Raw genomic sequence first — 71,793 nt, forward strand, 5'->3', positions numbered from 1 at the left:
ATGCATGTGAAGTAGCTTTGTCACCAAAATTACTGTGTTCAGACAGGGATATTCTAACCCTTTAAACATATCGGTGCACTAAGGGTTACACATATAACAATGAAATAGAGGTAAGTTCATAGAAATATTGTTAAAATTGGTTGCAAAAGCAAAAAAAATCCCTATGGTCAGTAATGAGTTAAAAAATAAGGAAGCTGGTAAATACAATGCTGATGCAATGTAAAATAACAATGTGGTAAAACCCCAACATCTTAGGAGTGTCTAAGAGAATTTCTTACGTTTCATCACTGTTACATTTCATCACATGTTCCTTTTTTTGGAACATGGATTGACATTCAATTTAAGAGACAGACTCACAATTTTAGTTTGGCTCTGTTTTGTGTAGTGAGCTTTTTAAAGATTTGGTAAACTTATTAATATGAACAGATGTAGTAAATATTTAATGGGGACGTATGCAAGAGTAGTAGACTGGTTTATATTTCATTGTTTTTAGGCAGGACATGCTAAAGAATAAAAGGCTGGGTGATTCAAATGAGCAATTTAAGCCCTCTCACAGAGAAAATGAGTGGTTGGGAGTATGCATTCACCCCAGTTTGGGGGCAACAAGATATAAAAGGTGGATTTCGAGAACTGGACTGGATAGCTGAGGTGTTGGATGAACTGATAGTGGCTGATAACTATCACATGTCGGGAAAAATAGTGTTTGGCAACTTCCTTTAAATATATCTCCGTGAACATCTATTTTGTAGTTGACTGATTTGTAGTGAGCGTATTGTCTTACCCCGGGGAAGAATTATAATGGCAATCTCATGCTGGTATCTGCTCATCAACAGTTTCTCAACCAGGATCTTGTGCAGGTGTATTCCTGAACTTTTGAGCAGGAGATATTATAGTCACATGGGTCATGTGATAAACATGAGATAATACATTTGAAAAACAATATTATAGTGTATTACAAGAAGAGGATTACCTACCTCAAGTTCACAGTTAATAAAGACAAGTTTGAGTAATAAAAATAAGTGGGCATGTGTATGGAAAATTGTAAGGTTCCTTCCTTGCAAAAGAAGATATACTTAATAGGACTGGCAACATGCAAATTCAGTCTATGGAAACTCTGGTTTAAAAGACTGCCTAATAAAACAGCTGTGCGCTTGTAAATCTGGTAATGCTCAGTCAGAGGAAACCAGAAAGGTGAGGACAGGATGAGTGTCCGGAATTTCTTCTACTTAAACAATAGAACAGACACTAATATGGAATTTGTACTGTGCTTTCTAACTGTATTTTGTATGTATGAAGCAAGCAAAGTAAGATATATTCCAGAATCCAGGATACAGAACATGCTTGTACTCCCCAAATGCTGATAATACAATAGGAGAATTCATTCAAAATTTCAACTGAACAGACACTGAATATTTAAATATTTGTTCGAATTGTGAAAACTATATTTTCTGTGAAAAAGAAAATGGGGAAATAGTGTTAAACGTAGATGTTTCTGTTCAAGTGCAGGAAATTTTTCTCTCTATCTGCCTAATAGTAATTTCTGTTCCAAGCTGTAGAACTTTTTTCCCCTGCTTTACCTGGTGTATTTATGTAAATAAGCTGCTCATTAGGTACCCCGAATCCCATTTTCTGCAATTGTGTCAATGGCCCCCATGTCTGCAGCTGGCCCAATGGTTGATGTAATTGTGTCCCAGTGACAGGGCAGCAGAGACAGCGAAGCCCCCGAGGAGAGAGAAGGGTTCCAGCAATGCCTGCTGGCCTGGCCACGGAGGCCTGGGTGTGAGTGGCTCAGAATAGATGAGCTGATTAACTGTGAATCACCCTCCCAGAAGAGATGAAGCATTAATAGCAAACAAAAGGGAAGCAGAAGGGAAACTTCAGGCAGAAGAAAATAATCCAGGAATTAAAAGCTTGGTGAAAGCCCTAGGATGCTTCCAGATTGACCTGAAAGTCTAAGTTCAATACCATAGAAATAGAGGTCTGATACTCCAGGATGGATTTTGGTGAATGTAACTGAACCTGTATTTTAATATGTAACACACCCACAGCAACAAATGTACATGAGAACACGTTACTGTTTCTTCTCTGCCGGTGACAACCCTTCTGAAGCACAATGTAACCTGAATTTGCTGGGGAGATTCTCCCTGCTACATTTCAGCCAATGGGAATGGCAAGGGAAAAAATGCTGACTTTAGAGATCAATAGTAAAGCTTCATCTAAAAGGTTATGCCTTGGAAGAGAATATCCTGCTATCTGACTAATATTGATTATAATGTTCATGTACATTTTTCCTAATTTCTTAGTGGATAAATATTAGGAAAATCTCTCCCCATGTTTATAAACTGATGGAGAGCTTATTAAATATATTTTTTAGATGTGAAATGGAAGTTATTTCATCAACATAATTCTGTAATTCTTGTTGTTATCAAACAATGAGCCTCATGAGTTATGGATCAGGTCATTACAAACAGCTTCCAGAAGTGTTCACATATGTTGCTTGAGAAAAAAAGCCTGTTCTTAATGCTCCCAGACTGGAATTCATTGGGCATTGTTGGGATAGCTGGTTACCCTCAGAGACATTCACTTATGCCCTGAAACAAGAGAGATGTTTAAATCAGCCTATGTGCCTATTTGTATGGATGGAAATGGGTTACATTGACTAGTTTTCCATTACAAGTTAAGAAACAGTAATTTGTAATTGCACAGAGTGAAACAGATATTTAGAAAATCAGAAGAAAACATAAGAAGAAAAACAAAAACAAACAAAGAAACAAAAAACCACCAAAATTCACTTATAAGAACATAATCAAAGAGTTAAATCAAAAGCATTCTGTCTCCAAAACTGGACACTAGCAGATGTTTAAGGAAAAGTGTAAGAATGTGGAAATATGTAGAATTCTCTTGCAGCCTCCAATAAATTAGTGTGTTTTCTCAGCCACAGATGCTGCTTCAAAATAATAACTTTTGCAGGGCCTGGCAGTGGGCTCCACGTGGATATCGAGCTGAGCCATTGACCACAAGTCCATGTTGACTGTCACCAATCACCGCCTCATTTTCCACATGCCTCAGCACGGTTTCCCAGAGGTCTGCTCCATGATTTTGCCCAGCACAGCGGTGAGACCGATCATCCTGTCTTCCCGTCAGTGGGAACATCACTGGATTGCCCTAACTTCTGAAATACAATGGACAATGGCTCAGCAACATCATCCACCACTTCTCTCAGGACCTGTGGATGCATCTCAGTTCCCATGAGCTTGTGCACCTTCAGGTTCTTTAGATGGTCTCAAACCTCATCTACTCTCACAGCAGGTGGTTCTTCGTTCTGCCAGTCCCTGCCTTTACCTCTGCAGTGTGGGCAGTGTGGCTGGAACATGTGCCAGTGAAGATCAAGGCAAAAACATCACTGAGTACCCCAGTCTTCTCCATGTCCTGGGTAGCCAGGTCCGCCATCTCCTTCCTGAAAGGACCCACTTTTTGCCTGTTCTTCCTATTATCAATGTACCTTTTCTTGTTGCCCCTGACATCCCGGGCCAGAACTAATTCTATCAGGGCTTTAGCTTTCCTAACCTGATACCTGGCTGTTAAGACAATTTCTCTGTATTCCTCTCAGTCTACCTGTCCTTGCTTCTACCCTCTGTAGAGGCTTCCTCTTAAAAGCTAAACAAGCAGTAAAATACCTTCCCTTTCAAGTGTTTGAAGTACCATACACTGAATGACCTTTTCATTTTCCATTTACAAAGAAATAAGAAATAACTATTCTTATTTCTGATACCTGTGATTATACCAATAGCTATAACTCAGGCCCATGAAATCCTTTAATGTAATGAGCCATACTGGAGAGTCATTCCCCTAAAGAAAAGAGCTCAAGATGATTGACCTGAAATGGCCTCTTCATTTTTTAGTGAAAGGAGATCTAAATATGGCAAACATATTTAGATATGTGCTACTGTCTCTCAACAGACATCTTCCTCATCAGAATCTCTTATGATTAACAAGAATTGGTTATTTAATTTTAGGGGTAAACTAGCAAAATGTCTGTAACAACTATCTGGGTTTTGTCTTTAACTGTGCAGTGATTTTTCTGTCAGAAAAACCTTTTTTTTCCCTTTACTTATTTCCATTGTTTGCACAAGAGAGAAGTAGCCAATTCGGCATCAAGAAGTCAGTGCTTAGAAAAGTGTTATGGTGGAAGAGTGGGCACCCTTTGTTGGTTGTTTCATGTTTGGTGTGTGCAGAGACCATTTTTATACTGTTTCCTGCCAGCATCTTCCCCATAATCACTTTCATTCTCACCTGCTGGATCTGTTTGCCTGTATCATCTAACACAGCTCTTCTCTAATTTCAGAAATTCTTCCTGTTATAAATGTCTTAGGCTTTTACCTTTACCTTCACCTCAGAGCCCTCTCCAGCCAAGAACAGCAGTTTTACACCCAAAATATATCCATCTCACCATGAACATACCTGTGTGTGTTACCAAAGACACCAGGAGGTGGACTAAAGAAAAAACATTGGAAAGGTAAAGAAAGCTATAGTGAAACACCCCAATTTTTTGAAAAGCAGGAAACACCCACCTTTCCAAGGGACAGACGAAGTTCTGCAGCACTGGTCCCAAATTTTCTTTTAATACAGTTCTAACTAGATAGAATAGGCTTTGCAGTGTTTATCCTCCTTCCTGCAGTCTACCAGAGTTAACAGTACTTCTGTATTTTTGCTACCTGATACTGTCTCACACACATTTCATTCTCCAAATTTTCACCCAAGCAGCTTTAAATTAACACTAGGTAGGTAATAACAGTAGGTTGCTTACTCAGTGGTTTGCTTTTCTCTGGGGCTTACAGACCCCTCCTTGCATGTCGCAAAAATCGTCTGGCTCTGGCTTCTCGGAATGGCTCTGCCTTCCCAGCACAAACACTGCCTGCCTGGTTCTTGCTCTGAAGCTGTTGAAGACACTATTTCATCTGCCAATAATAAAGAAGCAACTGACCTAAGTTACTCTTCTCTGTTCACCTTGCTGTGATGGCAGAGTGCTGACTGTACCATTATTGCTCTATAAAGTGAAGTCAGATTTATGAGGCAAAATCTATGATGGTGTGATTCCAGCTAGACGAAAAAAAGCCCAGTATGAAAATAGTTATTCATATCTGTGATAGCCTTTGTCACAGAAAAGATAACCCTCCTGAGCTGAAAGGAATAAGATCACTGATGTAAATCAGACTGCTGCATTCAAGTCCCTCTAAGTTACTAATGAGCCTGGAAGAACAAGGATACTTAGGAGAAATCCAGAACAGCAAGACGTAAGTTGTTGGAGCAGAGGGAAGTACTTACTTCAGATGATACTAAACTCTTGTACAGTAGTGCCCAGCTTAAGCTTGTAAGAGCATGAAAGAGAGGGAAGGAAAAAGAAAGAGATAAAAAAAGAAGTAAGAAAGAGATTTAAAAAAGAAGAAAGAAAGGAAGGTGTGAACAAATGAATGAATGAACAAAAAACCAAGGAATTTATAAAATGCAGTATTTCTAACTTGGTAATGTTTATTATTTGAAACATGATGTTATATTTTGTTGCATTCATTCTAGAAATAAGAATAATAAAATCTGGGTATGAAGCATTGGTGTAGGCGGTGTTATTTTCTTTGGGTTTTCCCTGTCTCACAGAGTTGATGGGATCCTAATTTCAGAGTTTCAGAGTAGAGATTAAAAGAACTTTTTTATATGAAATTAAAGCATATTGTGAGCCAGGCTTCAAATGCAATCACTACAATCTCCATAAATCAAAAGACCACTAGCAGTGTCAGCTTCACTGCCCTTCTAAGGAGGAATTGCTTATCCTTTCTGCCATAGGACAGGGGCAACATGATAACTATTGATGGCTCACTACTTATTAAGTTGTCATCAGACAACATGTTGTCATAAGCTATTATTTTTAAATTGTTATTAAGAAAACATCAAATGGCACTTCTGTAATGTAAGCTGGTTGTTTTAACAATGAGAAGGTATGTGTTGATATCAGAGTTGAACTACATAATGTTAAAATCAAGATTTAGTTCGTATTGCTATGTAGAAAACTGATCAAATATTTGAATTACTACAATCTTCAACAGCGCAACAGTGATTGAATAGTAGGGGTCTGAGTCTTATGTAATTTATAGTCATTTTATGTGAGTGTAATTCCTTATGATTGCTGAACCATGATATTCCAACTTACCTTTCTGGCAACAGCCAGTGCTCGGCAGGCAGTAGCTGTTTTGAACTTAAATATATAAAATGGAGTTGATGGCCTACAAATTTATTTTACTGATTTTCCTGCTTTAATGTTCAGAAGACATCAATAATGTTACTCCTGATTGATATTAGGGTAAGTAAGTTCCAGATCTGCCCATTCTTGTTTGTACTCCCCCTTTGTCCAAGAAGTTCAAGTAAGATGTGTCTGATGTCCTGTACATAGTGGGGGAAGAAACCTGGTCATATTAAGAATTCAGCGATTCTTGACTAGCTTGGGGATTGTCTTTATACTGTCATTGATTAGTGTCTGTCGTTAACTTAATTTTTTAAAACATGTAGCATTATTCTTCAGAGACTGCAGGGTCACAGTACAGGAGAGATTTCTTCCAAAACTGGAGGCATTGTTTGAGAAAAAAAAGAGTGGTGCTTTATTTCTAGATGTTATTTTAATTAGTTCTTTGATGCTAATGATCCCATTTCATTTTGGGGGGTAAAAACTAAACACAAACCAAAGTGCACTTATCTAAACATTGCCACTTACTTTATACTTCACAAAAAGTCAATTTTATTTGTGTAATTGCTGCAACTATACATGATCAAGATGTAACGAGGTGATACCATGAGCTAGCAAATACCTCTTCTGAATTCAATAGAGAAACTTTAAATAGGCAGTACTGCAAGCCAGCAAATATGCTCCCTTTCTCTAAAATGGGGGTAACATCCTGCTGGAAATGCTCTTTTGAGTCTAGTTCTGACACTTTTGTGGTATAATATAAAATTATAAGGTGGGGATACCAGTATGCTCCTGTCCTGATGCCTCTAAATGGAGCCATCGTTAAACGTGGTTCGATTTGTCCTGGTCTTACAGTTAATGAAGACTGGGTGGTATTTCATCAGGGTTAATGCTCTTGGTCCTTGTTATTAATTCCCCTGTAAGTACTCGCCTTTTTCTAGACTTTCCAGTTAGTCCTGTAGGATGTTAAAAAATGTTTTGATACATATGTTAGTTGTTTTAATCGTAGAGCTATAAAGAACTAAGTCAAGAAAAGCCTCTCAAGTAATACACAGGAGTTAGTTTATAAAGTAAGTAAAGCTGAACCACTAAGTAATAGTGACCACAATATAATTAACTTCAACATCCTCAGGGGAGAGATTGTACAAAAAATGAGGAAGCTAGTTAAAAAGACCCTAAAGTCAGAAGTGAGGAAATTAAAATCCTTCGACTCAGCATGGAGGCTACTTGAGCAACCATAACAGGGTAGCAGAAGGCACGCATAATCCCAAACAAACACGGACGCTGACAAGCAAAAACAATCCATAGGGCTGCAGGAAGGTTCACAAAGATTGTATAGTCAAACATGTATTTTTCTGAAGGTAGAATTATAACTTGTGAAGTCAATATGGATAAAACACAGTGGCTAAGATACCCAGTGGAGATTAGAAGGATGACAGAGGATTTGAGGAGCAGATAGCTCCTCAAACATGAAAATAAGATTTTTTTCAAGTATTAAGAAGCAGCAAGACTGCAAGACATTTTATAAGTCCAGTGGGCTATTTGGTAGAAAAGTAAGAAAACTAATGAGAATACCGTGACACTGAAATGAAAGTAAATGACTTGTTTGCATTAGCATTTTCACACAGAATTCAGGGTAAAATAGATATACCAAATTTTCTCCTGTTATGTACTATAGAAGAGGTTTTGTCAAACACAGGAATTAAAAGATGTGCTGGAACAAATTCATAAATTAAATAAAAACAGGCTCCTAAGACTGGAAAGTAAATAAATAAATTCTAAGGGGATTTCAAACAGAAATTTCTGAACTACCAACAAGAATAGTCAATCTGATTAAAGTCAGTACACATCTAAAGTAGAAAGCATTTATCCCCTAAGAGGTATAAGGGTAGTTCTGGAAATGTCAACACAGAGATCCATATACATAAGAAATAAAACCAAGTTAAAATAAAATTGCCCATCCCTTAAGTTAGAATGATGTGATCAGAATTCAGGGACCTGTCCTGAAAGTACGTACTTCTCCAGCTCTTCAGGATAGTGACCTCCAACGTGTCTACAAAGCTATTTGAGTGTTTTAAAATGTATTCATTTCCAACTAAAAATGATCTCACAGGAAACAAGTAGTAGAATAAAAAGTAAATGTAAGGCATGTGTGTGCTAGAGGTGTAGGGGTGGTCTGGCCTGACCTGGGGTGTGCAGTAGTAAAGAGCCAGGGCAGTCTGGGCTCGCTGGCTGGCCTGTGTTAGGAGAAACAGACAGCCCTCATGGCCTGGGACCTTACCCCAAATGGGGGGGATTAATCCCTCTCTGCAAGTGCTTTTTTCTCTCTATAGGATTGGGAACTTGGTGTAGTTGTAGGATATTAACTACTACTAACTCCTACACATGGGAGGAGAAATGAGCCATGTCCCAACTACCTGGAGATAAGGAGGGTCTTCCCTGGGGAACATTCTGAGGATTCTGATAGGACTCACCATTTCTGGGAACAGGCCACTGGGTTAGATAGGCTACTGACAGAGTGGGGCATTTTGTATTCTCCTGGGTTGCTGTAGAAGACAGTGTTTTTCACAATTAAGTAGATTGCAGTTTGGACATTATCTAATGTTATCCTTCTAGAGTAAAACATTGACGGAATCAGCAAAGTAACTGGCAAAATTCTGTGGTTTGTAAAGTGAACCTTTAGGAGATTGATGTTTTTCCATGAACTTGGCTATCTATAAAGTAACCAAAAACTGTTGGAAAGAAACCTAAGGATGTTATAAAAGGACTGGCAGAAAGGCACGGAAAATGGAAAAAGCAATAGCAAATCCGATAGTTTATTGAAGTAAAGCATACCAAATTCTGGAAAACATTTGGGGAAAGGTAACCTGCAGTGTTTTTTGGGAGAGTACATGTTGCTCAGGTTTGCATAATTGATTTTCCATAACTGAGAGGTCCCAGCATTCAAATTAATTGTATTCCTTTGTCAAGATTATAATTTTACATTGTTATGCTCAAAATTCCATTCTGATACAGTTGAATATGCTTCTATTTCTAGAGAGTTTCTTCTATTTCCCATCCTTTGCTACCTTGTCAGTGTTGATGTAGCAATTGTGCTTCTCTCTGAAGTCACTGGCTGGACATCAAACTGGGGTGCTGCACACAGGCATAAACACAAGGCAGCGTGTCCAGCTGTGGGAGGGGGGTTAGAGATCTAGAATGAGAATTGTTTTACATACTCACACACAAACCTTCATTCTGGAAGGTGAATACCTAAGTTAGGCTGATCTGTGTACAGCACAGACTTCTCTGTTAAAGCTGAGAAATACTATTCCAATTTTGCCTGCCTTTACATTTCATCATTCAGAATTTTTGACTGAATTATAGATTTTGACATCTTGTCTTTCTTGATTTCCCGACCTTGTCTTTTCATGGTTCTTCAGTTGCCTCTCTAATAATTTCTTCACTTATCCTTCATCCTGACATCACATCTCCAACTCTCTGAAGATATTTAGCAGAATTATATTTTTTGCTGCCTACTCCCCCTTCCAATCCAATCTTATTTTGGTGTAATCTCACAGTCAAACAGATTCAGCTATCATCCCTATGTTCCCAATTGTCAGATCCACTTATTTATTCTAAACCTGTCTTCTCCTGTTTGAAGTGAAATCTCACTTTGTCTTCTTGAAATGTCTTTGTAGATACCTCACCATCATCTGCTGTTCAGAATGGGACTAAACAGAATTCCTTCCCTCTTTCCTGCTCTGCAGTCTTCCCCCACTCATTCCTTAATCACTATGTACATACTGCATGTCATTCAGCTTCTCGCCATGTATGGTCAATGCTTCTGGTTTGAAAATGTATTTAACTTGAAGAATGTCCAAAACTCTTTACAGTAACAAAAAAAAAAAAAAAAAAAAGAAAAAAGAAAAAAGCCCACAAAGGGTAGTTGAAATATTGAGCAAGCAGAAAGTGATACGTTGAGAAGCCAGAATATGGCAGTGTTCTCAGCACAGCAAAGGCAGAGCACCAGTAAAGGCAAAGCGACCTTGTGCATTGCCCCCCGGGGTGCTGTGACTGTGACCTCGGGGAGCCGCATCCAGGCGGGAGAGGGAGTTCACTTGCCAGGGCCCATTCAGTCGTGAGCTCCTCTGCAAAGCCGCCCAACATGGGGTCCAATTAGTGCCACTTGTATTGGGGAATATTTTTTAGAGACCTGCTGAAAGCAACTGCAATAAGATTCTCAGATTAACTTTACACAAGCCACAGCTCCAGGGCCCTCAATCATTTTCATTCAAGGCAGATTTTGACTGCAGTCTGTAGGAGTTTTTGGCTAATGAAGGATCAGGTCCATCCTTTTGGTAATTTTTTATCATTACCTGGTTCCTATTCTGCTAGCCACTTTTCAGTCTGTATTTTTATTACCTTTCCCAGAAATTAGGAATAGTAATGTTTACTACTTCTGTTAAGTGCCTATAGTTATATCAATAAAAACCAGGTAATATTTAATTTCTAGAATTACCCACCTGCCACTGAACTAACAAAGCCCATATAAATCATTCCAAATGAGCACCTTGAGACATGTCGAGTCCCAAGTTAAGCATTATAAATGCTGGAAAGATGCAGAACAGAAAGTAAAAGGTCCATCAACTAGACTTTTTATTAAAAAAAGGAAGGGTAATTATTCACAGATATCAAATCACACTAGTATGAGAAAAAAACAGAGGGGAAAAACTTGCTTAGTAGTCATCCAACCCTGAATTTGAGCTGTTGTTCTTCTATGATTATTGTCTTTTGGTATGACTCAAATGTGAACTACACACAGAGAAAGAGAAAGAAAGAAGAAAATTGGGCTGAAATTAGCCTCCTGCTCAGAGGGCACTGGGTTATCTTGTCCATTTCTTATCCAAAGATAGTAAAAAATAAGCTTAAAAATGTGTGTAATTCTCAAATATACTTGAGCTAGAGCATATTAACTGTTAAACTATCGCTTATTTGTACTGACCACTGTTTTAAATACAGGAGAAAGCACTAGCATTGTAAAATGTCAATTGGTTATGTTGATTCCAGGAGCCAGGCAGACGTCCTTTGTGCTGTTCACACTTAAACCTGAATTATATTGCTTAAGTAAATAATTAAGACAAAGCACAGTAACATTTGTAAATAAGTTAAATAATTGATAAAATACAGGGAGGGGAAACATATAAATACAAAACAGTATCTTCTGTTTAGGAACTGATAAAATGATGACTTTGTTTAGTGTGACTAAATGCAAGGACCACTGCCTGTATTTTATGTCTGCACTTAGTTGCTGGCTCAGACCAGACAAAAGCGTATTGCGCAAAACTATTTTAAGAGAAATTGCTCCTTGCCATGTAAATTCCTGCTAACCAGTGATTGCTCACAAATACTCCATTGGGAAAACTGAAATCATTAAGTAAACAATTTAAAAGCTGAAGTAGAAAGTGCCGATTGCTCTAGCTCAGCTCACCAGGCTGCTCAGATACAGGACTCCTTGCCAGTGTAACAACATATTTGGAAATATCTGGAGTGCCCATTTTGTCCCTCGTAATGAGGAAGTGAGGCCAGAAGTGGTAACTGGTGGAAAGACAATGAGGACATGAACAGCTTCTGTTGCTAATCCAGGCATTGTCCCTACTCCATGGGGATAGCAGAGGAGTGTAATCAGTATCTCGTACTACTGCAAAACATATTATTTAACATATATTATTTAACACAATGCCAACTGCATTGATTTGCTATGAAACTTATACTTTTAATAAGTTTTAAAACGAAGTGCTTCCTACCTCTGGGTTTCTGGGTTTCATTTCCCTTTCCCTCCTTTTTCTAATCTCTGACCTGCTGGTGGCTGAATAAAACAAAGAGTGTTTCCCTGTTCCTGGCGCGGTGCTTACGGGAGTTCCTGCGTACCTGTGGCATTTGCATCCCCGCCTAATCCCAGGGCTGTCTATGGGCACCCTGACCCTGCCTGGGGTCCGATGTCCCCGTGCCTGGCGGTCCCCTCGGAGCGGCGCGGAGGCTGCGGGGCCGGGGGTGCCGGCTGCCTGCAGGACCCGGGCGGACCAGGCTGGATTTAATGAGCGCGTCTTCCCTGACAGATTCATTATTTGTGTTCGGTCGCTTCAAGTCAAAACTGATTAGTTACACTTACTGCAGCAAAGATTTAATGATTTTATTGTTTATCTTCAATTTATTTTGATTAACATCTCCGTTCTTTTCATTGCAAGTGCAATTAGGTGTAATATAGCAGCGACTACTTTAATTTTGCTGAAATTAAGATGAATAAGTGACGGATTATGGCACTTTGTTTAACAAATAAATCATAGTTAAGAGGATTGTATTAGTAATAAATGAAAAAAACAGGCAATCTAATTAAAATGCATGGAGCTGATTGTTCAAGTTTCCAGAAATGTAATGAATTTTCATTTTAGAAATCAACTAGATTTTGGTGTAGTACTTAGGTATTGACAGTAAGATGACAGAAAGGCACCTTATTTTGTAAACCATCTTAATTTCTTTTATTATATTGGTAGAAGGAAATACAAGCAATGAAATGAAGATGCACATTTAAATTTCTTTAGGAGCTAGGATGATTTTGTCAGAAAACACTGCAATTAAGGTATGGTAAAAAAAGAGACTGTGAGACTGAAATGAGGGGAAAACTCATTAGTTCAATTCTCACATGTTCAGACTTCAGCATTTTCTGCAACAGATGAATATTCTCTAGGTCCCAGCCACAATTTTCTTTTAAGTTCATAGGACTCAATTCACTGCCGCACAGCAAAAGCCTCAAGACATGTAAGATGGAAGAAAGAACTAACATGAAGAAAACTGAACTCAACAAACAGTGAGCAAATCAAGATTGCTCTATCCAAGCATCCCCAAATCATGGGGCAAGTAGCAGGGCAGCAATCCCAGAGCCAGCTTACTGTGGGGGTCGTATGGGCTTAACTTCTGATTGAGGAAAACCAAGAGGAAAACGAACCCTTCAGAATCAGAAACTTTATCCCTGTGATGTTTAAAAGACCTTGTATTTGACAGGACAGCTTTGAAGATAAAGACCGAAGTACTCTCCAGCTACAGGCTGTTCAGCACCCCACACTGCTGTCTGCAACGCACTTCAGTTTCGCACAGTTCACTCACGGTAGAAAGGAGACATGGGAGATGTTTTTGAGTACATTGTGCTATATTTTTGATGCCACTGTATCTTGCCCAGGCTCTCTTTACAGAGCCTGGAAGAGCTGGCCTCTGTTCTACACATTTCCATCATCCTTCTTTCCCACCCCACCCCACACTGGCCAGTTGCTCTTGGATGGCCAGCATATAAATTTGTTGGTTAAAATGTACACTGCCATCCCTGGCTGCAGGGATGGGGTAGCTCTGAGCCGAGAGATTGGCACTGGAGATGAGCGAGGATGAGAAGGGACTGCACCCTTTTCCTTAATGTGCAATACTCTTTTTTTGGGGAAGGCTGTAGGAGGATTTTGTTCCAGGGATTAAGGTTAAAGAAGACTTAGACAGAGCAAGACATACTCTGTTAAGACCTTGCTTTGATTTTTTTTCCCCTATGTATTAGGAATTGGGGGAGGGGGGGGGCGTGGCAAGGAGAGAAGAGAGGAGGAAATAGAGAATGCAATTTCTACGATCACAAAATCTGCAAGAGAGTACTTTGTTCTTCCTAAACTTTTGAGCCCTCTTCTTCTTCTATTACTGTTTCTCTCTGTAACTGCTTTAAAACACATTTTCAGATATTCAGAAAAAAAGTCAGTATTGAAAGAAGTACTTATTAGGATTTAGTAGTAATTTTTGAGGGTTTTTTCCTGCCTTATTTAGGGCTTTATCACTGTACATTCCTTGAAATACAAGAATTTCAGTGGCAATGCAAATTTGTTCCAGATAAGGATCTTCCTTACAGCTTTAAAAGGGACCTAAAATTGTATTTTAACAAATGTCTGCAAAAAAAGAAAATTGAAAAATAATTCCTGTCCTATGGGTGTAGTAGGAAAAATCCCTGAAGCCAGTTTTTTATTAGTGTAAATAAGGGAAGGAGGAGGTGAAGTGAGCGCATTAAAAGGCCTCCTTTCTTTGTCCCTTATTATACTGATCAGATCAACTCGTTACATTAAAACAGGTAGCTCTTCCTAAGTGTACAAAATCAAATAAATATATAAGTCTGGGTTCATTCAACAAGGCAGTATACCAACTTATTTGCAAGTGTTTCTGTGTCTCAATCCCTCTTCTAATATCAGTTTTCAATATTTAATAAATAAATAGATGGTAGGTAAAGACAGAGTAAGAGCGGGAGATAGACAAGAAATGATGCTAATGACCAAATCAACCTGTAAAAAGCAGCCCTGCTCTGACTGGAGCCCCTGTCATCAGCTGAGTGTCATGTAGGAGAGCCCGAGGAGCCGGGGGAGGCTGTGAGGGCTTGGTGAGCTGGAGACTGGCAGCATCATTGGTTTGAACGGGCCGTGATTGATTTGTCACCAGAGGCCCATTTGACTGGGCGAAAAGCCCTTCTGATCTCAATCTCTCTCTGCTTCCTTACCTCTGCTGTCCCCTCTCCCTTCTCCGTATTGGGAGGCTGGCACAGCAGCTGGGCAAGGGGGCTCAAGTTGGGGCTGACACACAGCAAAAGGGTTTAAGGTCACGGCTGCCGAAACTCTGTAAGGACTGACAGGGGACATCCAGCTCATCCTACTTCTCACTTTCTGTCTTGCCTTTAGAACTCCAGAGGTTTGCAAAGCCCCCAGTACACATCCACACAAATACACCAGCACTCCATTCCCCAAGCAGACACACAACCAAAGCCTCTCTCTGCCTCTCTCCTTCCCTCTGCCTCTGTCTCTCTCGCACACACTCGCACACACACTCACGCACACACGCACTCTCTCTCCCCACCCCTTCCACCTTCCCGTTATCTGTGGCTGGGAGAAACCTCTAGATCTACAAATATTAATTACAAAGGACAACGAAAGGTAAGAAGGCGTCAATTATCCAAAGGTGTCGTGATGTTATTTCAAGTCAATTGCAAATGTGTGAGGGGGAAGATTTCGCCCCAGTGATTCCTGTCTGCTTGGCTGATGGGGACCGGAGCTGATTCCCTCCCAGAACTGCTGCAGCTATGCCTTAAACCACACACTTTCCAGCAGGAGCCATCAGCATGGGCCTTTCTGAATTCTCTTTTTATTTCATTCATTAAGGGCATTAGGCAAGTTGGAATTTGTATGAAAAGGATCCTATGGGAATACTGTCTCCAGGGTAGGTATTTTCATGACTTTCCACATCCTGGGGCTCTCTCTGTATCTCTTCTCTTTCTCTTTCTCTTTCTCTTCTGTTAGATGGAGCTTTAAAGGAGGCTGCCCTCATCTTCCCCCTAATCTGGGGAAAGGAAATATTTTGAGCAGCATATACTGAGTGACAAAATATTTTATTTATTTTATAAAGTGGAAGCTACTAAGAAATTGTGAGACCTTTCCTGCTTAATTTTGTTAATGGGCTTTGTTATAATCATTATTATTCCTATTCCTGTTTTCAGGCTTTTCTCACACAGGACTTTCTAATGACAATTGCCTTCATTATCCAAAAAAGAAAGAGGTAGCAGAATGGACAACAGCAAAATAATATTAATCAAACAAAGGCAGAGTTTAAATTAAAAGGTCTGTTGTGTTCTCATAAAAGCAGGACAATCTCAATACTCTAGCTCATTTCACTTGGCAAAAGAATGTGGCATCAGTTTTTTAACTTTAAAATAGTTTAATGAACACGAATGGAGAAATAATTTTTCTGTGTATTTAGCAGTCTATAAAGAAGAGAGAATGCTTTAACTTTGATCGCCACAATTAGTTCCCTGGGTATCTAGAGGGGAACAGGGCAGCCCTGGGAGCCTCAGTTCTTTAGATACAAAAGCATTTAGATCGCTTTAGAGCAGTTAATCCTGAGACTGGCTAGGGTCCCTTTTGTTTTCTAACTCCATTGTGGGTTTTGTTCAGTTTTTTCTATTCGCATGATTGACTGCCCAATGGATGCTAATTATCCAAATGTCGCTTCTGTCCTTTGAGTGACTTTCTATGTATTATGGGCAACTGTCATGCATTCTGTCATTCTATATCATATTACATGTATTATCATATGAAAATGGTACTCTGCATAAAGGAAGGTGTCTGAACCAGCAGATGCTGCAGATATTTAGAGGACTTGCCTAATTTGAATGGATTTTCTATAGAAAAATTGGTCAGAAACCATATAGGGGAGAGTCAGAAATTGAAAGTTTATCAGGTAATTATTTTTGTCCTTTTGCTGTTTACATGATAATGTACAAGGCATTAACTGTCTCTGCTTCTGAAATCTGCAGCCACCTTCCTCCTCCCGAACCAGGCAACCCGTCTGTATTTATTAGAGTATGACAGCTTAAGCTAATTAAACTGATATCTGTCTAAAATAATAAGCCCAGAAAGTTAGAATAAACATTATGACTATAAGCAGAAAAGGCAGCTATACAAATGTAGCATCAGTGTTATATTTAAATGATAAACTAAAATTCCTGTATGAAAAACATTGGATGTAGAATTATGAACAATAATAAAGTTCTGCAAAGAAATTTTTGTAAATATTTTTTGCTTAGATCTTCATCTCTTTCCATGATATTAATAAGGCTAAGGGCTAACACAGCTGTGAACTTGAATATTTTTTATTTTATACATATGTGAACATATATTTAAAAGGATATCAAGGGAAAGGTTTTTACTGCAATTTTTCCACTAAAATAACTTAACACACCTCAGTGTAATGTGCATGCCAACACTTAACAGGAATACAAGATTTATAATGATAGGGCTTTTTAGATTTGCACTCTGGGGTCCATTGAATCCATAGGCACATCCAGAGTTTCCTATCCTAAAATGTTAGGATAGTGTTTTATATTTGCCATTCATATGAAATACTGTGGATATATAACACTGAAATTCATGTTCTTGAGCTTCATCAAATATATGTGCAATAAGTTTCCATTAATGATAAAGCTAAATCATGGGAAATATGTGCTTTAGGAAATAACACAAAGATGCCATAGAAAGTCTTGCTCTGCTGTATCAAGGTGCTTTGAAATTTTACATGATCAAATATACATGATCAAGCTGTGCTTGTTAGGGTACGAGGGGCTCCAAATGGTCAATGGCTATTGATCAGGCTGTTAAGTATTTGTTCGCAATTCTTTATATCCCACAAGGTTCAGGGAAATGAACAGTGAAAAATTGCATCAGAGTCCACCTTTGTTTGAGATTGATGTATCAAAACAGAGTATTCATTTGCCAAATCTGTTGGAAAAAATGTGTAGTAAATTATGACATAAAGACTCCAAGTACAGAGTATTTCCCTTTTTTTAATTATCTTTGTAAAATTTTAAGTGCTAATTAAAAATGTAGAGACAGAGTCTTTGTAGAACACGAATAGTGAATTATTGATAAGAGCAGATTTACACAGCAAAAACAGAGATACAATCGTAGCTTATCAGTTGACCTTTACATTTTACTTTACATTTTGCTCATGCCAAAATTTTTTTAACTGAAGTTGCAATGACAGTGATGCAGGAGAATCCATAAGGTGAAAATGGAAATTTCTGTTACTCTTAGAAAATAGCCAATCTTACTGGGATCAGTTACTATCTTTTAGTAATTGAATACATATTACTCCTCATGAAGAGTTCAAATTAAATGTGGTGGGTTTTTAAAATGATAATGTCATTTGGCAAACATCTCAAAATATTTTAATAATAATTCTTTCTTGAGATTTCTACAATATGTATTTCTACAAGTCCATCATATATATTATTTATTTTTTAAATGATCTATAAAACTGGTTCCATAATTCAAAATATTACACGTGTTGAAAGAGAATGCTAACCTATAATTCTTGCAAAATCATACAAGGCATACTTTATTTGATTTAATTATACTATACATTACATAAATTCATAAGATCTTTCCTGAACACAGAAATCTCTGAAGAGAAACTTAGTTTACACTAAAGAAAACTACTGAACACAAAGAATTATTTCTGCAGATATTTGCCTCTAAAAATGATAACATATGTCTGTGTCTGAATCTGCAAATAGATAGATGGTTACACACACATATGTTCATACACACACACAGAGCCTCATACTGTGATATATCTTATACATATTTATATAAACAAATTTACATACTGCATCTTTGGAAATCTTAAAACCAGCAATACGTATTTTGTGCCTCATCTTCAGATGGTAATTCCCTTAAAAGTACTTAATATTTTCCGAATGAGAATTACATTGAAAAGAATCAGCCACGCTTATATAAAAAGTTTGCAAAGTATAAAATGGGCAAAATGTTCCGGATTGGTGGGAAATGCCCTCTCACCTTCTCGTGTCTGACCTGCCACTTAATTAATCTGCTCTTGTCTGGGAGCGGACAGTGTGAGCAAGAGGCAGCACAGCAGCAAAGCCTCCAGCACTTGGAAAGTTCACAGTACATTCAGCTTTTAAAGAAAATCGTCCTACTCAAGTACATTTATAAGATTACTTGCCACTGTTTCAATTTGCATCTTATCTGACTTCTTCTTCCTGCCAATATTTGCACGTAAGGTGCCCTGCGTGTCCCTGTCTGTGTCCAGCTCCGGCTCTCCCCACTCCCCAGGCTGCATTACAAAGTTCGTCTCTCTTGCCATACCTGCTCTTGGGCTGGAAAATGGTTCTGCAGAGCCAGGCGGTGGCATTCAGGTAGTCCAGAGAAGGCTTTAGAGTGACAAAATATTGACCGGATTTGGTATTCACTTATGAAGGATGACGTTAGTGCCACAAAAATCCCTGTGATGTACAGGGAATAGTTAATTAATTAAAGGACCTGCTAATTGCTACTTGAGGTACTGTGCAGAGCTGATGAAGAGTGCTTGGTGCAAGGTTAGGTTCTCAGTTTTGAGTGAACATTTTCATTTAAAAGATTTCTTTAAAGTACATCCTAATTTTTTAATGTTTTTTCAGGTTACTGTATCTAGTTCAGACTCAAGTGTTCAATTGAGCTTCAATTAATTATAATATATAGTCAGGGTTCTTTAGCTGGGATAGATTGATGGAGAAGCTTTGTTTCATTTGGTGCAGGTGGCACTGTTTAATAAGCACAGGAGAGAGTGAATAATGTAGTGTTTGCAAAGAGAAATAAATGCAAAATAGAGAGGTGCAATTAGATCAGCTCAGAGAAATAAAGGATAAATATTAAATAGTCAGGTATCTTGCAAATACCAAATAAAATAGTAATAAGTATCCAGTTGAAAACTGCCATTTTAATTTATGAATATCTAAAAGCACTGCTCTAAAATAAATCTAGTGAGCAAGTCTTCTGCCTTCATTAGGCAGGCACTTTTCAATATCTGGAAAATACCAGACTGCTAATTTTTAAACTCTACACATTATTTTTCTGATACTGAAGTATAAATAGTTTCTGAATTTAAAATACAAACACGATGACTTCAAAAATTAATTTCTCAATTGTACTATAAAATACCTTAGCATTCGGCACTCTTTTTTAAAAATTGGAGCTATGTTATATTGGGGAAAAAATTACCCCATGGAAAATTAATCTGGGAAAACTTGTAAATCAGTATCAGTAATGTACTAGCCAATGAGGGGCTTCTCTGCATGCACTAAAGATGAAATAAAGCTGCAGAAGATTATTGAAAGGAACAACAAAATTGTAGTTTAAAAAACTAAAAAAGCCCGTGAAAATGAAAATCTTCTAATGGCACACAAAACCCCAAACCAAGTTTATACTCCTGAAAATAACAAATAAGAAAAAAAAAAAAGGAGAAATGTTATTTGACTTAAAAAAAAAAAAAAAAAAAAAAGGGATCTGGGTATCTGGTAGCTAAGAGGATAGTCCTGTAAGCTACTTAACAAAAGAATGTAAATGTATTAGGCATTTCAGCAACACTTCTGCATCTAAGAATTTCAGCTGTAGACAGATTTTCCACAGACGATTCCCCCCTACTGCTAACCTCTTAAATATACCTATAAAATACAAAATGTTCCAAATCACCTCCAATAAAGGAAGCTTCCTTACATTAAATGCATCGAATATTTGTGTTAGAAATCTGAAGTGCTTTCTGATGTGGTTAAATTCACAAAGAAATGTGGTTGTAGAACAGAAAGGAATGTATTGAGCACATCACTCTGAATATTTGCAGATGGATACAGAGCTGGGGAAGTTTACTTGTAAAGTATGGAATTAATCATATTCTTAGGCTCTGAATATTCAAAGAAGGCAGTACTATCAGAGTCTTTTCTCTACAAACCTTGTTTTTGTTATGTAGCCGTGTTTACCAAATCCCTGATACACCCAATCAGGGCAGGCTCCCAAACCTCGAGGATTGGTTGATCCTGAACTTGTAAAATGTTTATGAGGGAGTGTTTGCCTGGTCCTGCAGCCCGGGGTGCCCTGCTGTCAGCAAGGAGCTGCCGGGACTGCTGCACACACAGGGGCTGCAGGAACGAGACAGGGAGAGCTGGGCAGCCACAGGGAACTTTCTTATCTCAACTCTTAATGTGCGTTTGGGCAAAAAACCTTCCCCCCGAAAAAATAACCTTCCCCAATTTGTTAAAAAAATTAAAATCTGCCCATTTGCATTAAAAACATGTTCCTACAAAGGACCTTGTTGCCCTTAATTTGAGCTCTGACTGTAGAGCAGTAAGATTAGTCTGCAGTAAACAGATTAAAAAAATAATTAAGAAGCAGCTACAGTACTAGATGCAAAAAAGAGACATTTTTGCAATCTTTGTCATGTTCTGTGCATGAATTTACTGAATTTCTAGTAATTACCACTTTATATTTGGTAAAAGTTATTCTATTTACATTTTTTACTACGGTAGATGCTTGTCAGGCAATCAGATGTAAGCACATCACCGAGAATGTATATTGCTCAAAATAAAACTCCAAAGCTATCTTAAATATACAGCTACCGACCTTCAGAATCGTGTTTTCTTTACCAATTCACTGTAATAAAAATGAACATTTTGTCATCACTTTGGGAAACTGTGCCAAACACCTTAGAACACATGTCACATGCCAACTTTACTTCATTTTTCTCCTCAGGGAATAGATACATCTGGAATCATAATCACAGATAAAAACCTTGACAAAATTGCACATGAGCCCAGCCCTTCTCTCCAACACCTACCTTTTCATAACATTTAATACAATATTAATATCAGTTACTAAAAAGGCTTCCAACCTTTACATTTCTGACATAACATGTTCAAACCCATATTTCACACTTCTTGTTCTGTTTTAAGTTCAGTGGATTTAACAGGACTCTGGAGAGAAGATCATGTGGTTGAAGATTTCCCTCCCTCTTTGACACCCGTAGAGGCAGTTTTGGAATTGTTTAAATAGCTGTGGCTATATAAACTGAAATATGTGAGACATTGGACATCTTATTTCTTTCTCACATCTATAGATATGTGCTTGTATTTTCCTCTGAAATCAATTGCTTGTACCAGTGAACAACAATTTCAGCACAACATCTGGGCAAACCTTCAGAATATTTTCCTTTTAAACTGTATTATTTCTCTTTCCTGCATATGCCTGGTTTACCAGACAAATACAGTTAGCTAGTATATATAATAATATTATTTGGTATTTTTTATCTGTGATTGACAGTTTTTCAAATCAAAATAAAACACAATCTTAGTCGATCATCTTCTTGAGAGTGCGCTCCTCTTTTAAGCTCGGTTTGCTTCTCAATACAGACAGAGATCTAACTCCATCCAGGGTAAATGGTGAAATTATAGCTCCAACAGATCCCATACTGTCTGAAAAATGCTTGGCTTAATATTTAATACCTAATTCCTGGACTGATATTTTTACTGCATGCTTTTATCAAACACTCATCAGCTGGTATTGCAAAGAAAAAGAATTGGAAAACTTTGCACATTTCCATTTATGATTGTGTTTGTAATTAATCCCATGCTGGAAGTACCTCGGGCAGCTCACTGTATGGCTTTGTTCACGTCAGAATGGGGAGAGCAACCTCTTTTTGTTACATATTTAACAGCTTTGAAAGACATTTTTTTAAACAGCAAATGTACTAGACAGCTTTAAAGCAGAGGACATTAAATAGGAGCCAATTATTCATTCAGCAGCTCTACGTGCATCAAAAACATGCATACCACCAAATTTTCCTGAGACAAACCACTTAAATTTCCCATGACTCAGACACCGTTTCTGTACTAACTAGATAAGGATAGCAATGATTTACAAAAAGAAACAGATGTAACATGTTTCTTACCCTGGAATACTGAAAAAATCTTTAAAAAGACATTCATTTACAATTTGGGGACAGCATTGGTGACAATAAATATCCTATTTTTAAATGGAACGGTGTTCCTTATTAAGATAATTTCATTATTCTCTTTCACTTTAAAATGACCCAAAGTGTCTGACTCAGTATATAAAAAGTGCAGAAGGTGATCCATGAATGGAGTAATAATTTGCCCGAACTGTTTCAAGCCAGTCCATGGAGCAGCTGACTGAAGCTGCTGGTCTGTCTGCAGCAACTCGAGGAGAGGAAGAGCTGAGTTGAGCTCCACTTGCTGACAGGAATCAAACTGGCTCACATTTTAGGAGAACAACATCATTGCCTATAAAAATGAAGAAGAGACAAAATAAATAAAACCAGTTAATGTTGTAGTTAACTTGCAAATCAAGTAAATCTGTTGGTACAGTATTTTAGAAATAAACGATAACAGCATCACACCAAACACACATTTCCAAACATATATGCATTCTGATTTTGATTTAATGGTATCTCAGCGTCAACTATTGCTTCCTTTGCTGGTACACACTTCCTGATGCCTACTGTGAAGGGTGCCCATATTTACAACTGAGTAAGATGATTAATTACACCTTGTCAATCACGGTGCATGAAGACATAACACCACAGCAGACAATGAAGAAGATGCCCGAAGCTACAATTACATTTTAATTCATAGTTTATTGTATGTTCCCATATATTGCAGTCTAATAACCGTAGGGGCATTGAAAACATATGAGATATCAATCACTCTGCCCCCTGGTCTTTCATGTTTATATTATTCCACAGCCTTTAAATTACCATAAGTAGTTACTTATTTTCTAAGCTTTCTTCTCTTCTCTCTTACCTTTTGCTTCCATTTATCTTTTATTCTTAGTACCTTTATCCAACAGCTATAAGTATTTGATGGAAGTTTGTAGCTCACTTAAAATCTGTAACAGACAACCTGAAACCCAGCAATTAGTAAAGACAGCTTAGACTTGTGTTCCTTTGTTGAAGGAGGCGTTGAATCTTTTGTTCTGATTTAGTCACGGTAGCTGGGTGGAAGCTGGTACCTCATTATGTGGTTGGTCTGTTTGTCTGGTAGGTAGCAGATGGTACTGGAGATGACGTTACCAAGAGAGGCAGGGTAGAGAAACTCAAGACCTGTGATTTGTTCACCTGTCACCTATAACAAAATACAGGTTAAAAGACTTTATTATTAGCTGCACCATTTTTTTAATGAAAAAACTCTCATTTCAAATGAGCCCACATTTCATTCTGAAGACGATTTTGCTCCAGCAATTTTTCTGTGGCTTATTATTTGAGAGTATCCTTGATTTTATTCTGAACAATGTAAATGTCATTCATGTGTCAGTGTGTACATTAGCAGCTTTATGTTTACATTCTGTTACTCTCCTTGTGTTTTGGTAGCAAGGGTTGGATGTCTTCTTGTGTTTGTATATCCATTAGGAAGATAATCAGAGATACCCCGTGAACTGGAGACTGTGCAATACTTTTTCAGCATGCTCTTGGTATTATTGGTTCCATCCACTGAGGCAATTCTGTAACGTAAAATACTGTATTTTAATTCTGTTAAATATCTAAAATCTTTTTGATAATGAGAAAAGTCAGATGGAGTGTATGAATCCATGACCTTTCTTAGCTGCAAAAAGTACACAATCAATTCAGTGATAGGGAATTAATCTGGTATTAAAACATCCGAGGATAGTACGGTACACAGCTGTGAGTAAGGATATCTACAGCCAATTGCTTGAGCAAAGGTAAGCCGGTGCTGTCCCACCATGGGGTCTGTGGTGTCCGGTGAGCAATGTTCCACAGCTGTTCCTGGAGGCAAAGCTCCCAGCACAGACGGGGCTTGAAAATGTCTCACAACTGCATGGAAGAAGGGAAAGACGATTTTATCAAGATAAATACTACACAGAGCCACGAATTGTGCTGCAGAACTCTAATCTGAATTCAGACATGAACTTCCATTGTTTCCAAGGTCTGATTTTAGGACAGTCTTTGGGTAGTTCCCACAGATGCCAAATTAGCTTGCATTCTGTATAGTTTCTTGAGGGGTCTTGTGGCTATTTCATATGCATTTCTACAAGAGACACTTTGTTCTCCTCTGTGACATGCAAATGTCTTTAACTATTCAGAGCAATCCCAACAGAAAGATGATAAAAAGCCTCAATTATTGTAAGAGCGGAACACATAAACCCAGCCAAGTTTGGCTATAAACAGAAGAATTCCAGTTTTAGCAAGGATAATCTTAACTGCACTACACCTGTAAGAGGCAAATCGCTCTGTCAGAAAACAACACCTGATGGGAATGCACTGAGTGATGTAATAGTTCATAGTCATGGATTAAGCAGCAAGTCTCATGATCTCAGATGTGTATTCAGATTTACCTTCCATTGTGCTACCTTTGCTAACATAATTAGAAGTGTGATATTTGACATCTTTAATACTAATTAGTCCTTCCTTACTACCCACCTCCTGGATAAATATTTAGACATCATGAACAGTCTCCCTGTGCACTCTTTGTCTTTCCTGGAGACTTTCTGAAGCTTTTCCTCAAGTTCAGAGACCTTTCTGGCCTGGTTTTCTTACAGTCTGTTTGAAAATGAGAGATGCAAGAGGCATTGGTTTGTGGAAGGCTCCACAAACTGGAGTGACTCAAGTTATTATATTCTAACACTGAATATTTTTCATAACGAGGGTTATTGGGTGCATTCAACTAGTCATAAATGTTTGGGCTATCATGATCTCGGAGTGGAAACAAACTCTTGAACGCCTCCTTCTCCCGCGCTGGAGGAGCTGTGCCCCACAGCCCCTTCGGCGCGCCATGGCCCGTCACGTCGCCGACGGTCACCGGGCGGCAAACGCCGAGCTCCGCGCGGCTCCCGAGGCCGCGGAGCGGGCAGGACGCGGCAGCGCTCGCGGTGCCCGGGCGGCGGGGACAGCGCGGGGACAGCGCCCGGGGACAGCGCGGGGACACCGCCCGGCCCCGAGCACATGCCGGCGGCCCGGGCGCGGCGCAGCCAATGGCGGCGGGGCAGGACATGATGTCAGAGGGGCTGTAGAAAAGGCGCGGAGCCCCGCGCGGTCCCCGCGCTGCAGACGCGCCGCTCGCACATCCGCGGCGGCTCCGGCTCCGGCTGCGCTCCCGCCCCGGGCCCCGCGGGCCGCGCCGCTTTAAGGACAGAGGGGGGCCGCGAGTGCCCGTCCCATCTGGTGCCCGTCCAACTCTTCCTCCTTCCCCTTGGCTTTTTCTTTTCCCAATGAGCTCCAGCGGGCTGGGGGAGGAGCGGGGAAAGGAGCAAACTTTGCCCCTGAGCTGCCGCCGCTGCCAGCCCTCTGGACTGTGAGTGCGTACGGTGGGCATCCGCCCCAGCCTCCCTGCAGCACCAGCCTGCTCTCCGTCTGCTGCAGCCTCCCTCTCCCTCGCTTTCGTCCTCTAAATTTCGCACAATACGATGTAGGGGGCTTGTCGTAATTTTTTTTTCTAATTCTTATTTATTTCTCACCGAAGATGGTTTAATTTTTTTTATATTTCTACTATTTATTAATTCCTCCCAACCGTAAGCGTGCCCAGCCTTCTGCCAGTTGGGCCAGAGCATAAAGCCTGGGACTGCACCTGGGGCAATGAGCCCTGCACTGAAGAAGCCTCCTAGAGGGATGTGCCGGGGCCGCGCAACAGACTAGATCCAAGCCCCGAAGCTTACACCACCAGTTATCCCCTCTCCCTCATCCCCTTCGCCCGCCTTTTCTGCACCCCATCCCTTGAAACCTCGGATCAGTGCCTGCGCCGCGCTCCGGAGAGCTCTGCCGGGGGAAAAACCCGGTGCCCAAGGAGAGACGGGGCGGCCGTGCTAGATGCATGGGGGAGGGCTCCGGTTAATGCAAGTTCTGGGCTCCTGCAGGGACCCCGACAACTGTCAGCAGCAACAGCAACTCGGGCCCTCCTCCTCTGCTTCCTCAGCGATGCTTTTCCACAGTCTTTCCGGCTCGGAGATGCACGGGGTCATCGACGAGATGGATCGGAGAACCAAAAGCGAAGCACCGGCCATCAGCTCGGCTATAGACAGGGGAGAGACGGAAACGGTAGGAGCCGAAGGAATGGGAGAGTCATGCACCCCCCTAAACATACCAAACCCCTCACAGATACAGCTTTTCCCCTAAAATAGCAGATCGGGGGGAAATGTATATGCAAAATACTAAATCAGAAGAAAATTAAGCATAAAGGCACCCCAAAAGATTAAATGAAATAATTAATTTAAATTAAAGGCACGAAACTGTTAATTATTAATAATATGCATAGTAATAGTAACACTTGGGTGAAATGAACGGTACTGCTCTTGTGAGGAAACAGAAAGATAGACCAGCCTTTTGGTAGCGTCCAAGAACTCCTTCCCTTCCCCCAGCCTGTCCGGCCTTCCAAAGTTTTTAGGAAGAGGCAAAGTGTGGTTTTATATCGATAACATTTTGGCACAGCAAATTTTTTGTCTGCGGAATGGAAACACAAACACCAAAGAATCAAATGCTGTGTTATTTTTCAGGTAGGATGTCTTCACGGAGATAGTCTTTATAGCATTTATTTAAGAAGAAAAAACCAAACACGAGTGTCCTTAAGTTATGGGTTTTAAAAAATAATTTTAATATGTGGGTTTGTAAACATGGCAAACAGAACTAGAAGATATGTCTCAGGGACACGGATGGATGCGAATTTTTATAACTTTACCACATTTTACGTTCTGTCTGCTGATGCATAGTCCTTGTATATTAATACATTTAGATAATAAAAAGATGCATCCGTCTAACTAGCATTAAGATGGCAAAGTGGAAGACATTTCCAAAGTGTCTTAAGTGATTGAACAATTTATGTATACTATTTTTTTTTTTTGTTAAGAAATTACAATTCTGAAGTGAAATTATCTCGTACGTTGGTTAAATGCTCTCTTGTAAACTGATACAGGCATATGCAAGGAAGATCCGTTCTCAGGTTTTCAAACTTCAGCAGTATATGTTCTTTCTTGTAATGTTATGTGAAATTTGCTTAAAGGTGACAGTGGGACTATTTAATCTTGAAACACCGGCTGGAAAACGGCCTTTGTACTGTAAGGGTGGGACGCAATTTCTAATCTAAATGGTTTTGGTTTTCTTTTAAGAAGTTAATATTTCTCCGTACAATTAAACAACATCCAATGATCTTTGCTGGAATAAATATTGTGGCGTGATAGCTTTGTAGAACTATATATAATCTATATGGGTACACGTGTGTATATAACAAATAGTGGGTTGGAATACTGGATCCTTGAATACCATTTCCAGATCTTAGAATATTTTTGTTACTGAAAAAGCAAAGTAGAAAAAATCGTTAATTCATTTAAAGTGGATTTACAAGAAACTACTTTGGTTATAAAACGATCCCTACTCGGAGTTCAGTTAATGCCTTAAAGAAACAAGCTACCGGTGGGTTCCTGTGACTAACACCAGTGGAGTGCCAGGGTTTTATTTGTGTGGAGTTCTCCTAGTGGGAATGATGCGGTGCAAACGGGAGTGCTCACAGCGATGGGATTTTGTGATCCCCGCAAGCACAGGATGAAAGCAATGGGTCTGGCATGTGCTGGAAAATCAGCCTCGGTTCCTTTCGATTTCCCCCGATTAGCTGTGTTTGCTTTTTGCTTTGCGCGAGGATTTAAGGCTCTAGAGGAGGTAAAAGCAAACAAACAACTTCTCCCCTGCCCCGAACCAAAACAAACTACGTGTTGGGCACAGCTGTAAGGAAATATTTCGGGTTCTCTTGCACAAGAACAGATCTGCCGTGGGCTTTTGTGCAAAGCGGGTAAGAGTAAGTTGGGACCGAAGTGGAAAGCAGCATATTGCAAGATCTGCCCCAAACGCTGCTCCACCGAGCCTCCTCTCCCGAATGCTGTTTTAAGGTGTCCGCTGAAATAAATAAGCATGCTTAAACAGTTCTGATATTTCTCCCTCTTTCTTGTTCAGTAGAAGTTGACAGGATATGTATGAATTTGGGGGTTTTTGAGGGTTTCAACTGGATTGCGATTTGACACTAAACTATTAAATTATATAGGGCTTATATTTAGTTTTATTGCTTCCAAGTTTATCCCAGCATAATCTAAAGTGTTCTGTTGGTTTTTACCCACTCTCATTCCGACACATTTCCCACTATTTCGTTTTCCTGATAAAACATTCTGCACCTTGGATTTAGTAATGCTCATCTCCTCCGCAGGTTTATTTACTGATCCCTTTAGCGCTTTGGGTCACAGCAGATCGCGATCCATGTTGTTTGGAACCAGCTTTCAGAGAGCTGTGTCTGCAGCACTGGGGGTTTGATCGTAATTCATTTGGAATTTTATAGCTAGGAAAATACACACACAGACACGCTCCACATACATGCACTCACAGAGCATTAACTATGCAGACACTCTCAATATATCCATAATAATAAATTTTTAAATTAACTATCTGCGATTTGCCCTACTCTGTTATTATTGCGCCTGTTTATTGAACAGCATCTTTTCTTGGTTTGAGACTGGAAAATTCACCAGAAAAAAAAAAGTTCTGGGTCTGGTCTGGACGCCTCCCCTAAAATCCAGGGTGGTTTTCTGTTTGTCTCGCCCGCTTCCCCGCCTCCTCCCGGGAAGGTGGATGCGGCGGGACCCTGGGGACTGGGCGCGGGGGCCGGTCGAGGTGGCTGACTCGGAGCGCCCACTCCTCTGCCAGGAGAGCAGCAGCTCGGCCCCGGCCGGGCAGGGGGAGGGGGGAGCCTAGCCGAGCTCAAGAGTTTCTCCCTCTCGCTAACGGTCTGTAATTGTTTTCCCCCAGCAGACCATGCCTTCCATCAGCAGTGACAGGGCTGCCCTGTGCGCCGGCTGCGGGGGGAAAATCTCCGACCGTTATTACCTCCTGGCTGTGGACAAACAGTGGCACATGCGCTGCCTGAAGTGCTGTGAATGTAAACTCAACCTGGAGTCCGAGCTCACCTGCTTCAGCAAGGACGGCAGCATCTACTGCAAGGAGGACTATTACAGGTACAGCCTGCCCTCGGCCGCCAGCCGGGGATGGGGGCACTGCCCGGCACTCCCCCGGCTGAGCAGACCCCGTCCTGACGAGACTGCGGAGGGGATCCGTGGGCACGCGTGGGGCAGGCTGTGAGCTCCTGAAACCTCCCCCTGGAGAGGGAGACTCGTGGTGAGGATGAGTCCCGTGTTGCCGGGAAGGGGGCACGGCCCGGGCACAGCTTCCCCCCAGCCTGCTTTGGCTTCTGGGGCCTTGACCAGGCGTGCCCTGCTCGACCGCCTGTGCTGGGCGCGGGGCCGGGGCCGGCAGCGGGGCCGCTCCTCGCCCGCCGGCCGTGCCTCCTCCGGCCCGGGGGTGTGGGCACATTCGCGAGGCGGGGGTCGGTGCCTTTTCCTGGTGGGGTCTGGCGGGGCAGGAGCTGTGCTGCGAGCTGGGAAACGGGACGGAGTCTCCCCGCGCTCCCGTCCCGGGATGCCCGCCCGACTGGGCTCCGCAAACGTCCCGGCTTTGTGCCGCTGCCCTGGCCGAGGTGGCCGCCCCGGGGCTCGCAGCCCTTTGCCGCCCTCCGGGCAGAACCGGCGAAGGACGGGGTGGGGGGGAATGCGCCTCTCACCGTCTCCTCTGGCCTTTCTGTTTTGCAGGAGGTTTTCGGTGCAGAGGTGTGCGAGATGTCACCTGGGGATTTCTGCCTCCGAGATGGTCATGAGGGCCAGGGATTTGGTATATCACTTAAATTGCTTCACTTGCACCACTTGCAACAAGATGCTGACCACTGGCGATCACTTTGGCATGAAGGACAATCTGGTGTACTGCCGCCTCCATTTCGAGACTCTCATCCAGGGGGAGTACCAGGTGCATTTCAATCACTCGGATGTAGCCGCTGGGAAGGGCCCGGCTTTGGGAGCAGGCTCTGCCAACACTTTGGGACTGCCTTATTACAATGGCGTGGGGACTGTCCAGAAGGGGAGACCCAGGAAAAGAAAAAGCCCGGGGCCTGGAGCAGATCTAGCAGCCTACAATGCAGGTAAGAGACCCCCACCTTCCCCCGGAACAGTTCAGATGGTTTGTTTCTGTTCACTTCCAAAGGGGGATTTCCGTTTATTTTAGCTTAAACTGTTAATAATAGTTTAGCTGCAGCATAATTATTGAGATCAAGTGCTGTCAAACTGCAATTACAGAAGCTAATATGTTAGCATTTTTCACTTCAGCTGGAAATAAAATGTTTTGAAGCAAGGTCATCTGGTTAAGGGGGGGAAGAAGGGGGAGTGCAGCCTGAAATAAAATCTGGAAACCAGAGATTTTAAGTTAGCACTTCAGAGACCCGTGAATTTTCTTTAGTGGCTACACTCTAAAGCTGCTGCCGGGTGAACTATTCAGCCCTGTCCTGAGCTCTTGCACCCCAAAGTTTTGGAAGGAAAGAGAGAGAGGAAGTGGCCGTTTCCCAAGGGCCTGGAGTGGGAGGCGGACGGGGGTGCAGGGCTGGGTGTGCCCGGGCAGGGGCCGCGGGCAGCAGGTGTCTGCGGGCAGCACAGAGCCTGCTCACACGGGGGCAAATTCCGCTGGAGTTTTGTTCATGAGACGTGACTCGGAGAAGAGTCGGGAAACTCGCAGCATCCCCTTTGCAGCCCATCGCTGCCCCGCAGCACAGCCCCTGCCCCTGAACCGAGCCCAGCAGCAGGAGGAATGGGAGCGAACTTGGTAGCAGCCGGGGCTCTCTGTATCCAGCAGCAAACTTCCCGACGTGTTTCCTCGTTTAACCTCCCCACCGCCACAGCACTGTAATTTTACAGGCAAAGGAATTCCAGCAATCTCCTACCCCCACATCCCCGCTCCCCTCTTCCCCTCGCTCCACTTCTCCAGGTAGCTGCCACCAGAACGGCTGCCATCACGGGGGCTTCCTGTGCTGCTGCTTGTATGCAACGGGGAAAAAATGCTCGGACAAAACAAAATTCTTAGATGTCGGGTTTATTCGAGGACTTGGAGGCAAAGGTGGGCTCCCTCCCGGTCCGGCGTTTCCTGAGCCGGGCGCTCGGGCCGTCCCGCCTGGGCACCGAACTCGTTTCCCTGCGTCGTTCTGTGCCTCGGTGTCCTCTGTGCTTCTCCGCTCGTCCCAGCCTGTTTTCTCTCCAGACCTACCTGGTTCAGACGTTTCCCGTAGGGCGCAGATTTGCCTTTAACATGTTTTGGTTTTTTTCCCTGGAGAGGGCGTTCGGGAAAGGCCAAGTTTGCTGCGGTTTGTTTCGAGCCGCATCTTTGCGTGCCCCGACAGCTGCGGGCTGCGCCGGGCGGCTGCCGCTCCGCCTGCGCGGGGAGGAGGAGGAGGAACAGGGGGGAGGAAGGCGCGGGGGGAGACCGAGAAGTGCAGGGGTGGCGGGGGGCTCGGGCTTCGAGCCGGGGGAGGCAGCATGGGAACGGGAGGCTACGGGTGTTTTGCGCCTAAAGGGAGTAACAATAGCGACGAAATGGGGTGGTTTGCACTGAAAATGCAGGGAGAAAAGGCGCATCTCTAACCGGCAAACGCGGCGCGGAACAAAATTGCCAGCTATTATTGGTTGAACTAATTGCTGAATAATTTGGAAATAATGCGAAAAGCAGTAGTAGTCCCAGTGGTGAAGGTTGATGAAAGGTGGATGTAGTGTTCTCGCGAGTAACAGTTCAGCTTTAAAACATGCATCAAATATGCATTTTTCCCGTTTAAAAACGTCTCCTTTTCGGAGGGATTAGCTTTTAATTGTCCTTCCGCTGTCTCCCTGTGCAGGGCAGATGTTCAGATTCAAAGGACCTGTAAACCGAATCAACGGCATCTGTCCTGGACAGGAGCACAGCCTGAGAAAGTCTCACTGCTCCCTGACTTCCTAAATAAACCGCCTTTAACTGCATTTTGAAAATTCGTTTACAAAATAATTGCCGTCCGACTTTTTTGTCTTTTAATCTTTGTTTAGAGCCTGCAACTGAAACTTTAGAGATCTTCCTTGAGTAACCTTTGGCTTCTTTGCTTAAGCTATTTATCTACTTAACTATTTACTAGACCTATAATCGACTAATTTATGCGGTAATAAGCGCCATTGATCTTGGAAATCAGACTGGGTTGCTTGTTGATGTAAAATTCCATAAACGAGTAAATTATTGCAAAGCCTTCGATTTTGTGCCTTTGAAAGAGAAACCGTTTAAAAATGTGATAGTTTCTCTTTTCATTCTTAGTGGAACTTGTCATTTCCTTCTCAGAAATGCACTAGAAATGCACAGTGTTGTCCTCTGAGGGGATCTGTTCCTGGTGATTTGTGTAGAATACTTTGTGTAAATAAATCTACACCCAGAGGTGGTGGGAAAAGGGGGACCCATAAACTTGGCAGAGTCGATACTGAAATAATTTTGTAAATTGCAGCAAATATTCATCTGCAACACGAATTAGACTGACTTTTTTTTTTTTTCCTACTTAAACGAGACTCCGGTTGCAGGGGGATGATGGGTTTAGATGTGGATAGAGCTTGACAAGTGGAAAATAGCTTAGAAGGATGCTGAAACTTCAAAAAGATTTCTTTTTCTTTCTTTTCTCTTTCTTTTTCTTTTCTTTTCTTTTCTTTTTTTTTTTAAGTGTGTTCCTGTGATCATAATTTCCTCCTTCACTTGTTGGAATGGAGTTTGATGGGTTTTTTAGGTCAGTAAATCAATGGCTGAAAGCTTGCTGAACACAGAAGCACCTGTAAAGAATTCTGAATACTCCCTTTGTGAATTAGACCCCAAACCTCCCACAGCCTGCTATGTTTTATTCATTTGTATCTAGTCTGCCTTTAAGACACTAAAATATCCTGGAAAATGATAGATGTATTGCGCAAACTTGGGGCACGACGAGCTGATAAAATACCCGTAATCTGTGCGAGCAGCCAAGATATTAAGAAACACTTCCTTCCTTTGCTAGCAGGAAGATGCCTAGTGCTTCGCTGAGAGAGTGACCGAATATCCAGGCTGGACGTCCTCGGCGGATGGGGAACTGGGACTGGGGGCGGCTTTTTGCCGGGGGAGGGGAGGCTGCGGAGGCGCCGACCCAGGTCCCGGCAGGCTCGGGGCAGCGCCGGGGACGCCTGCAGCTGACCCTCTCAAGTGGCTGTGTCAAAAGTGGTTTGGGTTTTTTTCCTGACAAAAATGCGAAAAGCCTGGAAAGTTTTGAAGAGCGAATCTCTCTTTCTTCCTCGTTTCCCTTGGGACTAAAATTTCACAAGAAGCTTCTCTGTGACTACTGTGACAGAGCGAGCAGATGGGAATCGCATCTTAAAATCGGAGGTCTTGCAGAGATTTCCTAGGAACAATTAGGGTTTACCCCTTTCCCCCCCTCCTCTTGCTTCTCTCCCTTCTCTCCCTCCCCCCGGGCCGTGGTCACCTTTCGGGTCCCCGGGCGCATCTGGCCCCTCCCCAGGGGGCTGGGGCTGGGGTCGGGGCCGGGGCAGGCGCAGGGGCTGGGGCTGGGGTCGGGGCTGGGGCAGGACGCCGGCACCGCTCCCGCCCCGAAGAGCGAGCGGGGCCCCGGGAGCGTCCCCCCGTTCCCCCGGCGGCTGCGGGGCCGGGGTCCCTCGGGCAGGGCCGGGGAGCGGAGCCCGCTGCAGCCCCGCCGCCAGCCCCTTTCCCCGGCGGGGCGGGCAGCGAGGAGCCCGGCTCGGCCGGGGCTGCCCGGGTTAATCGCGGCGCTCAGGAACTGACCGCGCACTCGCACCGGCCATTCAGCGCCATTCAATTGGCTTAATTGAGGGGAAAAACCCTGGCGGCGGTTCCTCCCGCGGGGCCCGGGCCTGGCCGCCCCTCGCCGGCCCCTTTGTTCTCCCGTCCCGCAGCCCCGGTCGGGCCGAGCTCCCCTCGGGGGGCACCGCGGCCGGGGGGGGCCCGGTCCTTAGGCAGCCCCGGGGGGCACCGGGACGCGCAGCCCCTTTGTCCGAGGCGGCCGGCGAAGGCCGGAGGAAGAGGGCTTCTAATCCTGATTCTCCTCTGTCCCGGCCTTGTGATGCTCGGCCTGGGCTCCTTTAGACGCTTCTTGAAATGTCAAGGTTGAGGCAGCGCTGTCCTGTCTGTTGCTCCATGGCTTGGCAGAGACACGCTCCTTTCAGTGCCGCCAGGGGTACCTTGCCCGCTCCCAGTGCCACAGCTTCACCCCTTTTAATTCCTGTGGTGAGAAGTTCAGGCATCTGCCTTCTCTAAGTGTCTTCTTCCTTCAAAGAGAAAGACTATGTCTGTTTCTGTCCCAAGTACCACTCAGAGGGCTCCGTCTCACTTCTGTCCCCTTTGAGGATATGGGCACCACAAAGTCCTCTACAAGCTCCGACCAAACAACAAATGCGGCTGCACCCCTGCCTGGTCTAGTTAATCACAAGTTCCCTCTCCAGGCAGCAGGAGGTTAAAACACCCCCTTGACTCCGATTACAGAAGGAAAGGGGTGTATGTTCCTGAGCCACTACTGAGAGATAATGCACACACCAAACGTGTCTCGTTTCATCATTCTTTCAGAATCAGGATTAGTTTTCTTTCTTTTGGTGTAATCTAACATGTCAAACGCAAGATACTAAGAACAAAATTTCCCCCAAAGGAAATTTCTGTTTCTCATCTTCATGTGCCATATCCTTAGCAACCTACTAACTACTAAGCACATGCTTTGCCGAATCCCAAGCCAATGGGGGCTCTGGTGATCTGAGGGTGAAGCAATGCTTCCAAGTTCTCCTCCTCTAACAGAGTTTGTTACAGGCACATCCTGCTTTACGCTCCTGTTGTTGGGTTTAGGGAGGTGTTATGCATTAATCTGCAAAGGGTATTTCGGTTACCAATATCAAAACAAAATGTTTTCCTCTTAATCTGTAGGGATGTAGTGATGCTGTCCATCGACATCACCATCCTGTGACTGGGTGGCTCAAATGGGGCTGAAGGTGTAAGTGCTGCCACTGCTGTGCCAGCGGAGGGTGGGAGGGCAATGGCCTGGGTGTGGGGTCTGGGGAAAGGCACAGGGCCTTGGAAACGTTCTGGGGTCAGAAAAAGAGACTTGGCACTGCTTCAGAATTTATCAAAAAATAGAAGTGAAATGCTCGTTAATTTAAGGTTCCTCTATTCGACTGGAATTCTACCAATTGTGTTTCTGAAATCCCAGCAGGAGCCTGAGCTACTGCGATGGAATGGAAATGTTACATATGGATAGTTCAGCAATTCCTTTGGGAGATACACAGGACACCACAAAAGAACAGGGAAGACAGTGCCTGAAAAACACAGGGTTGCGTGAGGAGCATGTACAGTGTTAGTTTTACACCCTGATGCTTTTTGCAGAAACTCCTCAGCTCTTAAAATCTCCACTTACACCCTTGGCCCGTTCTGTGTGTCTGTGACTGCAACACCCGTGGACATTGCAGATTCTGTGAGAGATGCAGATAATACTAGACTGAATAAAATAGCCTTTTGAGGATGGTGCCAGGCACCACAACCAAATACAAGAGGAGAATTGGCACCAACTAGGACTGTTTATGTCATATTGGGTGATGCCTGGGAGTAGCCAAACCACTTGCTCAGGACAATGAACAGCACACACCCTCATACACTTCCAAAGTCTGTTCTGTAACTTCCATCATAGACAAGGACATTTTGCCACTCTCAAACAGTACATGTTTACTGTCATTTTAATATTATTTTTACTTAGTAGATAATGAGGTAAAATGATGAGAAATTCCAAGAGTAAGTTGTTCCTTGTCCTATCAGGGTTTGATGAAAAGCTGACACCCTCATTCCATTCTGGGCGGGTTTAGAATCAGTTTTATATCCTTAGATTCTGAATGTATCTCATTCTCTATGGGACATGTTAAAATTCAACTTCTTGCAGCCCTAGGCTTTGTTTTGTTGCTTATTAACAGGAACCAGACCTCAGTCCTGCAGACAGATATTTTGATGCATTTCCTCCTATGTCTCTGTCTTGTTATTTCTTGGAGGGTTTGAAAGCCTCTAAGATGACGCACAAAGGTTTTTCCATTACTAATACTGAAAATTCATTGGGTACATTTTAAAAAGAAGCATGATTTGGTTTTACATTTCCATAACAGAATTTTCTATGAGCATTACTATGTTATTCCTCCCAGTGCCCTTTATATCTGGAATTGTAGCTATGAAGGAGACTGGAGCACATGGGATGACTCCAGATGGGCAGCTAAGTCTCAGATCTTAAACCCAGAAAGATTCCATCCAGCTCCATTACTACTCCATTGTTACTATCTCCCTTTAAGTATCTTACACCTTTTAAATTCAGGTACTTGCAGTTTTCCATGCCGCAGGAAAACAAGCAGAAATGCGTCTTATGGCCAGAATCTGGCACAAGATCCTGAGGTCTGGAAAGGATTTATACAAATGTATGCACATGCACGCACACACGCACACAGACACACACATTTCTACATACAGCACCATTTTTTTAGCTGCTTTTTAATTTGTAGGAGTACAGAAACACACAGAGAAGTTCGAGGCTTTGGACACTTTGGGTGTATCTGTTAAACAAACGTGCTTTTGGGCTTAGAGCTGAATTTTTGCAGGCCTTGCTCTATATTGTGCCACATCTTCTTAGGAGGTTTTGAAAGGCTGAGGTTTGTAAAGCAGCTACTCTAGCCACTGCAAACCTGCTTAGGGAACCTGCATCTTTACTTAGGAACCCGTGCATTTTATGTGTATTTTCTAAACCTGTTTGTAACACATGCCTTTCAGAATGTGTGTGTTTTCACTAGGGCTGAGATCCACTGATGGACAGCATGAATTCAAGTAACACTATAAAGACAGGTCCATGAGATGTTGTAATCAAACAGCAATAGTGGACAATTGAAAACAAACCTGTTCACGTGTTTAAGAAACTTAGCAACAATTCATGTTTTAAACTATTTTTTTTGTCATTTTTTGCATGCCATGTAGAATTTTCAGTTATATCCCTAATTTTTTTATTGGATTTAAGCTCAGTCCTCAATGTTATTTGAAGAGGTTTTCTATGGTTTACTGTATGCACAAATAAATTAAAAACTACGTTTGGTCTACAAGATTATTTTGCTTGGCATTCAACATTTAATACTACTTGATAATTTTTACAGTGTTCCTTGCTCACAGACCTTCTTCTTACGCTTGATTTCTGCAAGTGTATCAACCAGTGTCATTCCTTGATTTCAAAAGGATATGACAGAATTGATCATTCAAACTAGTATTCGCAAACACTTTTTAAAAATGGAAATATAAATATATAAATAATTTTAAAAATTTTCATTTGGCATGCCAGTGAATATGTTGTATTAACAGCTTTATTTCTTTAGCTAGTCAGATTATAGTCATAATTTGCTGTCTGGTAGCCACAAACTTTATTTCTTTTATAGTGTTTCACTTAATGGTCTCCCTTGTACTCTACAGGGTTTCGTTTGATGGAGGAAATAATTATGATTTTAACTAGTCTGTTCCACTGAGATTTAAGTGGAGTGTATTGTGCAGCTCTCTTTGTGTGTTACAGTGCAATTTATAGTGATACCAAGTACAGTAAAACCCTTTACAGAGTTGAGGACAGCTACTGTCCTCCCACAGAAAGTGGAGGAAAAGTTCTGTGGAGGTGGACGGGAGGGAAAAGGAAACAGACCTGACATTTTAAAAGCCACAGAGGGGCAGGCCAGGGTCCTTGCAGACTGGTTATTGTAAGGGAATGGCTGGAAGGTGCAGAAGTATGATCCAGCTGTGCCCAGGTGGGCAAGAGGCCAATGGCCCCTGGGCTGTGCTCGCCCCAGTGCTGGCGCTGCTGGGGCACCTCCAGTCCTGGGGGCAGCTCTGGGCCACTCATGGCAGGAGAGACACTGAAGGGGCTGGAGCATGGCCAGGGCAGGGAACGGAGCTGGGAAGGGGCTGGAGCCCCCGGAGTGGCTGAGGGAGCTGGAAAGGGGCTGAGCCTGGAGCAAAGGAGGCTCAGGGGGGACCTTGTGGCTCTGCACAAGTCCCTGACAGGAGGGGGCAGCCGGGGGGGTCGGGCTCTGTTCCCAGGGAACAGGGACAAGTTGAGGGGAAATGGCCTCAAGTTGTACCACGGGAGGGTCAGGTTGAATATTAGGAAACATCTCTTCCCCAAAAGCAGTGGTGGAGCCCCTGCCCTTGGAGGGATTTCAAAGTCACGTGGATGTGGCACTTGGGGACGTGGGTTAGTGGTGGCCTTGGCAGCGCTGGGTTAATGGTAGGACACAATGACCTTAGAGGGTTTTTCCAAACTAAACTGCTCTACAAATCCATGAAAAGGAGCAAAGGCAGGTAGGGCTTGTACCAGTACATGCTGTGGTGTGTTGTTTAATTGCTGCACCCAGGGAAATTGGAAAAAAATGTTGGTTGTGGAGCAGAAGATTTACAAGCCTTTTCCTCTTGTTGCCTCAAGCTTTAAGTTGCAATGAAAACGATGGTGACCACTTGGACAGAGACCAGCAATACCCCAGCAATCAAAAAACAAAGCGCATGAGGACGTCCTTCAAACACCACCAGCTGCGGACAATGAAGTCATACTTTGCTATTAACCACAATCCTGATGCCAAGGACTTGAAACAGCTAGCTCAGAAAACCGGCCTCACCAAAAGAGTTCTTCAGGTAAGAGCAGTCTTTTGCCTCGGAAAGTAATCAAAAAATCAATTTTATAATTGAAAAGCCATGGGTTTTGCTGGTTTTCAAGCTATTCTTAATCATTCGTACCTTCTCTGAGACTAAGTTAATTCCCAGAAAGTATGAGAAGAGTTATTTCCTTTCAATTTCTCTAAAGTAGATCACTTGGGTTCTAATTTTTTGTGAGAGTTGTGAACGTTTGGGGCCCTGCTTGTTTTCCTGGAGTTCTTTAATTCTGCTGCATGTTTTAGCTTCCAGGCTGCTGTAAAAAAAAAGTGACTTATTTTAGTTAGTGTGCTCACTGTAAATAGAGAGCTTTTAGTTTAGAAATTCAGAAAACACATCAATGTTTACCTTTGTAAGAAATTAATCTACAGTTTGAATTCATTTTATCAGGACAAGGAGGAGGGATTTTCTTTCATAACTGAAGCGGACATAAGTGAAATTTTTCAAAAATTCATTTTTATTCATAGTTTAGTAACTTAGAATGAAACAAAACTGCACTTTAAAAGTACTTTTTCTTGCTTCGTGGGAACACACTCCATTTGAGCTTTTGTGGGGAGGAAAGGGAACAGTATTAGTTGATTCAGCTGCATTTTAATTTATAGTTCTGACTCAAGAAGTCAGTTTTAATGACCACTTACCCAAATGCCTATATGTAGAGATAAATTTGGGCATGTAGGAGCCACAGCATTCCAGGATCTATTGCTGAAAGTTTTAAATGGATCTTAATTGTAGAAAAAGGATTTGTGACCTTCCTAGAGACAGGTAGGGCTGCGAGCCCAGTCCTGGGAAGCATCGTGGACAGCTCACAAGTCACAGGCAAGTGAAGGGCAGGAGACAAAAACTATTGAGGAAAACTGAATTCACTGGAGGGATCCTGGAGCTTACAGAGTTAACACCAACCAGAAGAAGGAACAAAGGTTTGTAGGCTTCCCAGTAAAATGACAAACCATACGTAATGATTTCTTGTGGCTACGTTCTCATAGCTGGATTTGGTTTGTTTTTCTGAGGCTGATTTGCTGTGGAGGAACAGATTCCTCTGACAGAGAGTGCACATCCTAGCACCTGGTGTGGTGTCTCACAGCAACTGTCCTTAAACCACACACATGGCTGAAATACTTTACTGCATTGGTCTGTCCTTAGTTTGACCCTTCTCCTCTATTGTCAGAATTTAGACACTTTGGTAATACCAGGTCTGTCCATTCACACCTGAATTACCTGAGAAATTGAACATCAATGTCTAGGAAGTGTCTTTATCTTGATCATCCTTCTTTTCTCTCTTGTCATTCCACACCAACTTTGACTTCCATCTCTCTCTTTTATTTTCACTGAACGGGTCTTTCCTTGCATCTTTTTTCCAAGTTACTGTCTCTGTTTCTTCCTATTCAGAATGTATTTCCTTGTCTCCAAAACTGGACTCTAACCTATTACTCTTCTGTTCCTCTTTCAGTTTCTTCATTGCTTCTTCATTCCATCTTAGACATGTCGCAATTTGCAGTTTTAAGGTGCTTTGTGGCTCTTCTTTTGTTTGTAGCAGAACTTTACAATTCCACCAAAGTTTTGTTATCATTTTGGTGCTTGGTGTTTCACTTCTTTTACTTTCAGAGTTAAATACTCCTTTATGTCCAGGCTCCTTTAGCTACAGTGGTGGAAGGTAAAAGCTGGTGGTGAGGATTGTACCCTGAGGATGATGCTGTTGGAGGCAATTCCAGAAAACAGCCTGGAGTGATTTTTTGTCTGGTATCACTTGAGTTTTCCTGCCTGTTATGAGCACTCTGTAGTCATGGATGTTTTGTTTGAAAATTAATTCGGGCCATGAGAACGCAAACTTGTATTTTGTATGGTTTAGAACCCTTGTGCCTAGTTGGCTTATCTCTACCTGTGAGTGGCCATTTTTCAAACAACGAGGTTCACCCATAGGAGTTTCAGGGTTGCTCTTTGCTGGGAAAGCTCGTCACGATGTTGGTTACTGAGACAGTGTCACTTGTTATTTCTTTGGAGCCAGAAAGGCTGGCATTCCATCTGTGTCACTGAACACAAAGTGATTCACTGGCACTATTGATCTAAACAAGCATCATTAGCACTGGTCTGTCCCACACCCCGGAGGTGTTGGGACTCGCAGGTGTACGGGCACACTTGCCAGGAACCAGAACTCTGCCACACTCCCTATCAGGTGTTTGTGAGCTGTTGGATCTTCTGTGTGTTCAGATCTCCATTCAGCTAGTGAAGGATCCTGGCTCTGTGGATACCCTTCATAGAATGTATTTTAAGGGAAAATTCAGGGCAGCAGATAGGGAGAAAGATTCTCTTGTGAAACTAGTGAACTTCCTAGACACACAGAGCAGAGCTCCTGATGATTTAGGGAACAGCTGTAGTGCCCTTGCTGTAGAGACAGCCCCACATGACATGTAATGAGGGGACTTTGTAGATGAGCAGAGAATTTGAGGATTTTCCAAATGATCTGTGATACTGGAGTTGGAAGTCCTGACTGATGTCTTTGCTTTATATACAATTTGTCACCAGCTGCACATGTCCAGTGGTGGGATGGCCTGGAAATGTAACATTCTGCTTCTCAGAATTCATTTCCTTCAATGCTTTCATAATGCACACTGTTCTCCTGAAGTAGCCACATTAGAATCATAGCAAACTTATTTATATTTTTAACACCTATTTTTATTTTGTTTCCTTCCAATTTAAGTTTACACTTGCAATTTAATTCATGTATCTCTTGTACTACAGCTGGGGAACACAAGCCCTTTATTGTAAGCTATCATTTGTAATTAAAGGCCCCGGCTAATTGTGAGCTAACTAACCTAACTGGCATAAACACTGCTCTTTGGGGAACTGATCTTTCTTTCTGTGAGTTTAGAAAAGGAAGGTGGAAGTAGATAGCCCTGAGGAGGTATGGTGTGTTAGCTATAGGTACGTACCTCTTCTCTCCCCAGGGGGCTGGATTAAGATTATCCACAGCCAAAGCACTTTAGGAACACAAAGCATCATTTTTCAGTGTGTGTCTTGTACACCACTTATTTTTTGTTGAGTCAGTCCCCAGTGAAATCGCTACCAGAACCCTGCAAAGATCGCTGCATGCGTTTGGACTTTGCTGGTCCAGATTCCAGTAGTCAACAAGCCTAAAATGTTCCCATCCCATGTGGGGATCTGTGCTGCCCTTTGGTGAAGGTTTGCTTTAGGTGGCAGGCTCTTCCCGAGCTCCCATTCTTTAAACATCTCTTTGACTGTACAGTTGCTAGTTACAGCAGAGTAATCACAATGTGTGTGCAATGAGTGAATGTAGTCTGCTTTGTGGTGCTACATCCTCTATATTTTATTTCTCCACTCACTAGTTAGTGAAATTCAGAGAACCTCAACGTCTCTAGGTAGCTGTGTGAATGAGCGAAATTTGGTTTAAAAATTTGTTTTAGCAGAAGCTGTTCACACAGCTAATATGTAACAGATGCAGCAATGGAGGTGTTACAAACCAGAAAATAAAGTTGTCTAAGGTGATGATCCCATTAACTTCGGTATCCAAATCCCTCACAACACTTGGTGTGTTTATTTTCAACACTCCCTTATAATATGGAGATGTTATTTTTTTCCTATTTGACTTGGTGGAGACAAAGAATTTGCTGCACAGATCACTGAAGAAGGACTGCAATATTTTCACCTCAGTAAATATTATTCCGCCTAACTGCCGAGTGCCCAGCTCCTCGCATCCAGCCTGGCTCACCGGAGTGTGGGAGCAGCAGCGGTGGGTCTTGCAGCTGCTTTTTATTTTTCACTGGGAGTTTTGGTCTGTATTTCCTCCTTTGATTTGAAATAGCTCAGCCTTGTACTGATACAGTTGGACAGAAACCCACTAAATACTTCCCAATGATTTTGTTTATTCCTCAGTCCTGAAGGAATTGTGTAATTGATGTGAGATAAGTCCTTCTGGAAGGATTCTTTCAGTTCTGTATGTCTGGGTGGTTATTTCTGCCATGCCCTTCCAGGTGCAGGGCCTGAGCTGCCCATGAGGCAGCTGGCTGTGCTGGCCTGTGGTGGGGCAGCCCCGGCTCCAGCCCTGCCCACTGCTGTCCCCACTGGGATAATGGCCAGGCCCACGGGCAGGGGCAGCCCCACAGCTCAGGGGACAGCGCTGCTCCTCTCTCACCACTCTCTTACACGAAGGCTTTGCTGGGATGTCAGATCTTAAGCACATGCCAGAACGTCACTACAGCAATAAAAATGTTATCCCTTTCTATGATAAGAAAAGGTGTTTTCAGAATTCAAATTAACAAATAATTAGATGTATTTTCAGTAATAATACAAATATTTATTATTATACAATTTTAAAGCACCTTATAACTATTAACTGATTAACCTTGACAATATTCAAATGGGGAAGGAAGTGAAAGCAGTCATATAATCTCTATTTTTGGGTAATACTTGCAGGATTATGTGATATTTTCAATGTCTAACATGGATTACCACTAATAAAGAGACAATGAACCATGTTATATGTGCAGCTCCTGAAAGCAGTGTAGGTGCTCACTGGTAAGGGCAGCTGAGCTCAGGTTTTCATATTAATGGAAGATAAAGGGAAATACATAAAAACCAAGAATCTTGCTCACTTTACATGCTACATGTTTCCAAAAAATACCATAGAGCCTCTTGCCCTGGTAAGGTTAAGGAGCAGCTGGACACTTAGGAACAGTGTAATGTTTGTCATATTTGAATATAAAAATACGGGTATTTTAATGAACACAAATGTGAAATTATGCAGCAGTAGGTGTATCTACAACTGGCCAAGTGGTTTGTCTGTTCTGTTTTAATTATGCTGTGGCTACGTGAACACACATAGCGACAGCAGCCAGCTCCAAACTCCATTTCACAGCTGTTATCCTTTATACAATTGCCAGAAGGTATTTTAAAGAAATCAACCACGAAATTATTTTGTGGAACAAATAGAAATGATCTCTTACTGAAAGGTAAAAAATCCTGTAAAAGTTCCAATTGCTGTTTTTGCCATTCCTGAGCAGTTGGCTTGAGCCTTTGTGACTTAAATGACCAGAACAAAGTGATTGGCTTCACTCACAGCCCCTGCACTCGAGGGGCTCTGAGCAGTCCCACAAGAGGACACCGCTTGGGAATGTGTCAGGCAAAAGGATCACTTTGGGGTTTGCCCCTTTTTGACCACATTGCTGGTCTGTAGCAGATTTACTGCTATACTGGATTCTTATAAAATCATGAGAATATTTTTACCTGTGCTGGTTTAGGAGAACTTCTCTTTTTGTACATGAAACTGATAAACAGCCTTTAAATGAAGCGTTTTAACAAAGCAAGTGACAGCATAAACTGGCTTAAAATACTGAGCTTTCAGAAAAAAGGACGTGTAGGGATGTGATTTATGTGTGGCCCTTGAATTTGTGCCTGAGGATTATTTCCTTGTGGCATTCCCTGGAGAGAGTGTGAGAGACAGGGTGTGCACATTAAAGACCTTTGGCTGGGGGAGAAAGCTTTCCAGGGAAGGAAGAGTGCTCAATAGGGGGAACTTGCAGCTGGAGCATCCCTAGATGAGAAGAAAGGTGGAGAGAGGTGAAGCAGCCAAGGCAGGTCCATCAGCTGTGACTGCAGTGGGAGCACCCCCAGCTCTGCCCACATTCCTGCGGCGCTGCCTCCCTCCCTCCCGGCACTCGGCTCAGAGCCCATCCCGCGGCAGGGCCAGGCAGCTTTGGAGCCAGGAGCACGGGCTGCTGAGTCCTCAGGAGTCCCACACACTCAGTTTCCCTGTCCTTCACTCAGATAATCAAAGAATGCAAGAAGTAGAAACCTTGGAAAAAATTCTACGTGGATGCTTTTCCTACTGAAATCACAGTTTGTGATGCAATGTGGGTCTTTAATACCTTTCCAGCCCCTTTTCCCAACATTATTCCAGTACTGAAAACATTTGATAAAGGAAACAGGCATAGGTGAAGGAAGCTGAAGCATTTGAGAAAGAATAAGAGAAGAGCAAGAAAGAGGGACAGTCCTTTCAGAAGAGGGGAGCACTGCAGGCACTGGGATGTGAGGGAACTCCTGGGTGAGCAGGAGCCCATGGGAAGGCAGGGTGCCCTGGGCTGTGCCAGCAGCACTTTGGTGGGAGATGGACATGAGATACAAGGGGGGAAACTCCTGATTTTGTGTTCATCAGGTGAGTGGTGTTTGTCTCACCCAGACAAATGCTGCAGGGATCGAGGGCTGTCGAGGATTCTGCACGCTGCCAAATTTCTCAGCATCCTTTCACATGCCCTGTGCAGACAGAGTGCCATCCTCTGTCCTTAGTCCGCTCCTGGCCCAGGCAGACTGTTTCCAGGGATTGAAGGAGAGGGAAGAAGGAATATTTTGCAGACAGAAGCCGCTTCTCATGGCTAGGACTACTTTTCTAATATGTTACCAGTAAAAACATCTTTCCCAATTCCAGCACTGATGAATTTGTGAATATGCTTTTGCTTTTTTAAACACTGCAGGTCTTTAAATGCTACCCTGTTATATTAAATTATTTCAGGTTTGGTTTCAAAATGCTCGAGCCAAATTCAGACGGAACCTCTTACGTCAAGAAAACACAGGGGTGGATAAGACTTCAGACTCAACACTCCAAGCAGGGACCCCCTCAGGTCCTGCCTCAGAAATATCCAATGCCTCCATGAGTCCATCCAGCACTCCCACTACTTTAACGGACTTGACTAATCCTACTATGCCAACTGTGACGTCGGTCTTGACATCAGTGCCCGGAAGTCTTGAGGTTCATGAATCTCGAAGTCCTTCACAGACAACTCTTACAAATCTTTTCTGATGACTCTTTCTTAATAATTTCTTTAAAAAAGAAATTATTCTTAGCTGAAATTCCAAGTGTATTTTAATAGAGGCTTTGAGCAACTGACTAACCACAGTTAGGATCTCTCCTAAAAAACCGAAGGAAAAGTAGTGTTCTGGTATTACGGAGTATGGACTGAAGAATAACTTGGAAGATCTATTGCAACACAACATTTGTGTAACTGTACAGTTTTGTGGACTGAGCAAGGGAAACAGCAATTAATTTAAGTTGGCTAAAGCTTCTGTATTTTCAAAGACTGCCATGTGCCTTATATACTGTTTTATCTACATTCTTTGGATTCCATGTCCACTTCTCTCTTTTTCTCTCTGTATATTTATGACCAGGGCAAAAATGTTAAAGAATTTGTTACTTTGAATAGTCCTAAGCCTTTCATTGGTTGCTTTGTTGTTTTAGAATTTTAAGGTCGAAGTCTGTTCGAATACCAGAATTTGTAAAATCTAACCAGTAATAAAACCACTTATGGAAACTACTTGGTAATGGCTGCAATTACGTTTAACATTAGTGTCACAATCAAGGTAGGCTGACTGGATTTAAAAGGGTTAGAAAACTGCACTTCAAACACAGTGTCTGCCTAGGAAAAACCCTAAATGTGATGTACACATCCCTCTGGTTCCTAAAGCATATATGGGTGAGAAATCCAGCTTGTACAACAGACTAGGTATCTTCATTGTAGAGAAATAATGTTAGTTGCAGGTAGAAGTTATCAGATAATGTTAAAACTCAAACAGAAGAACTATACTTAATTTCGCCACGTGAAGGAAACCTGACTTTGACCAGCATGTATGAATCTTGCTTTTGTGCAAGATTGTGGCTTGTCCCATGTCCTGGAGGAGGCCAGCAGGGGTCCCACAGCTGTGTGGCCACAGCTGGTCCATCACAGAGGTGGACACTGGGAAAGGTTTGCCCTAGGAAAAAGGCAGAAGTATTTCAGGTTATTTTACAACACTGGTGGGCAAAGTTGAGGCAAAATTATGTTTTATAAAGTCACAGCCTTGCATTTTTTCTAATGTTTTGAAGGAATAAAAAGCCAAGGAACAATATATTATTGACACTAAAAGTGGTTATTCCTTTAATCATTATGGACCTTTCAATACAATTGAATTCCTTCTCCCCAAAAATCTCTGCAGAATATAACTCATATTTTGCATTTTTTTCCTACTGTTTTTAAAGTTGCTTTTCTGTAATAAAAGAAATACCTCAGCAAAGTTTAAATATGTATAAGAACGAGTCTACACTATGCTGTTTGCCCAGTAAGTTTAGAGGTTTGGAGTGGTACATAAGATGCAGATGGTTGATCCTTTTCAAACCTGTTCCAATCAGTTCTTTCAGTCAGATGTTGGGTTGTACTGGCCAGCTCTCTAAAACTAATCCCTCATTCCCATTGGATCAGAATTACCAAAAGATTATTCCAAATAAACAGCAAAGTAGATGCCAAGATTTGTGTTCTTTGCCCTTCTCAGGGCATTGAAGATGGTTTTGTAGGCTGGACTCTTTCCTAACAATGTTTTGGTTTTTAAAATGCTACATTTATTCAGTTTTCTGAGCTGCAAATTGGCTATTCTTGTGCAAGCCAAATTCCTATCGAGATCAGGGAGAGATTTCAGAGCATGAGGACTATGGGATAGAAAAGCTGACATAATTAGGTCATTTATTAACCTTTTTTACACTTCATCTTAAAAAACCCCACGGGTGAGCTATGAGTAAAGCGAGACAGTCCTCAAAGATGGGAACTAGCTGAGATCCGTGAGAGGGATTGAGGTCTGGTCACCAAACCTAGGGGTGGCAGAGTCCGTTGAGTTTATGCACAGTGATGAGACATTAAAAAAGACAATTTATGTTGAATTTATAAATGTTACAGGTTTATCCAGGACATTTTTCCTCATAATCCAAATGTCTAATAAGGATGTTGTGCTGGTTGGTGGACTGTAATAGATACATATCTGCCTTTCAAAGCTGTTCTGACACGGAGATTCTGCTGTTTGTAATGTTTTGTTCATTGTCAATCACCTTGGAGATTTTTTTTTTTTTTTTACATGCTTAGCTGGATCTTTTCTTGATTTAAAAGGCAATTTTGGTCCACCATTAAATGGTTACAGCCCATAATTAAAACCCAGTGTATTAACCTGTAAACAGTTTAAACATTCTGAATCCTGAAATCTGAAGTGTTACGGCAAATGTAGCGGAGAACAATTCCAATGGTTCTTTAAAACTGTACTGCTATTATTTGTGATCTTGTATCTTAACTACCTGAATCCACGTGGATGGAAATACCTTTCAAATCAATTCTCAATATTGCCTTTTCAAACACCTGACCTTCATGAAGGGGAATACTCTCATGTTAATCTTATCTGAAACCTATACGAGACAATTAGAGAAATTGTCTGGTTTAATCAAATCAGGGATTTTGCATATAAATAAGAGACAATATTCTATGTAGGGTCTTTATGTAGGTGCATTAGGATTCACTCTGGCTCCGATGACCTATGTTGTCCCCATGATTGTTTCAATCCTGTGGTATTGTTTGGTTGTTTAGAGCTTGTTGGTTTTGAATGCTGTACATTTTTTTACTACTGCAATCCTAATGTTTCTTCACATTCTTGTACAGTTCCACATTTGATGTATTAGTCTGAAATTCTGTTAAAAACATGAACAAAAATGGAAATGATATTTCTTTGGAAGTGTATTTTTACTGTATATCTAATTTGAACTAGTTGAACATACTTCTTTACATTTTGCATGGTAGGTGTGTAGTTCATTTTTTAAATATGAAAGAGACTTAATAGTAACTTAGAACAAGAATATAATGAAACTATACAAATATGGAAATACATACAATGATTTGCTACTTTTTGACTCAAGAAGCTTTTTGAAATACATTTTACCTAGTTTATTTAAGATAATGCAGATATTTTGTCTTTGAGTTCATACGTAATACAGAATATAAGAGGGGATTACATACTAGAAAAACTTTCAAGTCAACTTGATACTCACCAGCACAGTGGATTATTCTTGTCAAACAGAGAAAGGACATTTGATTTTAAGAGTGCTGAATATATTTTGATCTACAGCAGAGAGGGATGGGATTGCTGCAAGTGATATGCAATCACAGCTTAAAATTTATTGACTCTATTAATGGCTACATTTCATAAAACTTATTTTTTATTCAAATTATCTAATTTTGGGAAGAGAAGACCAAGGATCATTATACTAATGAAGAAGCTGAATGTGTGCCCTGGAAGCAAAAGTCAATTTATCAAATATACTATGGATGCAGCGGGTGCCTCCAAGATATTTTGGTTTTCAAACTATCTCTTCCTCCTGGCTGTTTAAAAACCCCACATAACGAGGCCACTTTCCTATAACTGTTTTCTATTTTTTGTCTGTTGGAAGGAAGCGTAGGCACCTGTAAGAACAATCTTCATCTAAAAGAAAAGGAGAAAAAGACACAAATCAAAATAAGAATCAGGCTTTGTCCTTAGGTGTGATGATGGCAAAGATGTCCAGGTGACTGAAAGAAGTCAGTGGAATGGCCTGTGCCTTTCTGAGTCCCTCTCACCTGTTTTTGCACAGGCTGCAGGTGAAACCCTGCTGCACACAGAGGGAGCACACACACCAAACCCCTACCAGCATCAGACCTGTCCATGTCGAGGAGACAGAGCCCAGCCCAAAAATTACTCCCACTGAAGCAGCAAATACTGACAGGCCTATAGGTAGAAATTTATATTACTGCCATTTCTGCTGCAATTGTACTCTCCCCCCAACCTTTCATACTTGTTGAACAAGTGCTCCATACCCCCATTCCGCCTGGGAAAACTCGAGCTGAGCTGGACCAGGGCTGTGAGTGGCATTTATCCATTTGACAATTCATTTTCTCAAGGACTAGGAAAAAAGATACACTGGGCATTTAATGGATTTCTGCTCAGATTAGTATGATGTTAGCAGCTCTTTCTGGCCTAATAACTGGATTTTTGTAGCAACTAAGGCCAGTAAATATTTTGGGGGTTTTAATTTGAGCGAAGCATAGTACTTAAAATATGCAGCCTGCTGTCAGTAAATTCAGACCTTGCAGTACCATTTATTGTACTAATGCATAACACTGTGCAAATTATTATTTCTGGAGAAAACCACTTCTGTGCAAGTTCTTCTTTGCCCTGTAAAAGACATGGCTCTGCCTATATATTTACACAGCTTGTTTACATGCCACTGTATCATTTTATTACATTGTAAAATCCGGCACTTAACAGGAAGTTACATTTTTGCAATAACATCTAGGAAAAAAGAAATAATTAACCTTTTTGTTAAAGGATGAAATCTATTCTTTCCCCTGCATAGTTTAGCCCAGTAGCTGGGGGGTGGGGGGGTTGGGGGGAGCGGGGGGGAAGTAGCAGCCAAAACAAAAGGGACACAAATATTTGGAAAGACTGACCTCACTCTATGGTGACCTGTTTTAATTGATGCCTCTCTCCAGTGCATCCAGATCCTGGGGTGATTAGGACTGGGAAGCCACAATGGATCTGCAGCACTGCAAACACTGAAATAACCACTTGCAGAACGCCACTTGTCTTTTTCTTGCAGTGACACAAAACTACCGAGGCCGTTACCCATCCACGGCACAGTAATTACTGTGAATATAACACTCCTTGGTTACTACTCAAAACCAGTGAGAAGATCCTCAGGCTTTGGTAATTTAGTGTTCCTAGAAAACGGTATTGATTTTCCATGGGCATACTGATCCACTACAGAGTATCAGTGATGAGGAGCTCTAATCCATAGACTGTTTGTGTTGGCTGAAGGCTGTAGCAGACAGCCAGGGATGAATCCTTCCCTACACAGAGCTAACCCCCAAATTCTCCCAGTGGCTCTCCATGTACAGATCTTACTGGCTCTCCTTGATGACTGAAGGAAAGAACGAGTCCAAGAGACATATTCATATTCTTATCAGAGTGCACAGGTTCCAACTGTGCTTTTTTGATTTCAACCTCCAGCCTACACAAACTGCATTTTCACCAACTATTTCTTTTGCCTTCCCACATCATTTCCTTGTATTTCATCAGTCATTTTTGCTGTCCTTCCTCTGGAAATGAAGACTTACAAAAGAGGTACTCTGTAATATGGCTTTGCAGGCTATGATTGAGCAAGAAACTGATGCCAAGTCTTACCCAAGTCTGGGCAAAGATTCTGGGAACGTGGGGAAAACAATTTCTGAGAGGCCGGTCTGTCACCCACAGACAGATAAGAGTGTAAAGAGACACCATTGCTTGGAACAAGCCTCCCAAGACATCTCATCTCTTGAACCCAGACCTTCTGAGAATTTGTTAATGGTCCTATGAAACATTTTGAGGCAGAAGAACACTTTATTTATCATTGCTTTTGTGATTATCCCAGACAGGCAGTTTCAGCTCTTTCCCACTGTACATCCTGGAACACCTTCTGCTGGAGCACAGGCTGTGTCTGGTGGATTTAACCCTGCTGACCACAGACTCGCCTTTGTTAGTTCACATGCACAGATCCCTTAGAAGTAGCTCAAAAGCTTTTGTATCCACTTTTGTTCCTGTATGATCTGACCATTTCTGAGAAGCTGGCAGACAAGCGTGAGCTGCCCACGGGCTGGGGAAAGGAGAGGTTTCATAGCCAGGAGCTTGCACTGCTCTTTGAAAGGAGGCTCTTCCCCCCAGTGCTGGCTGCAGTGCTCACTTCCATCTGGCCAGGGCTTGTTAGGAGAGTCCTCGGAATGGTCCCTGCCAGCTGTTGATGCATTTTGGAGCTGATGTTATGCTTAAAAAAATCAGTGATGGGTGTTCCTACCACCTCATTCAGTCAACTCTAGTTAATGCAGAGCCAGACTTTCTCCATTTCATCCCTGTTGGCGCTGACTCCTCACCCAACACGCTGAATGACAGCAGAAGTTACACCACAGCCAGTGTCGCTCATGCTACAGAAATAAGCCCAACCACCCACACTCTGAGAGGCTTTTTAACATAACGAGGGCCATTTGTGGCCTCATTTCTCTGTACGTCTTTTCCAGTTCTGCCCCTATTGTACGTATGGAATTCAGGAATCCATGTTGGATTAATCTAAAAGCTGTACAATGCTCTTTTTTGTGATTCTTTACTCTTCATCTCCCTGAGTGCAGACAGTTCCTACTCATGTTTTGTGTCCATATCTCTTTTTCTATCACTCTGTTTTGTCCCGGGGATTATAGATTGTGCACACCAACACCCACTGGGACTGACAGGATTCTCGATTCTCCAGAGTCCCTTCTGGCTATCCCAGCACAAAAGAGGAGTCTCAGAAAAGACATTGCCAGGTATTTATAGAACTACTTTCTCCTCACAAAACAGCTCCAGCTCCTGGGGATCTGTGTTGGGAGCACAAGGTGTGTTGGAGCCACTTACACGCAGGTACCATCATTATCAGCTGCCTTAGAACAGACCAAAAGCTGGGCTGCTTTTAAAGATCTGCATAAATATATAATCCATTTTAATTCCAGAATTATAATGGAGCTGATGCCAGGCATTAGAGGGAAGAATGTGTTTCTGGCAGGACTCCAGGTATTTCTGTTCTTTCTTTTTCTGCCTGTTGGCTGGAGCAGAGGCTGGGACAGGACTCCTGCCTCCTGCTTCCACCGCAGACGCTCTGTGGCCAGCACAGGGAGGCTGGCCAGAGGTTACTTACTGTTATTTTGAGAAAGTGCTTTGAAGTCCTGGAGTGAACAGTGCCAAACTGGAGCAAAAGGCAAAGTGGAAGTCATTGCACTTCCCATGGGAGGCCATGAGAAAATGGCACTGCAGCAGATGAGTGTGACCATACGTGTGCACCTTCAGTCTCACCTCTGAGTCCTGATTGCTGCTGACCCGGCTGTGCTGACGACAGGAGGGCCTGGGTTACGTTACTTTGGAGAACAGAAACCAGAAACTATCGCTCGTTTAGGGATTTGCAAGATGTGTGAGAAGGCACAAATCAATCCCACACAACAGACTCAGAGGAATTTAGAGTGGAAGGTACTGAAGGGAATCTCTGTTTTCCAGGAAGGAGGCACTAGATCACAAATATGGTACCTGGAGATGAGAAAGCAGGGACCTGTGATGCAGGGCTGTGGGAAACCGAATACAGCCAGGACAGGTAAGGCTGAGAGCATGAGCAGTCTGTTCTTTTCCTTCCCTGAGGGACAGGTAAAGTCCAAGGAGCTTTACAACTGAAAGAAGGCAAAGACCCATAAAACCCACGGAGAAGTGTTTGGGAAGAACAGTGGGCCTGGAGGTCAGGAGTGCAGCATTCCCGAGATAAGGAGAAGCCACTGTGTTAGAGGTGATGCCACCTCTGGCCTCCAGGAAGGCTTTGAGTTTGAGGAATGATTTCAGACTCCTGCTTCACAGGTCAGAGAGAAAACTGGCTCCAGTGTGTGTAACAATACCTGAACACCCCACCCTCCCCCCAGCTCGGCGCGGCCGCCCTGGCTGCTCCGCGAAGGGAAGAGGTGCAGGGGTGTCAGAGGGCTGTGTGCTCTCTTTCACACTGCCAAGTGCTCTGTCAGAAATCTGAAGGAGACAAACCAGGCTATTGCACATGCTGCCTTTGTACCCCAAACTGCTCTTTGCTGCTGTAAGCTGGCTCTCTTCATTAAATGTATTTACTTAGCAGCAGATCTGTTCTTACATATGAATAATTGACGAGGAAAATGTCACTTACTGCACTGGTGCCGCACGATTCTGGCTGCTGAGTTTCCAGCACTACAAAGCCTGGAACAGGAAACTCTAAGACCAATTTCTCCTTTTACAGAGTTTAATTTTGGATATGTTTCTTATCTTGGTGCGGCACCAAGCTGTTGAAAGTGACAAAACCAGATGTCATAAAATGCAGGGAAAATGCAGCTGGACTGAACCTCAAGTATTAACAAAGCCAATTCCCTTGACAGACACTAATCTTATACCTTCAAACCCAGGAAAGATTCAGTTAAACTCACAATCATTTTATAGTCTCTGTAGAACCATAGCAGCTTAGGGATCCTTTGTTTTTCCTCCATAAAGAGGAAAGTTATAGTGAAAGTGCCCTTCTTAAGTTGGGTGTTTTTAAATACTAACGTTTATTGCTCTGCAGTTTCTCTTTATGTGTGCACAGAGAACAAGAGCACACCTCACTGCACAGGCCTATTTTTAGAAACAATAAAAGAGCCCTCTGTAAATAACTGGTTACTCTTTTGCCATTTGCATGGCTGATCACTGTTAATGATCCAGCTAACGGATTCATTAGGGAGGCTGCAAGGCTTGGGTTCTGCAGGATGGGATCAGTGGTGCTCGGGAATGCAGCGCGTGCGTGCACAGCTGTCACCTCTCTGGGAAAGCTCCTGTGCTGGGACACCCACAAACCACCCCCCATCTGAGTCCTGTGTGTCAAACCCGTCCGTCCCCAACGTTCCATTAGTCCCAAAAACAGTCTGATGAGGCCCAGCTGCAGCAATTTCTTTGGATTAGCACTAAATCTCCAGATTCGCCTGCTACTGAACATAGTCTCTCCCAGAGCTCCTGCTTTGGGCTCCTCCACAGAGGCACAGCACCAAGAAGCAAGCTGGTGCTCAAACTTCCTAACAGTTTCTAAGAACGTTTGGGTATAGGAAGAACAAGAAGTAAGTACTTAAATAACATCTGCTTTATTCTCTGTGCTGCTTTTAGACACAGATCAAGACTAAAAGCAGTGGTCTGCAGCACATAATTGTGGGCATTTATCAGGTGACCCCCTGATCAGCTCTGTGGAGTAGCCAGGCTGCGTTACCAGGTGGTGGCTGCCCCAGCAGCCCCTGGCTCACAGCCCCCAGCCCCAGGCATGGTGGGACCCCCAGGCAGGCAGGTGGAGCTGGCTGGGGAACCCCTGTGTCATCTCACAACTGCTCGGTTGTACAAAATATCTCTTTAAAAAAGCAGCTTTGCCTGTGCTTTCCACAAGACCATTTCCGCTATTTTAAGTGGGCATGAATGAAAAATGAGTTTATGTGTTCTTGGCAAGGCATCTGGATTGTCAAAGCATTGCATTAAGTCGACCCCAAGTAAAGGTCTGAATTAGAACATAAAGGGATTACCAACAGATCAGTTGTGTTGTTGCAGAGCTCAGCCATACATCCGTGTGTAGGAAACACAATACTTTTCTTGCAAGCCGAGCCCTGTGCATCTCACAGGACATTAATGCAAAAGTGGGAGAAATCCAATCTTAATCTTCTAGAGAGTGAAACACTGATACAACATGTCATGCCCTGTCATCACCTGTTGCTAAGGGTTGAGATATTCCCAGTGTCGGAAGGAGACTGTGAATGAGGAGTGCATTTTGATGAGTGCTGAGGAGGGGAGATTCTCAGGAACTGTTGGAAATTCTGCTGTTTTATAGCATATAAAATATACCTGACCTGAGGCAGCAGATCAGCAGGGGCAGTCTGAGGTGCACACACTGAAAACATCTCCTTTTGAGCTACTGACACATTTAGCAGCTGCCAGTCAAGGAGGAGAGCTGATCCTCTCTTAAGCAGACCTCCTCACAACCTATTGTTGCAAAGGCCTAAAACGTGGCTCCTTCTCCAGCGTTCCCTTGGCCCAGATCGAGCACCTCTTCCAGCTTCATATTCTCCTTACATCCCTCTTTTCATCTTTTGTGCGCTGCTGTCTCGCTTCCACCTGCCGCCTCCCCAGTGCCACCTGCTTGTCTCTCTGCCTTGGGCTCCTTTGTTCCTGTCCCTTGTCCCTGCTCCCCGAGGAGGGCAGCGCCGGGGGTGCATTGTCCCAGGTTGCTCCCCGAGGCAGGGCTTTACTTACTCGGCTCGTTATTGCAACCGCAGCCTCACCTTGCGTCACCAGGCACCGGCACCGCTCCACCGGCACAGACAAAGCCAGGAGCGGAGCAGCCCGGGAGGGAGGGAGCCCCGGCAGGCAGGGTGCCAGCACAGCGGCAGCACAAACACACACGCGAGCCCGGGGGGACACACCGGCCTCCAGGGACAAGCAGGGCCAGAGAGTCGGAGCAGCGCAGGCCTGGAAGCTATGGCAGCTCTCTACACCTACATAGGGAAACACACAGCAAAGCCAAAGAGCCACAGCATCTTTTTTTCATAACCACACATCCATCTTGCCATTAAATTCTACTGGCAGATCCACTGTCAGCTGTAAGAGTGGGGCTGAAGTGCTCCTTCCACCTGCATTTGGTTGCGTGTCCTTGGATTGTGAAGGCCTCTGTGCTGTGTGTGCTCGGGCCCCTGGCCCAGGTGGCCTCCACTGTGAGACTCGTGGTGCTGCTGGCACCACCACCATGCAGATCAGTGGGGTTTACATTAGTAGGACTTCCATTACTGTTGTTAGTAATAGTAGCAACTTAATACACTCTTTTCTGTGCTGTCTGGGAAACAGGGATTCCATTCCTAGGATTTTATACCAGGGATTGGGAATTACAGTTCCCAAACGCATCAGATTGTGGTTCAAACTATAATCACAGAATCGCAGATCGGTTTGGGTCGGAAGGGACCTTCAAGTCCATAGTTACAATCCCCTGCCATGGGCAGGGACGCCTCACCAGTGAACTGGTCAGATGGGTGTGCTGGGCTGGCACGGGGCCTCTTCAGCTAAAACCACACCTGACACCAAACCCACATGAGTGCTCAGTGCACAACCTCCAGGGAGCTGTGGGGTACAGGAATAGCACAGCCTCACTGGTATGGCTCCTGATCACCACTCCTTTTTCCCCAGGGAGTTTTGAGTATGGGATGCAGCCCCTCTCTGCTCTGCAAGAACCTCCTGGGGGTGAAAATGCTGCCATTCCTCTGAAAAGTCAGGCTGGGATTGCCTCCCTCCAAACCACGGTGGCTTCTGCAGCCTCATTGCACAAGGGAAAACATGAAGGGAAGTTCCGAGTGTGTCACTGCAATAGGGAGGCTCCTGGGAGGCTCTGCCTGCTCTGGTGTCTACCAACACAGGGTGACACCTCTGTGTGCTCGGCCAGGCCTCACCAGGCCTCTGCAAAACTCCTGCAGACTTTAACCCCCTGCTACACTGAGCCATGGAAAGGTGCAGGAGACTCCCAGGCCTCCTGGTAATGAAATGAGCGAACAGGACGGGCTGTAAAGCAGCGTCACGGGTGCCCTTTCACCAACAGTGACCAGCTCGGGGACCTTCCCCTGGTCAGCACCAACAGCAGCACAGCAGTGTGGGGTCAGCCTTGGAGGGCAGGGCAAAGGGCTGCCAGCATGCCTGGGGAAGCAGTTGGTGCCATTATCTGCTAGAAACGATGGTTAAATTAGACTGCAGTGCACCACGCTGTCCAGCTCTCCCTAGCAAACAGGATAGGACCTCTCTGTTTGAAATACTGACAAGTGGACTTGACAATGTAGGCCTGGGGTGCAGCATGAAGCATAGGTCTGAGGATTCCCTGACCTGGAGAAAGGCCAGAGGCTCCCCCTTTCCCACAGCCTGCACAGAGAGTGTAAAACCTGTACACAAGCAGTACAGCCCCGTGTTTGTGGGCACTGAGCAGAGCGCAGCAGCAGAACTGAAAGGCTCTGAGAAGTGGGGGCTCAGCGAGTCTCATTTAATTATGAGAGTGGTGCTGGCTCGGCTCGGCCCCACCCACATGCCATTTCACGCCTGATTTCTTCTCTGATTTCTTTGGGGAAAGAGAGGGAATTCGAGTGCATGTAATTTGGGTTAACAAGACGCATTATATGCAGCCTCATTCTTGTAAAAACTTTCACAGGGAAATCACCCAACCCATGGAGAGAAAAAATTCTCTCCTTATTGTAATTTTTCCAAGGCTAATCAAACTCTCACCATTATCCTATTGATCACAGGGAAGGTTTGATTTTCTACCGGTTGCCTAGTTAAGGTACAGTAGCTGTTGCTTGGCTTACTTCATGCTGTGAGTACAACAGAGATCAACCCTCCATTTCCATGCTCCTTTTTGTCCCTTTCCTAGATCCCTTTTTCTTCAAAGCTCACCTGCCTTTTGCTTTTGTGGTGCTCTACCTGCATTTCGCCTTCTCCTATGTCTGTGGAGCAACAAAAGGTGAAAAGCTGGGTTTGTACAATTAAAATTGTCAGAGTAAAAACGGGGAAAAGCAAGGACCCTGGACAGGTTTGGAGACAGGAGGCAAAGAAAAAGTTAGAGATGAATGTGGCATCCCCCAACAGTATGGACAAAAAGATTCCATATCCAGTCCCTGCGGGTGTGAGGAGCAAAAACTCCCTCCAGCTTGGAGCAGTAATGATAAGGTGTGAGCCCTTGGTGGTGGTGAGTGGCCAGAACTAGCACTGAATGCACAAGGTCTGATGCTGCCATTCTTGCCCTGTGCTTTGTAGCTGCAAAAGCCGGTGTTCCTGCGGGAGGGAACGCGGCCGGCTCCGTTTCAAGGTGCAGCCCCGTCCCTCTGGGAACAGCTGCTGTGTGTCAGCGCAGCACGGAGCCCGGGCACGGCTACACAAGAGCAGCACGCTGGGGAAAGGTGCAGGCTTTGCTTTGCCTTCCCGTGTGAGGGTTTCTTTGGATGTGTTTTGTGTCCCTTCAAGTCACTTGGGAGTTTAGGAGAGCCAGAGAGAATAGCTTTTTCTGTCATTATTTGATAACCAATACAGTTTCCTTTGACCCTCTCCCCTCTTCCCAAAAAAGAAAGACCAGCTCAGCATTGTGTTATTTTTCAAAGCCTTTACAAATTAAGACAGTAACATGGAAATCCTCGTTGGGTTTCAGTTCATACTTCCTCCCATGCTGGGCTGAAATGGGGATTCTTTTGTGATGGCTGTGCTGCTTATTTTTTTAAAACCTCCTGAATTTGGCACACTGCCCTACTTTATTTTCTTTCCATTCTCTAGTGCTGCTCCCATTGGGAGGCTCATTCGCTTCTAATGCATGGTGTTATCTTTTGCAAGTTGAACTCTAAATCCCCGTGTTGTTTTTCCTTGCTTGTTATTCAGGTGCAGGGAATGTTAATGATGTCTCTTTGGCTGGTGGATGCTCTGGCTATGTGGCTTTAATTACTTTTATTAATGTGTTTTATAAAGTAAATTACAGATAAATGTAGATTTTAACTGCGGCTTGGAGGTGGCACATCTGTGAGGCTGCACGGGGGGGTGAGAGGCACAGTAACACCTTTCATAGCGAAAGGATGTTCCCAGGTGTGACTGGGAGAAGCTTTACTGAAGCAAAAGCTCCAAAACTACAAACTGGCACCTGCTGTGCAGAGGGACAGGGAAGGGAGAGGGAGAGGCAAGGAGCAGGACAACCTGCCAGGCTGTGCTGGCAGTCCCGGGAGGGCAGCGGAGGCAGCAGCCCAGGGAGGGCCTGACAATTGCTGGGGATCTTTCCAAGGCCCCATGGGCTCTGGCCAGCGCTCAGTGCCGGTGCTGAAGGGGTGATGGGAGGAAAAGGGACCTGCCCGTGGCTCCATGGCCCCGCGGTGTATCCCTGCCCAGGGGATGGGCGCACGGGCAGCTGGGCTGGCAGTGAGCACAGACCTGAGCAGGGAGAAGGAGAAACCTGTATTGCCATGGAGAGAGGCTGAATCTGTCCGAGTGCTCTGGACTGAACTAGGATTAGAGGATTTAGCAGAGGAAAATACATACTGGTGTCTGTAGTTTGTCTGGTGTTTTATTGAACCAAGAGTCCCATGTGAGCCATGCAGTAAGCAAGCAGTAAAATCATCCAACAATGCCTTGAAAACTGTTCTGTCTCCAAACACGGCACCTCTTGGGCACTGGTTGTGTTCTTCATCCCAGGAGTTCCTGTTACCTTGGACAACACAGAGCCATTGCCAAAAATAAATAATTAAAGCTGGGTGGTGTCTGAGTCATAGATGTATTGAGAGGATGCAAGGCTGGAAAACAAGCTGATGGGTTTTACAAAGTGGCAAATCTGCAGGCTGTTCTCGCCTTCCTGAGCTCTTGCCCTTCATTTCTATGCAAGAGACATTCTCGGTTTGGGGGATTCTTACCAGGAGCTTGTGAGAGAAATGTTGAAAAGGGATTTTTCCAGGTTGCCTTTTCTGTCTTCCTGCTGCATTAGCTGCAGGTGGTGAAGCTGCTGTTTCGGCATTTCTTCTTCAAAAGCTATATCACGTAATATCGCTGAGATCACAAGGAGATGAGGAGAAAAATGGCCCTATAGGATTTTTGTTAAAAAAGGATCCATCCATAAAAGATGAAAGGTTAAATTGCTTTTAGAAATACAGCAGCGTTTAAACAGGTGAGGATCCTCGGAAACGGAGTTTGGATTCAATAAAGTAGCCATGCAGAAGGGCAGGAGAAGGCCTTTCTTTGGAGGGAAATGTCACACTTTAGTGTTAATAAAATGTCTAGTGGTATAATAATAATGATAGCAATCAGGAGCCTTTATTTTTCACCTGGCAGGGCTGGTTCATGCGTGTTTTTTCAAAGCTACCTGCAATTCAGGAAAGAACAAAAAAAGAATCAGGCATGCATTGACTGAAAAATATCAGAGTGGAAGAGAAGAGAGCCAGAGCAGCCCAAGACTCCTGAATGTTACTGGGGAGATGAAGAGTGCTGCTCCCAGGTGGCAGGACATTTTCTTCCTCAGCTTTTTTGATGTTGCCTCCTCGCAGCTGTGTTGTAAAGACATCGCAGGAGATTTACAATCCTAAAAGAACATACAATGAAAGTGTCAAAAGGAAAAGGCAATTGCAAACAATAGTTTTGCTCTGGACTGGCCCCCTCTACACGCTCCTTAGTGGTGATGTAGCACAAAGGCAATGAGCACACAGCATTAGCTACTCTTGCATCTCTTGTATATTTGTCAGGTTTGATGTGTCAGAAGTTGGTGGAACAAAATTTGTTCCCCACCTGTGTAGATGTCACTTACAGATTTCTGTGGGAAGAGAGGAAGGGCAGGAAACATTGGTCTTTTAGGGGCAGACAGTGACACCAGAGAGGATAATATATAACATTGTCTAATTATTGATTATCTGTACACACAAAAATGTAAAAATATCACTTTTCTTGCTTGACCTCTTTTTCCCATTTCCCATCAAGTTCCAAGGCATTTCTGGCTGTGCCTCTGTGGCACCTGCCTGATCTGTCACACCAGCACGGGGCAGGGTAGGGTGGGCAGCGCAGATGCTCCCAGCAGTGTGTGACACGCCTGGTGTGTGAGGAGCTGCCAGCCCTGCAGTGCTCACATGTGTGGAGCTGAGCCAGGGCACACATCTGGAAGGACCAGCCTGCTGCCTGCCAGAGAACTAATAGGCTGCAGGGACTTCTCTGCTCTAAACTCTCCTCTTGGCCTCGTGCAGCAGCTGGCTGTGTTAGCTGGAGCATTAATATTTGTACATTAATATTAACGTCAGATCACATACCCAACCCCAGGAGCCAAGGCTCTTGAACAGTGCTTGCAGGATGCAGCCACAAGCACTCACTCCAGTGTTTTCTTTAAGAGACTCCTCGACCACAGATTTGCTGCTCATGCTGGCCCAGAGTGTGTGTTGATGGGGAAGGTGCCAGCTCTTGTCAGTCACTAGTGTTGTCGTGAACTAGCAGGGGCCACACAGGGTACAGCCATACGTGTCAGCCTTGTGAATGAACGCTGGAGCAAGATGCGAGAATGTGAGATCCAGCTAAGACAAAGTAGCAGAGAGGAAAGGAGCTCCTGTGGCACAGGAGCTGCTGGGTCCTGCTCATCTAGCATGTCCAAAGCACGAGCAGCCTTCCCCCGCTTGCCCATCCAGTTGCTGCACCGAGACCTGATGACAGCACTGCTCCTGCAGCTGCTGGGAACATGGGGGGCGTTTCTGGTGTCAGCACAGCTTTGTCCTTGGGTTTTGTGAAAAACAGTGGGTTTGTGTATATTGGGACAAATAAAATCAAGTAACTCAGGTCAAAAAGTGTACCAGATGCTAGTAGTGAAACTGCCCCTGTTTGTTTGCATGATAGAGCTTCTGTCATCCAGAGCTGGAGGCTCTTGGGCATGTTTTGGCCTGGTGCCCCAGAACACATAGCCCTTGTTGGGTTTTACAGCCAGTTAAACTCTAGACATGTTTCTGTGACAAGCTGACTCACCAGTCTCTTCCACCCCTCTGGCTCTACTTCTAACAACTCACATGATTTTGTCACATGCCATTGGACCATTTCTGGTTTTCCTAAAAGCCCAACTGCTGGACTCAAGGCACTGTGTGAGGAATCGTAGTTGAGATAGCAGGGGAAAAAAATCGCAGAACTTAGTTTTAAGTTGTTGATATTTAGTGCTTTGAGCTACTCTTTTGTGGGCTAGTGAATGCAAATGCATCAGTTTTAAAAGCACTTCTTTCTAACAGTAAAAGAAATCTCACACAGTGGTAGAAGTTGGAAACATTAGGGGAAGTCTAATAAGACTAGAAACCCTCTGCAGTGAGTGCTGCTCACCTTCCAGCAGTTACACCTTTCAGGGCACATCCTGGCTGCTGCGGGGTGTGGAGCAAATGTCCCACGCTTATTGCTGTGCATCCAGCACAGCCCGGAGCTGCCTGAGTGCTCTCGCTGTTGATTCAGCAGCAGCACACTTGGGAGAGCTCTGGACTTATCTTTTGCCAGGGTAGCATGTCTTTTTGACTAATTCTGATCCAGAATTTTCTTGGAAAAGAAAAACAACCCTGTGTCTGCCCAGATCTGTGTTGTGCTGCACATACAGCTATTTGTGTATGTGGGTCACAAATTCCATTGCTTCCCAGTGTCCTCTGGTAGGCACATGGAATAAATTTACACCTCAAAATCAGAAGCCAGATTACTTTTTAGAAGAACATGAGACATTTTTCACTCTGAAAATTACATGGTGTGGAAATAAAAAGAAGTGAGTAAAAGAGTTTATGGGTTTTGAGCAAAAGGTGGTGCTGGCTTGGAAATTTCACTGGTGAGATATTTGCTACTGAACATCACAACTTTGTTCCACCAGAGCTCGGGACAGCAGAGCTCAGCTTGTGCTGCAAGGCTCCTGGAGGTTTCTCCCTTCATCCTCCATGGAGTGATGTTGTGCTGTGCACAACAGGTGGGTTGTGAGAGACTGGCTGCTCCGAAATTTCTCAGTGCTCCATTCCAGCAGTGTTTAGGTTTGGCTGTAAAAATGTAGGTGCCCTGTCACATCATGAGAAAACACATGAGAAGGGCCAGCGCCATTCCTGGGTACAGCACTGGCAGCACAGTGACACTGTCACCTGTCACCTGCAACTGAAAGGGCAGAAAGAACCAGCAGAAATTCTGCACTTTCAGAGGTGCCTCCAGACTGAAGAATGTCTCAAGGATACAGAAGGAGGTGTTTATTATATACAGAGGTACTTATTGAACAACGTGCTGTTGTGGATCGCTTGAAAACGGAAGATGTACAGATCTGACAGAAGGACTGCTTTGACTCTCTGGGTCGGCTGTTTGTCACCCGGGCCGGGGCTGTGGGCGGGCCCTGGCAGGGGAGGTGAGCCTCGGGTGCGGTTCTGTGAGCCGAGGTCCCCCGGGGCACAGAGGCATCTCCCGGCACCGGCCCCGTGCTCCGGCCCCGCTCCTCCTTCCGACCCCAGCCAGCACGGGGAGGGGCTGTCCCAGACACCGGGGACACCTCTCCACGCCCCATGGCACGTCCAGCTGGGCCTTTACTGACCCAACCTCTCGTTGCCTTTATAGCTGCTGGTGAACCTCCGTTCTGGTTTCATCCGGAGCTCTGCTGCCTCTGCTCTTCCTCACTCTCACCAGCACTTTCTCTGGGAACTGGAGAGGCTGAGGCAAATAATAGATACGAATCATGACCAAGGAAGGAATGATTGTCATTGCAAAAATGTATTTATTAATGATCTTCACATAATTCTCTGGGAGTGATATCCTGCAAGACAGAATTGTGATAGATTTTCACCAAATGGGAATATTTCCCTCCAGAAATGTGTAGCATTAAAGGGAGTGAAGAAGCTGAATGTGTTTCCTCCAGTCAGGAAAATGACGGATCAGGGACAAGAGACAATACATTAGTAAACAATATAAAAAATGTACATTTTGTCATTTTGTATTCCTGAGTTATTCTAAATCTGTGAATAAATCGAGAGCTTAAAGTCTCTGGAGCTGTTTTGAAGTCTCTTGCTTTCTATAAATATTGCATTTGCCTCAAGTAAGAATTTCTGACATGTATTAAAAAAATATACATTAGTAAAGCTTATAAAATAGATATTTGGAATGCTGTTATTGTTATTTTTTATTAAAAATCAGTTTAATGGAACAATCGAGTTCTACTTCAAAGTGTCAAAATTATTTTTCATGCTTTTTTCCCCACGTTCTTTGAACTTTATGGTTGAAGCTCTCATTTTCTGCTTTCTGATTTTGTCCCTGTTTGAAGCAGTCATTCCCCTGCACAGACATTGCTCTCTGCTTCCCTTACTGCTCCAGTGGGATCCTCACACTGGGGTCTGGTGGCAGCTGGCCCTGATTAGCTGAGCTCAGAAGGTCAGGTCCAGTGCAGCCTGTGGACAGCTGGACAGTGTCACCTCTCTGGAGCAGACCTGAGGAACATCTTACAGCTGCTCCTGGGGTTCTCACAGGGAATTTCGGAGGAAATCAAGGCCCAACACGAGCCATGGTGGTGCCCTTGGTCAGCCTCACCAGAGGGGGTGAGGGGAGGTCTGTAACAAACTGACAAGTCCGACTGCAAGGGGAGGGTCCTGAGTGTGACAGCACTGAGAAAACAGCTCCAGATTCTCCCCTTTGTGACACACAGTTTTCTTGCCCGCTGTTCCATGCAGCCTGCAGAGGAGCTGACGGTCATCATGTGTTTGCAACATTTAGTCCAATTAAAGTCCAGAATGCTGTTTTTTTGTGACACTGACCATGTACTGAGCCAACCTCCAGCTGAGGCCACTGGCACCGTGTCTAATTGCACATCCCATATGGGCCTGGCATTAGCTAGCAATGCTGGATGCCCTGGCACGGAGCAGTGAGGGGCAGCGTTAGTGTGACCTGCCATCACCTGCCCACCCTTTCTGGCAGGAGGCCACATATTTCAGCACTCGGAACATCTCTCAGCAAGCCCTGGAGCAGAGGCAGCTCTGGAAGACCAGTCCCTGTTTCGGAGCTCTGCAGCCACTTCTCTCATGGTCACACGTCCCCGAGTTCCTGCTCACAGCACCTGGCTCCACACTGGAACAGCCAGGAACTGTGAGAGCCTCTGGCGAACCTTGGCCAAAGAGGGAACACATGCTGCAGCCACGGCCTTACACAGATTTGCACGCTGTGTATTCCACCTGCAGAATCACTTGGTTAGGGGAAAAATACAGGAACCTTTTACAGGAAAAAAAACCTTTGTAATTTCCCTGTCACCAGTACTGGACTGACTTCACATGGTGCAATTTTGACAATTTTCTGGAGGAAACAGCTACAGCTTTAGTTCCAGAAATACACAGACTGATGCTGAAACTTGCAAGAAACTGATATGAACAGAACACGTTACTGACCAGAAAACAAAGTCAATGAACAAAACACAAGGTAAATAAACAAAATACAATGCAAATGACCAGAACAGAGGAGTGGAGAGGCTGCAGCCAACACACCGGAGGTTTTATGTGAGTGTTGTCTGCACTATATGGCACCAGCCTGAACCCTAGCAGTAATATCAGAGAGCTCCTCAACTTATTCATAATTAGCAGTGGGAATGCCCAGGCTTCGTTTTGTGCTCACAAAGGACCAGGGGCTGCGTCGAAGGGAACTGGAACTCTTTAATGAACTCCATTCTGGAGCTTTCCTTTGTTGAGGTCTGCAGGGCCTGTGTTGCTCGCTGATGGAGGGAGCGGGGGTCGGTTCCGGGCGCCCCCGGGGCAGAGCGCGATGCGGGGCCGAGACCGGCGGTCACTCCGGTGGCTCCCACATCCCGCTGCCCCCGGCCGGCCGTGCCCGTGAGGGCAGCGGCTCCTCCACAGCCGCCGCCCCGCAGGGTTCCAGCCCCGCCGTGCGGAAGGTGCCGGAGGGTTCTGGAGCCGCAGCGGGTGCCGCTGTGAGGAGCCGGGGCTGGGCCGGCAGCCGTTCCCCACCACAGGCTGCCCACAGCGGCTGCAGCAGGGCCAGTGCCTGTGGGCGCCATTCCTGAGGTGACGCCGGGCTGGTGAGGCCACCGTGTTCCCGTGGTCAGCGTCCCACAGACTTCGGGGCCCTGAGGGGCTGCCGGCATTCCTCAGGTGCAAGGGGCTTTGGGTGAAGTGGTGGCCTCTGTAAAGGCAGTGATTTATCCTCAAGGGGAGGAAATCCAAGAACTCGCTTGAGCACGGTGACCCCTCGCGCGGCGGCAGTGGCGGGCACCTTCGTGAGGCGCCAGCCCTGCGCTGTGCCCTGAGGCGAACGCCCGTCCCGTGGAGGGCAGGGCAGGGCAGGAGGTGCCGCGGGGACCCAGCGGAGCAGCAGGCGGCCTGCGGTGGGGCACCATGTGAGGAAACAGCGCCCAGAAGCCGACACCAGGTAAGGCTGGAGGGGAAACCGGCTGGAGGGCCGTGTGGGTGGTGGCCCGGTGGCTCCCCGAGGTGGGCTCGGCCTTGCGCGGGGCAGGCGGAGGTCATGGGGGCCTGGCTGGGGATGCACAGCCACCTGGAACTTGGGCTGGCAGGGTCACGGTCCTTTATTAAGGGGGACGTGGGGTTTGGTGTTGTGTCACACCCGAACCCTGTGGAGATCGGCGGCTGCCAGGCAGGCAGCCGGCAGCCGGAGCAGGGCTGTGGGCAGAGAGGAATTAAAATCAGTGCTGATTTAAAACAAGGGTTTGTGAAAGTCCTGTGTCGGTGACTGCTCTGCGCTTTGGCCGTGTTTCGTGTGGAGGTGCTGGCGCTCCTCATTTTCCTCCTGCCGCAAGGTGCGAGGGGCCGGCAGTGCTGAGAGGGCCGAGTTCGGCTGCCCGAGGTGTGCGGGTGCTTCCCGGCCGGGCCGGGGCACGGGGTGGGGAACAGGCGTGCGCCTGCATGCACCGGCTCTCAGGAAGAGCTGGGCAAGAAGCAGAGCACCTCTATGTCCAGGCAGAGACAGCACACACACAAAAAATAAAACCTGCACGGAGGTCTTCTTTCTGTCTTTTAAATGCCAGAGTGGCCTGGTGTGGGACAGTGCTGGAGCCAGGCCCAGGAGGGTCAGGGGTGCTCAGGTGTTGGGCTTTAGCAGGTTAAAGAAAGGACTGTTGACATGCCACTCCTCTGAAATCCGGAGAGCTGGACAGCCTGTCAGAAGACTCAGTAAACCTCATTTTGACCAGGGGACTCCAGCATGCTGGATGACCACTTATTTTCTGACGCTTTCGCACAACAAATCTGCACCAGAGCATCCAAAAGTGTGAGGTTAGGTGCAGAGATGTTCTCTTCGTGCAGTTATGTGAATTGCATCATTATATTTCACTTAGTTTTTGTCCACTGCCCACTTGAGTTAGTGACAAAGGATTTCAAGGCTAGGCATGCAAATTAAAGCAAGAGCTGCTATTGTTTTTTCAGATACCTGTCAGCTCTTCTTACTCAACCTAACACAGACTGAATTTGAAAGCAGAGGAGCCAGGGCTGTGGTATTCCTGGCAGAATGATAGCTGACAGGCTCCTCGCAGCTCCAGAATCAGAGTCATGTCTGACACAGAGGAACATGTGTTGGCAACCTTGCTTGAGCCATGTTTCCAGAGCTGTAAAGAAACTGGAGCATTTCCAGGGGATGACAGAAAAGCTGCTGTTTCAGGGGAGAGCCAGAGGCCATGTCATTGTCATTCTTCTCTGTTTGGCAATCTGCTCAGATTCCTTGGAAGAGCACCTGAGAGCATTTATGGGACAGGAGAAGTAATAAAAGTTAAAGTGATGGCCCAGTACTAAAAGGAAACTTATTAATGCAACATTTATGGCTACAAAGGTGCTCCTGCCCTGCATGGGCTTGCTGCCATTCTTTTGGGGGACAGAGTAGTGCTGCTGGGGCACAATCTGTGTGATGAAAACCACAGTGTGCAAGGCAAGAGAACTTATTTATTTGTTCTTTGAGAATCTGGCGCTGGTGGATACTGGTGTCCCCTCCATGAGGTGCTTGTCATCCTGTGTGTACTGCGAGTGCATAGCGAGTGCTGCCAGGGGTACTGTGACAGATGGAAAGATCCTGCTTAGTACCAGTGATTCACAATGCTTTGCTTTGCTCAAGATGCATCTGGAAAGCTTCCCAGATTATACATCTGCCCCTTTGACACTGAAGCAGCAGCGCAAGTTGGAGGCCAGAAGGAACAGAAAACAGATTTTGTCTGGGCTGTTCTTTGGGGCAGGGATTGTCTGTCTCCATGCTTGGAAAGCAACTGGAGAGCTACCCCAGCCCAGAACAATTCCTACAGCAATTGCAGAAGAGCTGGGTGCCAACAAATTGCAAATGTGATTGGGGTACTGGAAAAAGCAAGAAGTTCCAGTGCTGGAACTGAAGCCATTGATGCCCCGTCCCTGCAAGTGCTCAAGTCCAGGCTGGATGGGCCTTGGAGTGACCTGGCCCCTGCCCATGGCAGGGGTGGGGAACAACATGTTTTTTAAGGTGTTTTCCAACCCAAACCATTCTGGGATTACTATGATTGTTTCATTAGTTTTGTTGTGATACAATTTACAACAATAAGAATTTGTTTTAAAGCAGATACAGCACAGGTGTGAGGGCCTTGCCTGAGCTTTGTTTCTTAGGAAAGTGAGACCAGAGAAGTTCCTTATTCTTCATTGTCCAGACTTTTGACACAGACCAACCTCCCCCATATTAACTTTTGCATTTCTCATCAAGATGCAATAGACTTTAAATAGCATGTGCATGACTGACTCTTTTTTTTTTTTTACTCCTATGGAGGCTGATATACAAAGTACCTCAAGTGGCAGCTGTCACCGGTGAGGTGGCATTTTTCTTCACTGAGGCTGACAGCAGCTGTCCAGGAGAAGTATGAATGGAATGAGAATGACATCATGTTTATTCAGGAATGACATTCCCAGCCATGGATCAGTGTCAGCAATATTTTGATAAGTTTTAGAATGAGAAAACATTTCTTGAAATGTTCCCTGATTTATCCTTTGTAAAATACACAACACAAAAAATAATTGAAGAGATTGCAACAGGACAAAGCAGGGCTTGCCTATCCTATGTCTCCACGCAGTGTTTTATCCGTGCTGCAGACAGTCCATAGGCACCAGGACTCACAGCAGCTTTAACTCTTGCCAGCCCAGCTGGTTCACTCCACATGCTTTTCCCTCCACTGCTCCTTGCCTTGGCCCAGTTTGGAACTGGGTGTAGTGGATTTCATCCCTGTCAAAGACAACGAGTAGCTGCAAGGGAAGTCAGCCAGAGCAACGGAGGGCTGGACTGGCTTTTAGTATTAGCTTTTAGGATAGTGGGACAGAAATAGGAACAACTGCGCTTGGTTCCTTACAGTGCAACTAATGGGATTGATATCTTAAATATATATAGATGGTTCAGTCAGGGTTATCATGTGATGACTGATGAGTCTTTTTGTGGCTGACTGACCTGGATGAAATCTCTTCTGCTGCTAGAAGCTGTTCATGCTGAAGCCTAATGAAAAGTTTTAGGCATTAAGGGCACAACCCACTGGATTTGAACACCTGAGTCCCACAGGCCTGAAGATCTGCTTTTTAACTTTATTATATTACTTTTTGTGAACTCTCCTACCACAATGGTACGACTTGCCTCCTTTACTGCTATGATCACATTTTCTGGTAATTTTTTTTATGCCTGGGCTAGTTAATTATATTTTTGCTAACATGCACGCGCTGAGTTCTGGTCCTTTCTCAGGTCCAGCCACCCAGGCCACTCTTCCCAACCAGAGTTTAAGTGCTGTTTGAAAACTGGCTGGCAGGGCCACCCACATCAGGAGAGAGCCCAGAATGAGCCCTTGGCCGGAACTGCAGCACAAGCTGCCACAGACTTTGTTGTTGCTCTCTGACATTTAGAGCTGATTGTTATTGTTGTCGGTAGGCTCCAAAGTTAGTCCTGAGATACCTGCCTTTTCAGAGGTTCTGACTTGCCCTCTCGTGCCTCTGTCAGTCAGGCGCCGCTGTAAGTTCTGACAGGTCAGGGAGACAAACGTTGGTCTGAATTTTCATTCTGTCTGTAAAATGTGAAGATTTGTGTGTGTCTGCCTAGTAAGAGACATAAAGCAGAACGACATGCGAGGGTGACCTCACTGCAACTAATACTATAGCTGAGCTGAAAAGAAACAACCCCAAGTGTGCGATGGAGTCAGATGTGCAGCTGGGTGTTAGCTTCGCAGCTTTAAATGTATTTGTTCAGTTGTGATCTCCTCCTCGTTCTCTCTCTCGCCTCCAACCTTGGTTCTCTCATGGTATCAGATTCAACAGGGCTATATTTAATTCGAGTTCAACAGAAGGGCTTATTTAAATATAAACTTTGGGAGTGACAGTGCATTGGCTCAATATGCAAGAAGATGGATGTATGGAAGCGGCTGGTGTCTGGAGAAGGGTGGGAGGAGGTCACAGCGTGCCCTGTGAGCAGCCAGTGCAAACAGCAGATGGGCACCTTACCCTCACCACAGCCTGATCTCTGAGCCAGGGGGTACCTGCAAACACCTGCTCGAGGTGCTGTGACAGTCCAGCACAGGTCTCCCTCAGGTGAGAACTCGTCCAGTGTCTCAGACCTGGGCAGATCTCCAGAGCCACCTGGCCATGGGTGTTGAGCTGAATGAGGCCACCCCGTGAGCTGCTCCCCACAGGCCCTGGGTCCAGCGTGACCTGGAGCTCGTCAGGAGCACCACAGCAGGGTGGGGCTCCTGTAGTGCCTTGTGGTGGCTTGGTAAGGAATGCCTGAAGGTGTGGCTGTCTCTGGGGGAGCTGCTTTCCTTCTGATGCTGATTCTGTGCAGGGTGTCAGTTGCTGCAGTCAGGCTGGAAAGCAAACCATAAATAACCAAGCACAGGAGGAGACGTTTCAGGGAAACGTTCCACTGCAGCCTGAAGAGGATTATCATTACCAACTGAATGGATTTTGCCTTCTATTTTGTAGGTTGTTTCACGTTATTTTTTTAAATCTCAGATTGGTTTTTTGTCTAAAAGGAGAAAGATTTTCATGCGTCATCATTTGCATTAACATATGAAATGCCTTTTCTGACCAAAATGACACCATAATCATGAACTTGCTTCTAGCTTTGACTAAAGTAGGAGCTGGAATGTAGAATACTTTTGCATCCATGAGCTGAGGCACAGCATGTCAGAAGTTCCTGTGTTACACATACACATGTTCTTTTTCCCATAACAGAAAAAAAGAACTATAAAGTAGTATCCAATGTTCATCTAATTTACATTTCTAGATACACAGCTTGGGGAGGTGTTGGGAAAGAGCAAAAGCAGTGGATAAAAAGTCTGGCTTTATGATCACCAAGTTTGCAGAGTGAGAAGCTGTTCCTCTGAGTGTTGAATGAGTCTTACATTTAATACTGAGGAAGCTGCTGTTTCATCTGTGCAAGCTGTCCTACTCTGGAAAACAGATCACTTGGTTGATCGCTTTACAACCACATGCTAAACATTCTAAACAATTTATGCATTTAAACTGTGTGTTTTTCTCTCTCAAAACTTGCTACTCTGCAATGTTCCACAGATCTTGTTTATAACACATTCATCTAAAATTATCTCAGTGCACACAGCACCCTCCTATAGAACAGATGCTATGTAACCTGAAGTTCTGTTTTGATCTCAAATCGACGTGTTTAAGCTACTTGTGTGAATTATAAATTGAAACTAAACTAAGAAAATGAAATTG

General features: G+C 44.0%; 1 protein-coding gene and 1 long non-coding RNA gene across 4 annotated transcripts; one reads left to right on the top strand and one right to left on the bottom strand.

Moving 5' to 3' along the window:
* The first annotated feature begins 14,951 nt into the window (after positions 1 to 14,951).
* On the top strand, positions 14,952 to 48,918 carry LHX2 (LIM homeobox 2). Of its 3 annotated transcripts, none has more exons than XM_042052602.1 (5): positions 14,952 to 15,213; positions 29,411 to 29,616; positions 30,247 to 30,629; positions 39,000 to 39,205; positions 45,744 to 48,918. In XM_042052602.1, the coding sequence occupies exons 2-5, from the start codon at positions 29,417 to 29,419 to the stop codon at positions 46,029 to 46,031; spliced, it is 1,077 nt and encodes a 358-aa protein (XP_041908536.1). In that variant the 5' UTR covers positions 14,952 to 15,213; positions 29,411 to 29,416; the 3' UTR covers positions 46,032 to 48,918. The 3 variants fall into 3 exon arrangements, with proteins under 3 accessions (XP_041908536.1, XP_041908534.1, XP_041908535.1); XM_042052600.1 differs by lacking the exon at positions 14,952 to 15,213 and adding an exon at positions 25,688 to 26,665; XM_042052601.1 differs by lacking the exon at positions 14,952 to 15,213 and adding an exon at positions 25,688 to 26,665 and having other exon boundaries at positions 29,414 to 29,616.
* On the bottom strand, positions 22,187 to 23,833 carry LOC121676287. The gene is made up of 2 exons (XR_006020411.1): positions 23,421 to 23,833; positions 22,187 to 22,901 (listed from the first exon to the last, which is right to left on the bottom strand). It is a non-coding gene; the product is annotated as an uncharacterized LOC121676287 (long non-coding RNA).
* Positions 48,919 to 71,793: the final 22,875 nt, after the last annotated feature.

Source organism: Corvus kubaryi, unplaced genomic scaffold (assembly GCF_017639235.1).
Source record: "Corvus kubaryi isolate FWS band 111438036 unplaced genomic scaffold, C.kubaryi_AGA036_p1.0 78, whole genome shotgun sequence".
NCBI lineage: Eukaryota > Metazoa > Chordata > Aves > Passeriformes > Corvidae > Corvus > Corvus kubaryi.

Excerpts from the sequence above, each read along its gene's own strand:
- LHX2 (XM_042052600.1), top strand. The coding sequence starts at position 26,438 with ATGCATGGGGGAGGGCTCCGGTTAATGCAAGTTCTGGGCTCCTGCAGG. Across the intron at positions 30,630-38,999 it reads TCTAGCAGCCTACAATGCAG|CTTTAAGTTGCAATGAAAAC; the intron begins GTAAGAGACCCC and ends TGTTGCCTCAAG. Across the intron at positions 39,206-45,743 it reads TCACCAAAAGAGTTCTTCAG|GTTTGGTTTCAAAATGCTCG; the intron begins GTAAGAGCAGTC and ends AAATTATTTCAG.